The following is a 72,089-nucleotide window of genomic DNA, read 5'->3' on the forward strand; positions in this document are numbered from 1 at the left end:
CAAGTCCAAGGAAACTGTAGATCTCCTTAATTGAAGTGGGTGCTACCCATTCGGTGACTGCTGCGACCTTGGCAGGGTCCACTGCTATTCCTTCTCCTGAAATGACGTGTCCGAGGAATCCGACTTCCTTCAACCAAAATTCACATTTGCTAAACTTCGCATACAGCTGATGCTCTCGAAGTTTCTCCAAAACCAGACGTAAGTGTTCCTTGTGTTCCTCCTCATTCTTGGAGAATATCAGTATGTCATCGATGAACACCACGACAAACTTGTCCAAGTATTCCATAAATACCTTGTTCATCAGATTCATAAAATATGCCGAAGCACTAGTCAGTCCAAATGACATGACCGTGTACTCATACAGACCATACCGGGTGGTGAAGGCTGTCTTGGGTATATCTTGTTCAAGAATTTTCAGTTGATGATACCCGGATCGAAGATCGATCTTGGAGAATACTCAGGCTCCAACTAACTGGTCAAACAGATCGTTGATCATCGGCAAGGGATACTTGTTCTTGATGGTCGCCTCGTTCAATGCACGATAATCGACTACCATTCTCAAGGAGTTATGCTTCTTTTCAACCAAGAGCAGTGGGGCTCCCCAAGGTGAAGAACTTGGGCGATATACCCTTTGTCGAACAACTCCTTAATTTGCTTCTTGATTTCTACTAAATCATTTGCGGGCATCCGATGGGGTCTCTTGTATATCGGGGTTGTTCCGGGAAATAGCTCAATCAGGAACTCAATCTCTCTATCTGGTCGCATGCCCGGCAATTCCTCCGGAAATACATCTGGGTATTCTTGCACAATCGGTACTTCCTCTTGGACTACTCCCGTGAGAGAGTTTACCCGATTACTCCGTGTCGGGTGCTGGGATACGTACTTAATCTGCTTTTGCTCGGGGTGGTGAGCAAAATAGACTTAAGGGCACAATCAATATTCCCTTCGTACTTGGCCAACCAATCCATGCCTAGGATTACATCCAATCCCTAAGACTCTAATACGATGAGGTTGGTGGGAAACTTATGGTTCCCGATGTTGCGACTCAAAGCATGGCATCCTATCCCGGCTGTCATCATGCCTCCTGGGAAACTGACCTTAATAGGCTGGTTGAGGGTTCTAGTTGGCAAACTATACTTTCCACAACTACCCTTGATATGAATGAATGCGTTGCACCAGAATCAAAAAGTACCAATACTGGACGTGAATTTAGCAAAAACTTACCAACCATAGTATCGGGGTGATCATAGACCTCTTCAACATCAATGTGATTCACCTGAGCTCGAGGAAAAGGGTTGGGCTTCTTTGCTGCTGAGTTGTCGTTGTCGTTTCCATTTCCCTGCTTGTTCTGGGGACATTCAGTGGCATAGTGTCCCGTCTTTTGACACTTGAAGCAGGTGATGTGATTCAGATCCTTCTGAGCTGGAGCGGAATGATGCTGAGTGCCGGTACAGCCATTCTTGAAGTTGATGTTGTTGCGGTGGTTCCCATTTCCTCCATGGTTGTGGCCTCCATGGTTGTGCATTGGGTGGTTATGCTGGACGTGTCCTCCAAACTTACCGGATCCAGTACCGGTATTCCCTAAATAGGGGGTGTAGCGAGGCTTCTGCTGAGTGCCGGAGTTGAACTTCCCATTGCCATACTTCCGCTTGTGGTTCTCCATCTGCTGATGTTTCCCCTCCAAGATGAGGGCCTTATCTACCAGCTCCCGGTAGTTGTTGAAGTTGGCTACAGTCAGCTGAATGCTCAGCTCATCATTGAGTACCTCCAAGAACTTTTCCTGCTTGGCCGCATCATCGGCCACATCTCCAGGTGCATAACGGGCGAGCATGCTAAATTCATCAACATACTGAGCCACAGAGCGATTTCCGTGGCGTAAGTTGCGAAACTCACGCTTCTTCAGGCTCATGGCCCCAGCTGAGACATGAGCGGTGCGGAAGGCTTGCTTGAACTGCTCCCAAGTGACTCCAGCAATGGGGTATGTGGTGGTGTAGTTCTCCCACCATGTAGCTGTAGGGCCTTCAAGTTGATGCGCGGCAAAGCGCACCTTCTTAGCTTCAGTACATCCAGCAGTGATTAGTTCCCGCTCCATCTTGCGGAGCCAATCATCTGCCACAATGGGCTCAATGCTGCTGGAGAAAGTCGGAGGGTTCAACCTTAGGAAACGGGTGAGATTGTCGGCCTGGGTGGATGATGGTTGTTGTTATTGTTCTGGTTCTGAATGATCAGCTGCATCAGGGTATTCTGTTGCTGAATCAACTGTGTGAGTTTCGGCAGGAAGTTGGAAGCAGGGTCACGTCTCGGAGGCATCTGGTGTTTGTAGAGGGGTGGGATTAGCATAGAACAATGGTCTAAAGAGTAATTACACTACCCATATGAAATGCAACAAACAAGTATCACACCACACATTTTATTCCATATCATCACAAAAGGTTCACACACGGGGATACAAGTTTCGATAACCTAAACATCGGCCTAAGCGTTTAACGATAAGATAAATTGGTGGACTAGTCTAAGTGTCCTCCTCAGAAAAGCATGGTGGTGGGTCCTTCGGTGGAGCTTGCTTCGTAGTCCTCCTCATTGCTGATCAAGGGGGATACGTCTCCTTCGGGATGAAGGTTCTCGCCCATGTCCAGTTCTTCCTCCAGATATGCGACACGAGCCTTCAGCTTCTCGATCCTCTCCAGGAAGTCCTTCACCTCCAATTCGTGCTCATAGTGGGCTTCCCGGGCTGCTTCTTCGAGTTCGAGTTCGCGGAGCGACAGTTGCTTGATCTTCCTGGCGTCCTTGACTACACGATGCTCCAGAGTCCCGTTGTGCTTCTCCAAGGTCTGGGCATAGGACAGGAGAGCGTCTTTGGTCTTGATTGAGATGATTTCTCCATCTTCTCCTCTCCGGGATACCATGAATAGGTCCGATGAAATAGGGTAGCCTCCGTACACTTCCTTGATACGTCCGAGTGCACAATGGACCGCCATGTCCCTTCCGAGAATCCAGCTGGGTGCGATGAACTTGAAGTCCACGGGCTCAGTGCGCGGCTCGAATGTCCTTCCGGGGATGTGCACCTCAATATTGTAGCGTGAATCCTCTGGGTAAGACGAAGTAGGCTTCCCAGTGATAGTCGGCAGAGAAATCCTTAAGTCCTTGGTGATCTGCATCAGCTCCTTTCCGAAAGGCATAGTGGCGTCGGGCTGGCAAAACTCCATGGACTTAACGGGGATGAAGGTGGCCATCTAAAAATATTGGAAAATCAGAGAGAAGTCGGAAATGAGCAGAAGAGGAAACAGAAGATTTATAGACATAAGAAAAAAAAGTTTTCTTCCCAAGGCTTTTCCATTCCTAGAGGTTACGTCCTACGATCAGCGTGTGCTCTGATACCATATCTGTAGCGACCCGACCTAAAACGGCCAAGTCTCTGGTGTTTCCGTACCAACCCAAGATCATGCTGGTACACACACAGTACACCAATGTATATATCGAGAGTTCAATCACACAGCTTTATTAATCGAAATCTCATATCGAGTACTTTATTACAATAATGAATTACAATAAAGTGGATGAAGGTCATCTCATGAGATAACTAACGAAGACAAGCGGAAGCTTCAAAGGTAGACGAGTCCATCTAACTCTAGGGCATATCACCGAGCGTAGATCGTAGCCTCACTCCTGGTCAGAAAAATACTCTGCAACATGATACGTTGCAGCCGTGTAGGTCAGCATATGGAATATGTCGGCAAGTCATCAAAGAGAGGGGGTGAAATACTAATCATCTATTCTACATGCATATATGGCAGGTGGGGCTATAAGTTTTTAGCGAAAAGCAAGTTTTCTCCTACATCAAGAGAGGGCTAAAAGCAAAATATTACTACATTGTTTTTTATTAACGAGATGGTTCCGCCAACCAATTCTCGTACCCGAGTTGTCGATAATTCCCACATCATTTTTAAAATTGTGTTGAGAGTTCAGGAAAATTTCAATGCCTTCGGCTCAAGTTGTCCATGACCGTGGACACGGCTAACCGATTAGGTTTGGGCACTCTGCATAGTTTTGCACACGTTCCCCACAGGATTTGATCGCCTCCGGGTATGTCCTCGCACTTCAGGGTGTTTGTAGACCGGATGATCAAAACATGGTCTTTCAACGGGTCCCTCTGATCCCGTGTTGGTGCCCATCCAAATCCTACCGTTCTTCTACATCTGCTAGCACCGCCTATCCAGAGTCGCCGCGTTTTCCAACCAAGCCAGATCCCATAATGACTTGTGGCTGTGCAGGTAAGCCTTGGGTCTTGAAGCATCCGTCCATCTCTTCGAGCCTGGGTGAAGCTTTCCGCAAGATGTCATGGCACTTACCCATGCATCCCGGGTCGTCCACTGGTTTCTCCAGGGAGCCCATCTAAACTGTCCTTCACCCAGAGTTGCATTGCATCACGAGGTCTTGAAAAGTCTTGTCTTAACCGGTCTTAGTACTTAAATTATTCTCGCATCACTCGTGATAAACTCTCAACCAGAACCTCGTCTACACAAGCATAACAATATAGAATTTTTCGTCCCGGGCCAAGTAACGGGGTTGTTGGGTGCCTACCACATGATACTACGACAAGTAACCAATATTTCCAAGTACCTACTCAGCATGCAATAGGGTGTTTTAAGGGTAGAACTACAATGCATAAAACATAGGTAATACATGATCAAATGACTTGCCTTGCTGATAGTTGTCGTTATCGAGCGCTTCTAAGTAGCACGCTTCGCACTCCGGGTGATCTATCGATACAAACAAATACACACCATAAGCAATACAATCATTAACAAGTAAAATAACATCACTAGCATAAAACTACTAAAGCATAAAGTGAAGAAAATCACTTAACATAAGCAAGACAGAATCTGTTTTTGATAAAACCCCAACTAAAAATATTTCAAAAAAATGAAACTTAAAACTCTGAAATATATTATCACTAGGAAGAAGTAGCAAAAAGAATCAAATTAAAATCTATTTTGGAACTCCTGGAATAAGCAAAACAAGATTGAAACTAAATCTGATCTAATTCAAATTTTGAAATTTAAACATAGGCAAATAATATGTTTTCGAAAACTACAAGAAAATTGTGATCTCGTGGAAAAAGAATCAACCTCATTGGATCTCTAGATAAAATGTTATAGGGAAAACAAAATTAAAACTCTCTCTGTTTTCTAATCTAAAACAGAAAAAGAAAAAATTGATCTAGCGAACAAGGGGATTAGGTGGCAGCTCCTGATTGGCTCAGGTGGTGTGTGCTGCGGGCTAACTAACAAACGGTCGGTATCTAAACAAAACCTTTCGGCTAACTACTAAGTGGGAAAAAACCTCTTCGGTTTTCGTCTAAAGACCAAAAGGGTATCTGTTTCTAATCTACACCGTTTCTTACAGATCGACGGCTAAGGGAGAGATGGGGTAGCTCACCGTGGCTGCTTCTTCTCCAGCGAGCAGGGAAATGGTGGTCGACGGGGACGGGGCTCCGGCGGGTCTCCGGCGATTCCGATGGCACCAGGGGATGGCGGCGAGGCTCCTCCGTCCGTTTTCTGTGTCGGGGAGGCTTCTCGTGGCCGGGGAAGAGCTCGGGGTGGCTGGGGAGCTTCGGTGGAGCTCGAACTCCGGCGAGCAGTAGCGGCGGGGTGGAGCGGCGAGGGGCTGTCTAAGGGGGAAAATGGAGCGCGGTGGACGAGGGGAGCTCGCTGGTGGTCTCGGTGGTGCGGGGGGCGAGGTGGTGACCGGGGCGGAGCGGGGAAAGTTCCTGTGCGTGCTGCTCCGGCGAGCAACAGAGCAGGGGCGAGGCGGCGAGACGGCGTGGGGACGGGTCGAGGAGAGGATCGGGGATGCGGTTTATATAGGGGAGAGAAGGGGGCACCGAAGGAAGGGGATCGGCGAGCAGCAGGGCAGGGGATCGGTGGCCGGCGAGGTATGGTAGGTGCGGCCTCGGGTAGGAAAGGATTCGGCGGGGAGGGAAGAAGGCGACCGAGGGGGAAGGAGATCGGTCAGTGGGGCCGAGGCGTAGAGAGAGGAGGGGCGAGGTGAGAAAAGATCGGTCACCGATCCGGATGGATTCGGATCTGGACAGAGGATTCGGCCCAGGTGGCCTTATGTGACGCTGATGCGCTTACTAAAAAAACTCCTTTCCTATTTTCTATTTTAATTAAAAACACAAAGCAAAAATACAAAAAAGGAAATAAAATAAAATCTAGATATAGGGGTATTATATACCAAAAATTTCAGAAAACAAATCTCTATCCATTTAACATTTTTCCAAGACAAAAATAAAAACTTTTAAAAAATGTTTTTTTCAGAAAAACCCTAAAAGCTTTGTTTTCTTTTTGCAATTATCTTCTCCATAAAACTTTAGTTTTTCTTGGCTGAGATATTTTCAAAAGTGCCCCTGATTTTGGGAGGGTCATATTCCTCCTCTCTTTCTTGCTTGCAAGAATTATTCCCCGGCATTTCTCGTGTAAAGAAAAATAGAAAAGCAAAAGCAAAAAATTGAAAGAATTCAAATGCAAATTTTTATTGCCATTTAATATGCATAGATGCATAGCTAAAATTGTAAAACATTCCAAATTAGGAAATTTGGGATGTTACAACGAGGAAGCGTCTCTAGATGAGATCTCGCGGAAACGGAAGCTTGCGGCGGCGGAAAAGTATTTTCGTGGATCCCTTGATTTTTTTCTGTATTTTAGGGAATATATAGGCGAAGGAGCTAGGTCAGGGGGCGCCAGGGAGGCCACAAGACTGCTGGTCGCCGCCCCCTGGTGGCGGATAGGGGGCTTGTGGGCCTCGTGTAACCATCCTGGCTTGGCCCTCAAGCCCCCTGCTCTTCTTCTGTTCGGGAAAAATTTATTTCGGGGATTTTATTACGTTTGGACTCCGTTCCAAAATCAGATCTAAAAAGAGCCAAAAACACACAAAAAAACAGGAACTGGAACTTGGCACTGAATTAATAAGTTAGTCCCAAAAAAGATAAAAAAGGTACATAAAACATCCAAAGATGACAAGATAACAGCATGAAACCATCAAAAATTATAGATACGTTTGAGACGTATCACAGAACCAAAACTGTGAGTATGAGTATAGATTTAAATCAATACGGTTGGCTGCAGATTTGAGGATTCAGGCGACTCGCTCATCCTGCCATGATGGAGCACCTATGCCTTGGAAGACGGAGGATCGGACTACTTCAACAACACCACCACCATCACCATCAAAGGAAGACAACTAAGCATTGGTATGGGCAATCCCCTTGGCTTTTGCCAAGCTTGGGGGAGTTGCCCTGGTATCGTATCACCTTTATATATTTTGATTTTACTTTTGTTTTAGTTCTTTCCTTTTCAGTTTTTATTTCTTCTCTTAGTGGAATAAGTCTTTAGTGTTTTAGTTTGAGTCTTTTGCCTTGTCTCTCCCCTGATGTATTGGAGCTTGCGAGCTATATAATAAAGAGTATCTTAGTCAAGGGCTTTGTTTTGTGCCGTGATCAAAAGTATGAAAAGAACGATAGCATGAAAGATCATGAGATGATCTTATGGAAAGTAATAGCTTCACATATAACTAGTATGAGGATTGAAACTTGTTGAGAGTAGACCAACATAGACCTCAGTCATTGTTGCAATTAATAAGAAGTAATAAGGAAAGAGAGGTTCACATATAAATATATCATATTAGACACTTTCTATAATTGTGAGCACTCACCAAACTATTACATGCTTAGAATTAGATGTTGGACAAGGAAGACAACATAATGAATTGTGTTTGCTTGGTTCCAAATAATGTTATATGATTAGAGATCCCTTAGCATGTGACGATTGCTTCCACCTCATATTAGCCAAAACTCCCGCACCAAGTAGAGATACTACTTGTGCATCCATAAACCTTCAACCCAGTTTTGCCATGAGTGTCCACCATACCTACCTATGGATTGAATAAGATCCCTCAAGTAAGTTGTCATCGGTGCAAGCAAAAAAAATTGCTCTCTAATATGTATGATCTATTAGTGTGTCGAAAATAAGCTTTGTAAGAACCTGTGATGAGGAAGACATAAAAGCGACAGACTGCATAATAAAGTTCTTTATCACACGAGGCAATATAAAGTGATGTTCCTCCGCACTAAGAGGTCACGCATCCAAACCTCAAAAGCGCATGACAACCTCTGCTTCCCTCTGCGAAGGGCCTATCTTGTACCTTTACTTTTTTCCCCTTGTAAGAGTCATGGTGATCTTCACCAATTCCTTATTTAGCCTTTTTCTTGGTGAACGTCATATGCTTGGGAAAGATCTATATTCATATATCAACTTGGAGCTGAGTACCTATGCTTTATTATTGTTGACTTTACCCTTGAGGTAAATGGTTGGGAGGCAAAACTATAAGCCCCTATCTTTCTTTGTGTCCAACTGAAACTTTGATACCATGAGTACCTCGTGAGTTGTAACAATTGTGGAAAACAAAAGAGATGATTGAGTATGTGGATTTTCCTTGCAAGCTCTTATTTGACTCTTTCCGATACTATGATAAATTGCAATTGCTTCAATGATTATGGACTGTTGATGGCTACTTATCGGTAAGGTTTTTGTTTCATACTTTGCTTTGTGAAGGAATTGTTACTTTCCCATAAGAATCTCTATGATGTATTGCTGTTCTATGTGTGATCATGATGCCCTCATGTCCATATTTTGTTTTATCGACACCTTCATCCCTAAACATGTGGACATGTTTTGGGTCTTGGTTTTTGCTTGAGGACAAGCAAGGTCTAAGCTTGGGGGAGTTGATACATACATTTTGCATCATGCTTTCATGTTGATATTTATCGCTTTATGGACTGTTATTATACTTTGTGGAACCTTACTTATGCCTTTTCACTCTTATTTTGCAAGGTTTATTTGAAGAGGGAGAATACCGGCAGCTGGAATTCTGGACTAGAAAGGAGCAAGTCTGAGTGCTCTATTCTGCACAACTCCAAATGTCCTGAAAATCAACATGGATTTTTTTTGGATTTTATAAAAAATACTGGGCGAAAGAAGTGTCAGATGGGAGCAACCAGGGCCCCACAAGCCTGGTTGCCACGGCCTACCCCCCTGGCCGCGGCAACAGGGCTTGTGGGCACCCTCGCGGCCCACTGGCCCCCTCTTTTGCTATATGAAGGGTTTTGTTCCAGAAAAAAATATTCGGGAGCTTTTTCATGGTTTCGCCGCCTCCACGAGGCGCAACTTGAGCAGATCCAATCTAGAGCTCCGGTAGGATGATCCTGCCGGGGAAACTTCCCTCCTAGAGGGGGAAATCGTCGCCTTAGTCATCACCAACACTCCTCTCGTCGAAGGGGAGGCATCTTCATCAACATCTTCATCAGCACCATCTCCTCTCCAACCCCTAGTTCATCTCTTGTAACCAATCTCTGTCTCGCGACTCCGATTGGTACTTGTAAGGTTGCTAGTAGTGTTGATTACTATTTGTAGTTGATGCTAGTTGGATTACTTGGTGGAAGAGTTTATGTTCAGATCCTTGTTGCTATTCATTACACCTCTGATCATGATTATGATTATGCTTTGTGAGTAGTCACTTTTGTTCCTGGGAACATGGGATAAGTCATGCTAATAATTGTCATGTGAGTTTGACATTCGGTCGATATTTTGATATGATGTATGTTGTTTTTCCTCTAGTGGTGTTATGTGAACGTCAACTACATAACACTTCACCATATTTGGTCCTAGAGGAAGGCATTGGGGAGTAGTAAGTAGATGATGGGTTGCTGGAGTGACAGAAGCTTAAACCCCAGTCTATGTGTTGCTTCGTAAGGGGCTGATTTGGATCCACTAGTTTAATGCTATGGCTAGACGTTGTCTTAATTCTTCTTTCGTAGTTGCGGATGCTTGCGAGAGGGGTTAATCATAAGTGGGATGCTTGCCCAAGTAAGGGCAGTACTAAAAGTGCAATCATGCCCTTAATCGTGTTTTGGTGTTGCTAACAACACACATATAGATAACTAATCACTAATCCCCTTTAAGTTTTTGTTAATAATCATGTGTTGATAAGGACAAGCTCTTTGCTAACAAGGACAAGATCAAGATAAGCATTCCTGAGTACTACATGGTTGAATCTATTGGATGCACACATGGTGGACAGATGAAGATGAATACACAAGCTAGGCTTTCCACATTGTGTATGGGAGAGCTTCTTGAAGACTTCATCATGTCTTGCTTTCAAACTTGAGTCAAGAAGGAACAACAACACCAAGCTCAACTGAAAGTCTAACTCAAAGGTATCAGTTCCTTTGACGTTAGTGGTGCGGAGTGATGATCAGCGAATAAAAGTATACACGCAAGTATAGATCATCGGTACCCCTTCTTTTTATGATTCTTGAGTCTTTAGGGATCCCGCACTATTAAGAGGGGATCACTGGGTACTGCGATAAATTTGCTCAAACTACATCTCTACTTCTCTGCTCATGCCACATCTCCACTGCTCTACTTTGATCCCAAAACAGAACCAATGCCTCGAACATCCGGCTTCCTCCGGACGTCCGAGGGCCGGACGCCCGACCACTTCGGAAATCCAGAACCTTATACCAGAGTCAAAGTCTCGGACATCCGGCTTCCTCCGGACGTCCAAGGGACGGACGCCCGACCACTTCGGAAAACCGGAACCTTGCACGAGAGTCAAAAACCTTGGACTTCCGGCCTCCCCCTGTCGTCCGAGGGCCGGACGTCCGACCGCGTTCGGAAATCCGGTGCCCTTGAACAGAGCTGAACTCTCGGACATCTGACCTTCTCTTCGGACGTCCGGTCCCTGTTCGACTACACAATGGCCAATTGATATGAACACTCCTTCGGTCGTCCGACGCCTGTCGAACGTCCGGAAACCGTCGGACGTCCGACCACTGTTAGACTTAAGTGACACCAACGGTTATTTTAGTCTCCCCACTATATATACCCCCCCCCACTTCGTGAGAGGGGGTCCAACACAGCCATATCTTCATAAGAACACATTTCTACCTCGCACACATTTGCTCACACCAAATCTTAGATCCCAAGAGCATTTGTGAGCCCCTTTGAGAGTTGTTCCAATCAAAAGACAGATCGTCTCCCTCTCCTCCTCTCAACCCAAGGTATTTGAGATTTGAGCAAGTTTTGAGCATTCCCCGTGATCTTGTTACTCTTGGAGGTTGGAGACTCCTAAGCGTAGGAGATCTTCGGAGAGGAATCAAACCGTGTGATTACCCCCGGAAAAGTTTGTGAGGGTTTGGAAGCCACCTCAAAGGCTTACCACTAGTGGTTGAGAAACGCCTTCGTGGTGTTGTCTCAAAGGGAGAATAGGGTGAGCCTTCGTGGCGTTGGTGTGCCTTCGTGGTAACATCCACCTCTCTAACGGTGACTAGCTTCCCTCCAAGGAAGTGAACATCAGGATACATCTTTGTCTCAGTGACCTTGGTTATCCCTAACCCTAACTCCTTACTTGTGGTTTACTTGTGTTACTTGACCATACATACATTGCATATTGTTTGTGCTCATTATAGTGTGTTGGCTATTTCTTTGCACAAGATTAATCGTTCAAGCATACCCTCTATATCCACACGTTCACATTTGCAGCTTTTGATATATCATGTGCTATAGTGTGATCTAGTATCTTGTGTCGTTCACCTACTCATCGTGTGATATAGCTCAAGTAAGTTTGTGTAACTTACTTGTGCTTGTTAGTAACCGTGTTGTGTTCATCTTGGTAGATCGTGTTGTTGGTGCACGTTGTGGTGCCTATTGCATTTAGGATTTGTGCTTGAAAAGTATCCTCTTAGTTTATTTCCGCATTAGGTTTAAGCCAAATCCGAAGAAGTTCTTAAATAGCCTATTCACCCCCCCTCTAGGCGTCATCGTGGTCCTTTCAATTACCCAAGCGCCGGTCCACCCACATATCAAACTATCAAAGTAACGAACGCGAATCACATGAACATGATGAAACTAGCATGACAGAAATTCCCGTGTGTCCTCGGGAGCGCTTTTCCTCTTATAAGACTTTGTTCAGGCTTGTCCCTTGCTACAAAAGGGATTGGGCCACTTGCTGCACCGTTGCTACTACTTGTTACTTGTTACTTTTCGCTTGCTACGTTTCACCTCACTACACCATCACTTGTTACCGCTACTTTCAGTGCTTGCAGTTATTACCTTGCTGAAAACCTTTTATCAGAGCCTTCTCCTCCTCGTTGGGTTCGACACTCTTACTTATCGAAAGGACTACGATTGATCCCCTATACTTGTGGGTCATCAGTGATGACGATGGCGACGATTTCCCCCTCCGGGAGGGAAGTTTCCCCGGCAGGATCGTCGTGCCGGAGCTCTAGATTGGTTCTGCTCAAGTTATGCCTCGTGGCCGCGGAGAATCCACGAAAAAGCTCCACCCTGATTTTTTTTCTGGACGAAACCCTTCATATAGCAAAAGAGGGGGGCAGTGGGCCGCCAGGGTGCCCACAAGCCGTGTAGCCGCCGCCAGGGGGGTAGGCGGCGGCTACCAGACTTGTGGGCCCCTGGTAGCTCCCTCTGGCACTTCTTTCGCCCAATATTTTTTATATATTCCCAAAAAAATCCACGTTGATTTTCAGGGCATTTGGAGTTGCGCAGAATAGAGGACTCAAACTTGCTCCTTTTCCAGTCCAGAATTCCAGCTGCCGGTATTCTCCCTCCTCAAATAAACCTTGCAAAATAAGAGAGAAAAGGCATAAGTATAGTACCACATAATAATATAACAGCCCAAAAAGCGATAAATATCAACATGAAAGCATGATGCAAAATGGACGTATCAACTCCCCCAAGCTTAGACCTCGCTTGTCCTCAAGCGAAAACCAAGATCCATAAACATGTCCACATGTTTAGGGATGAAGGTGTCGATAAAACATAATACGGACATGAGGGGATAAAACATAATACGGACATGAGGGCATCATGATCACACATAGAACAGCAATACATCATAAAGATTCTTATGGGAAAGTAACAATTCATTCACAAAGCAAAGTATGAAGCAAAACCTTGCCGAGAAGTAGCCAACAACAGTCCATAGTCATTGAAGCAGTTGCAATTTATCATAACATCGGAAAGAGTCAAATAAGAGCTTGTAAAGCAAACCCACATACTCAATCATCTCTTTTGTTTTCCACAATTGTTACGACTCACGTGGTACTCTTGGTATCAAAGTTTCAGCTGGACACATAGAAAGATAGGGGCTTATAGTTTTGCCTCCCAACCATTTACCTCAAGGGTAAAGTCAACAATAATAAAGCATAAGTACTCATCTCCAAGTTGATATATGAATATAGATCTTTCCCTAGCATGTGACGGTAGCCAAGACAAAGGCAAAAGATGGAATTGGTGAAGATCACCACGACTCTTTCAAGGGCAAAAAGTAAAGGTACAAGATGGGCCCTCCGCAGAGGGAAGCAGAGGTTGTCATGCGCTTTTGAGGTTTGGATGCGTGTCCTCTTAGTGTGGAGGAACGTCACTTTATATTGCCCCCTCTGATAAAGAACTTTATTATGCAGTCTGTCGCTTTGATGTCTTCCTCACCACAGGTTCGTATAAAGCTTATTTTCCATACCCTAATAGATCATACATATTAGAGAGCAATTTTTATTGCTTGCACCGATGACAACTTACTTGAGGGATCTTATTCAATCCATAGGTAGGTATGGTGGACTCTCATGGCAAAACTGGGTTGAAGGTTTATGGATGCACAAGTAGTATCTCTACTTGGTGCGGGAGTTTTGGCTAATATGAGGTGGAAGCAATCGTCACATTCTAAGGGATCTCTAGACATATAACATTGTTTGGAACCAAGCAAACACAATTCATTATGTTGTCTTCCTTGTCCAACATCTACTTCTAAGCATGTAATAGTTTGGTGAGTGCTCACAATTATAGAAAGTGTCTAAGATGATATATTTATATGTGAACCTCTCTTTCCTTATTACTTCTTATTAATTGCAACAATGATTGGGGTCTATGTTGGTCTATTCTCAACAAGTTTCAATCATCATACTTGTTGTATGTGAAGCTATCACTTCCATAAGATCATCTCATGATCTTTCATGCTATCGTTTTTTAATACTTTTGATCACGGCACAAAACAAAGCCCTTGACTAAGATACTCTTTATTATATAACTCGCAAGCTCGAATACATCGGGGGAGACACAAAGAAAAAGACTCAAACTAAACACTAAAGACTTATTCCACTAAGAGAAGAAATAAAAACGGAAAAGGAAACAACCAAAACAAAGGTAAAAGCAAAAGATATAAAGGTGATACGATACCAGGGCAACTCTCTCAAGTTTGGCAAAAGCCAAGGGGGTTGCCCATACCAATGCTTAGTTGTCTTCCTTTGGTGGTGATGGTGGTGGAGTTGTTGAAGCGGTCTTGAACTTGACTAATTTCCATTTGAGCATAAAGTTCTGCTCCCTCAGATCGTCATTTTCCTCCTCAAGCTTCAACACTCTATGGCAAAGTTCCTGCTTACACTCCTGCAAGAAATGAGAAGGGAGAAACAAGGTCTTAGGCTTCTTCCTTTGGTCAGGGAGGCTTGACTTCTTGAACTCCACATGAGTGCGTCCAGGTTGAGGTAGAGGAGCCTCCTCTTCGACGGAACTCGTTTGTTCCTTCCCCTTGGGATCATAGTCCTCTTCCTTGTCAATGGTCTGGCCATATGGTTCCAAGTCCCCATAGACCTTGGGGTTATAAATGTAATCATCCACATAGCTCTCCCCCTCAGAATCCTGAGAAGACATCTTGACCTAGATCTGCGGCAGAAACAGGCTCGAAACGAAAACAGAGGAAAACTGCGTGATACGGAGATCAAAACCCTTGGGCGTATATATAATGATTTTTTCTGGACCAGAAGGAGTCCTCCGCAAGAAAACGGAGTTCGGGAGGCACACGAGGTGCCCACAAGCCCTGTAGCCGCCGCCAGGGGGGTAGGTGGCGGCTACCAAGCTTGTGACCGCCTCGTGCGCTCTCCGGACTGCTTTTTATTTTTCTATTTTTCCAAAAAATCCAAAACGGAGAAAATTTCCTATTGGAGAAGTTTTAGAGTCCAATTACTTACCGAAACACATACCTCTTCGTTTTCAGGGTCTGAAACAGGCTGATAACATCCCTTATGTACTCCTCTGGAGTTATAATATTGATGATATTGGTCTCAACATTTATGGGAGTACCAGAGATATAATGCTTGATTCTTTGCCCATTCACCACTCTAGGAAAATTACCTTCCGTGTTATTGATTTTGATGGCACTGGAACAATATACTTCCTCGACAACGTAAGGACCTTCCCATTTAGAGAGAAGCTTGTCTGCGAAGAATCTTAAGCGAGAATTGTATAGCAGGACATCATCGCCTACATTGAACTCTCGTTTTTGTATTCTTTTATCGTGCCATCTCTTAACCTTTTCCTTCAACATCTTGGCATTCTCATATGTGTGGGCCCTCCATTCATCTAATGAGCTGATATCAAACAACCGCTTCTCACCGGCAAGTTTGAAATCGAAGTTGAGCTCTTTGATTGCCCAATAAGCTTCGTCTTCCAGCTCAGGAGGTAAATGACAGGCCTTACCGTAAACCATTTTATACGGCGACAAGCCCATGGGATTCTTATAAGTGGTCCTATAAGCCAATAGTGCATCGTCAAGTTTGCTAGACCAATTCTTTCGAGATATATTGACAGTCTTTTGTAAGATCAATTTGATCTCCCTATTACTCAACTCCACTTGACCACTAGACTGAGGATGATAAGGAGATGCAACTCTATGGTTGACATCATACTTAGCAAGCATCTTGCGGAAAACACCATGAATGATGTGTGAACCGCCATCAGTCATCAAATATCTAGGGACTCCAAATCTTGGGAAAATGACTTATTTAAGCATCTTAATAGAGGTGTGATGATCAGCATTTCTAGTGGGGATAGCTTCTACCCACTTAGTGACATAATCAACAGTGACTAAGATGTGAGTATACCCATTGGAACTCGGGAAGGGTCCCATATAATCAAAGCCCCAGACATCAAACGGTTCAATGACAAGTGAATAGTTCATAGGCATTTCCTGACGTTTACTGATGTTCCCTATTCTTTGGCATTCGTCACAAGACAAGACAAACTTACGGCATCCTTGAAGAGAGTGGGCCAATAAAACCTGATTGCAATACCTTATGAGCAGTTCTATCTCCAGCATGGTGTCCTCCGTAGGCTTCGGAATGACACTTCTGCAAGATATGTCCCTGTTCATGTTCAGGCACACAACGTCTAATGACACCATCTACTCCTTCCTTATAAAGGTGAGGATCATCCCAAAAGTAGTGTCTCAAATCAAAGAAGAATTTCTTCTTTTGTTGTTAGGTGAAACTGGGTGGTATGTATTTGGCTACGATATAGTTTGTGTAATTAGCATACCACGGTGCACTATGTGAAGTGCGGATGACATTTAATTGCTCATCAGGAAAGCTATCATCAATAGGTCGTGGGTCATCAAGGACATTCTCTAGCCTGGACAAGTTATCTGCTACAGGGTTATCAGCACCCTTTCGGTCAACAACGTGCAAATCAAATTCCTGTAGCAGGAGAACCCATCTGATTAGCCTAGGCTTAGCGTCCTTCTTCTCCATAAGGTACTTAATAGCAGCATGATCAGAGTGAATAGTGACTTTGGAGTCAACTATATAAGATCTGAACTTTTCACATGCAAACACGACTGCTAAAAACTCCTTTTTCGTAGTGGCATAGTTTATTTGGGCACTGTCTAGAGTTTTACTAGCGTAGTGAATAACATTCAACTTCTTGTCAACTCTTTGTCCTAGAATTGCACCAACAGCATAATCACTAGCATCGCACATGATTTCAAACGGCAAGTTCCAATCAGGTGGTTGAACAATAGGTGCGGTTATCAAGGCCTTCTTAAGTATTTCGAAAGCTTCCTCACAATCCTCATCAAAAACAAAAGGAACATCCTTTTGCAAGAGGTTGGTAAGAGGCCTAGAAATCTTAGAGAAGTCTTTAATGAACCTTCTATAGAAACTAGCATGACCTAGGAAACTTCGTATGCCTCTCTTATCTGTGGGGAAAGGCATTTTCTCAATTGCATCAGCCTTAGCCTTATCAACTTCAATGCCTTTCTCAGAGATTTTGTGTCCTAAGATGATGCCTTCATTAACCATGAAGTGGCACTTCTCCCAGTTCAAGACGAGGTTGGTATCTTTGCATCTCCATAAGACTCGATCAAGGTTGCTGAGGCAATCGTCAAAGGAAGAACCGTAAACGGAGAAATCGTCCATGAAAACCTCAACAATCTTTTCACAAAAGCCAGAGAATATTGCCATCATACATCTTTGAAAGGTGGCAGGTGCATTGCACAAGCCAAAAGGCATACGTCTATAAGCAAAGGTACCGAAGGGGCGGGTGAAAGTGGTTTTCTCCTGATCAGATTGTGCAACAGGTATTTGCGAGAAACCTGAATAGCCGTCTAGAAAGCAGAAGTGTGTGTGTTTAGATAGCCTTTCTAGCATTTGGTCGATAAACGGCAAAGGATAATGCTCTTTCCTGGTTGCCTTGTTCAGTTTCCGGAAGTCTATCACCATCCTATAGCCAGTAATAATCCTCTGTGGGATTAGTTCATTCTTATCATTAGGAACGACGGTGATACCTCCCTTCTTAGGTACGCAATGTACTGGACTTATCCAATCACTATGAGCAATAGGATAAATGATTCCTGCTTCCAGAAGCTTTAATATTTCTTTTCTCACGACCTCTTTCATCTTAGGATTTAATCTCCTTGGATGATCAGCAACTGGTTTAGAATCAGGATCAGTTTTAATCTTGTGCTGACAGAGAGTGGGACTAATACCCTTAAGATCATCAAGAGTATATCCAATAGTCGCACGGTGCTTCCTCAAAGTTTTTAATAAATTCTTCTCTTCGTGATTCGAGAGGTGAGCACTAATAATAACAGGATATATCTCCTTCTCATCAAGGTAGGCATACTTAAGAGTATCTGGTAACTGTTTTAGCTCGAACACAGGATCACCCTTTGGTGGGGGAGGATCCCCAAACATTTCAACAGGCAGATTATTCTTGAGAATAGGATATTGTTCTAAAACAATTTTATCTATCTCATCTCTTTCATCCATATGCATATCATTTTTGTGCTCAAGCAGATATTGCTCTAAAGGATCCGTAGGGGGTACGGCAATAGAGGCAAGAGCAATGATTTCATCCCTACCAGATGACTCTTTTTCATGGGGTTGTCTTCCAAACTTGGAGAAGTTAAATTCATGAGACACACCCTCGAAACTAACAGTGACAGTCTGTTTAATGCAATCAATATGAGCATTGACAGTGTTGAGAAAGGGTCTACCAAATATGATGGGACAAAAGCTATCTTGTGCAGTAGCAAGGACGAGGAAATCAGTAGGGTACTTCGTCTTACCACACAAGACTTCTACATCTCGCACAATTCCCACACGGCAGATAGTGTCTCTATTAGCTAGCGTAATACTGACATCAATGGGTTCTAACTCAGCAGGTGCAATCTCATCTTTGATTTCATCGTATAGGGACCGGGGTATTGCACTAACACTAGCACCCATATCACATAGACCATGATAACAGTGATCTCCTATCTTGACAGAAACAACGGGCAGGCCAACTACAGGTCCGAATTTGTCTTTCGCGTGAGGTTCAGCAATTCTAGCGGAGTCCTCACAGAATTTGATAAATGCCCGTCTATGTCTTCGGCTAAGAGATCTTTGATAATAGCAACACTAGGTTCAACTCTAATTTCCTCAGGGGGTGCAAGTGGTCTAATGTAACCCCTACGTATCACAGTTGGACCTTTAGAATAATCCTTTTTCCTAGCAGGGTAAGGTGGTTTCTCAGCGTAGGCACGAGGAACAATAGGATCACTAAAGGCAATGACTTTCTCTTCAACTAGATTGGGTTTAACTATGTTGACTTCTACAGGAGGATGATACTTAAACCACTTCTCTTTGGGAAGATCAACATGAGCAGCAAAAGATTCACATAGAGAAGCTACTATCTCAGTGTCAAGTCCATACTTAGCGCTAAAATCTCTAGAAGTGTTTGTTTCAACAAAAGATTTAACGCAATCAAACTGGAAATTCATACCTGACTCATTACCTTCTTCAAGCTCCCAATCTTCAGATTTACATTTGATTCTTTCCAATAAATTCCACTTGTGTTCAATATCCTTCTTCATAAAAGAACCGGTACAAGAAGTGTCAAGCATGGTACGATCATCTTGAGAAAGCCGAGCATCAAATTTTGAGTGATAATTTCTCTCGAAAGCTCATGATTGGGGCATGAATATAGCATTAATTTAAGCCTCCCCCAAGCTTGAGCTATGATTTCCCTGTCACGAGGCCAAAAGTTATAAATATAATTCCGATCACGATGTACTAAATGCATAGGATAGAACTTTTGATGATATTCCAATTTCAACCGATTGTAGTCCCATGATCCAGTATCATCACATAGCCTATACCATGTCAATGCCTTATCCTTCAAAGATAAGGGAAAAGACTTTCTTCTTTACCTCATCCTCGGGCAAACCCGCAAGCTTAAATAAACCACAAACTTCATCTACATAGATTAGATGCAAGTCTGGATGTGATGATCCATCTCCTGTAAAAGGATTAGCTAGCAGTTTCTCAAGCATACCCGAAGGAATTTCATAAAAGATACTTTCAGTAGGTACCTCGGGTTGAGGAGAAACTCCTCGTGCTTCCATTCGTGGTGAAGATACCCCGAACAAACTCCTCAAAGGAACAGTTTCCATAGTGATAAGTGACAATAAATTTCAGCACAATATATAAATGCTTCCTTACCAAATTCCACTTACCAAAGGCGCTTCACTCCCTGGCAACGGCGCCAGAAAAGAGTCTTGATGACCCACAAGTATAGAGGATCAATCGTAGTCCTTTCAATAAGTAAGAGTGTCGAACCCAACGAGGAGCAGAAGGCTCTGATAAACAGTTTTCAGAAAGGTAATAACTGCAAGCACTGAAAGTAGCGGTAACAAGTGATGGTGTAGTGAGGTGAAACGTAGCAAGTGAAAAGTAACAAGTAGTAGCAACGGTGAAGCAAAGTGGCTCAATCCCTTTTGTAGCAAGGGATAAGCCTGAACAAAGTCTTATAGGAGGAAAAACGCTCCCGAGGACACACGGGAATTTCTGTCATGCTAGTTTCATCATGTTCATGTGGTTCGCGTTGTTACTTTGATAGTTTGATATGTGGGTGGATCGGCGCTTGGGTACTGACCTTACTTGGACAAGCATCCCACTTATGATTAGCCCCTCTCGCAAGCATCCGCAACTACGAAAGAAGAATTAAGACAACTTCTAACCATAGCATTAAACTAGTGGATCCAAATCAGCCCCTTACAAAGCAACGCATAGACTGTGGTTTAAGCTTCTGTCACTCTAGCAACCCATCATCTACTTACTACTCCCCAATGCCTTCTTCTAGGCCCAAATATGGTGAAGTGTTATGTAGTCGACATTCACATAACACCACTAGAGGAAAAGACAACATACAGCATATCAAAATACCGAACGAATACAAAATTCACATGACTATTATCAGCATGACTTATCCCATGTCCTCAGGAACAAAAGTAACTACTCACAAAGCATAATCATAATCATGATCATAGGTGTAATGAGTAGCATCAAGGATCTTAACATAAACTCTTCCACCAAGTAATCCAACTAGCATCAACTACAAAGAGTAATCAACACTACTAGCAACCTTACAAGTACCAATCGGAGTCGCGAGACGGAGATTGGTTACAAGAGATGAACTAGGGTTTGTAGAGGAGATGGTTCTGATGAAGATGTTGATGGAGATGACTCCCCTCTGACGAGAGGAGTGTTGGTGATGACGATGGCGACGGTTTCCCCCTCCGGGAGGGAAGTTTCCCCGGCAGGATCGTCCTGTTAGAGCTCTAGATTGGTTCTGCTCAAGTGCCACCTCGTGGCGGCGGAGAATCCACGAAAAAGCTCCACCCTTATTTTTTCTCGACGAAACCCTTCATATAGCAAAAGAGGGGGGCTAGTGGGCCGCCAGGGTGCCCACAAGCCCTGTAGCCGCCGCTAGGGGGGTAGGTGGCGGCTACCAGGCTTGTGGGCCCCTGGTAGCTCCCCTCTGGCACTTCTTTCGCCCAATATTTTTTATATATTCCCAAAAAAATCCATGTTGATTTTCAGGGCATTTGGAGTTGCGCAGAATAGAGGACTCAGACTTGCTCCTTTTCCAGTCCAAAATTCCAGCTGCCGGTATTCTCCCTCTTCAAATAAACCTTGCAAAATAAAAGAGAAAAGGCATAAGTATAGTACCACAAAGTAATATAACAGCCCAAAAAGCGATAAATATCAACATGAAAGCATGATGCAAAATGGACGTATCAGACGGTAATGTCACCATCTATAAAGATCGACTTGTGGAAAAGGTTTTTTGACAAGTTCAAGGAATTGACTACGATGAGACTTTCTCACCTGTAGCGATGCTTAAGCCCGTCAGAATCATGTTAGCAATAGCTGCATTTTTTGATTATGAAATTTGGCAGACGGATGTCAAAACAGAGTTGCTTAACGGTTTTCTTAAGGAAGAGTTCTATATGATGCAACCGCAAGGTTTTGTCGATCCAAAGAATGGTAACAAATTATGCAAACTCTGCCGATCCATTTATGGACTGGTGCAAGCATCTCGGAGTTGGAATTAGCGTTTTGATGAGGTGATCAAGGCGTTCGGGTTTATACAAGTCTATGGAGAAGCTTGTATTTACAAGGAAATGAGTGGGAGATCTATAGGGTTTCTAATATTATATGTGGATGAGATATTGCTGATTGGAAATAGTACAGATCTTTTGGGAAGCGTAAAGGATTATTTGAATAAAAGATTTTCACTGAAGGGCCGAGGAGAAGCTGCTTACATGTTAGGCATCAAGATCTATAGAAATAGATGAAGACGCTTAATAGGACTTTCACAGAGCACATACCTTGACAAGGTTTTGAAGAAGTTCAAAATGGAACAGTCCAAGAAAGGGTTCTTGCCTGTGCTACAAGGTGCAAAGTTGAGTAAGAATCAATGCCCAGAAACTATAGAAGATAGAGAAAAGATGAGTGTCATCCCCTATGCTTCAGCCATAGGCTCTATCTTGTATGCAATGATGTGCACTAGACCACATGTCAGCCTTGCCATAAGTATGGCGGGAAGGTTTCAAAGTAATCCAGGAATGGAGCACTGGACAACAGTCAAGAATATTCGGAAGTACGTGAAAAGGACTAAGGAAATGTTTCTCGTTTATGGAGGTGACAAAGAGCTCGCCGTAAAGGGTTACATTGATGCAAGCTATGACACTGATCCGGATGACTCTAAGTCACAAACCGGATACATATTTATTCTTAATGGGGGTGCGGTATGTTTGTGCAGTTCCAAGCAAAGCGTGGTAGCTAATTCTACATGCGAAGTGGAGTAGATAGCTACTTTAGAGGCGGCTAAAGAAGATGTCTAGATGAAGCAGTTCATGACAGATCTTGGAGTTGTGCCCAGTGCAGTGGATCCAGTGACTCTGTTCTATGACAACACTCGTGTCATTGCTCTAACCAAGGAACCAAGGTTTCACAAGAGGACTAGACACATAAAGCGGCGCTTCAATTCCATCCGCGATTACGTCAAGGAGGAGGACATAAATATTTGCAAAGTGCACACAAATCTCAATGTTGCAAACCCGCTGACTAAGCCTCTTCCACGAGCAAAACATGATCAACACCAGAACTGTATGGGTGTTAGATTCGTTACATTGTAAATCACATAGTGATCTGAACTAGATTATTGACTCTAGTGCAAGTGGGAGACTGTTGGAAATATGCCCTAGAGGCAATAATAAAATAGTTATTATTATATTTCCTTGTTGAAGATAATCCTTTATTATCCATGCTAGAATTGTATTGAATGGAAACTCAGATACATGTGTGGATACATAGACAACACACTGCCCCTAGTAAGCCTCTAGTAGACTAGCTCGTTGATCAAAGATGGTCAAGGTTTCCTATCCATAGACAAGTGTTGTCACTTGATAATGGTATCACATCATTAGGAGAATGATGTGATGGACAAGACCCAAACTACGAACGTAGCATGTGATCGTGTCATTTTATTGCTATTGTTTTTCTACATGTCAAGTATATGTTCCTATGACCATGAGATCATGTAACTCACTAATACGTCCATTTTGCATCATGTTTTCATGTTGATATTTATCGCTTCTTGGGCTGTTATTTCACTTCACGGTACAATTCTTATGCCTTTTCTCTCTTATTTTGCAAGGTTTACATGAAGAGGGAGAATGTCGGCAACTGGAATTCTGACCTGAAAGCGGAGCAAAGTTGAGATACCTGTTGTGCGCAACTCCAAACGTCGTAATAATCAACGAGGATTTTTTTCCAGATTTATAAAAAAAATTGGGCCGAAGAAGCGCCAAAGGGGCGCCAGGGGTTGGCCACAAGCCTGCACGGCGCGGCCACCACCCCTCCCCCCAGGCCGCGCCATGAGAGCTTGTGGGCAACCTGCTGGCCCACTTGCCCCCAGCTTCTGCTATATGAAGGGTTTCGTCTGGAAAAAAAATCAAGGAGGATCTTTTTCGTGGATTCGCCGCCGCCATGAGGCGGAACTTGAGCAGAACCAATCTAGAGCTCCAGTAGGACGATCCTGCCGGGGAAACTTCCCTCCCGGAGGGGGAAATCGTCGCCATCGTCATCACCAACACTCCTCTCATCGGAGGGGACTCGTCACCATCAACATCTTCATCAGCACCATCTCATCTCCAAACCCTAGTTCATCACTTGTAACCAATCTCCGTCTCGCGACTCCGATTGGTACTTGTAAGGTTGCTAGTAGTGTTGATTACTCTTTGTAGTTGATGCTAGTTGGATTGTTTGGTGGAAGAGTTTATGTTCAGATCCTTCATGCTACTCATTACCTCTATGGTCATGAATAATATTATGCTTTGTGAGTAGTTACTTTTGTTCATGAGGACATGGGATAAGTCATGCTAATAGTAATCATGTGAATTTGGTATTCGTTCGGTAATTTGATATGTTGTATGTTGTTTTTCCTCTAGTGGTGTTATGTGAACATCGACTACATAACACTTCACCATTATTTGGTCCTAGAGGAAGGCATTGGGAAGTAGTAAGTAGATGATGGGTTGCTAGAGTGACAGAAGCTTAAACCCTAGTTTATGTGTTGCTTCGTAAGGGGTTGATTTGGATGCACTAGTTTAATGCTATGGTTAGACTTTGTCTTAATTCTTCTTTCGTAGTTGCGGATGCTTGCGAGAGGGGTTAATCATAAGTGGGATGCTTGTCCAAGTAAGGGCAGTACCCAAGCGCCGGCCACCCACATATCAAACTATCAAAGTAACGAACGCGAATCATATGAACATGATGAAAACTAGCATGACAGAAATTCCCGTGTGTCCTCGGGAGCATTTTTCCTCCTATAAGACTTTGTCCAGGCTTGTCCCTTGCTACAATAGGGATTGGGCCACTTTGCTGCACCGTTGCTACTTTTGTTACTTGTTGCTTGCTACGAATCATCTCACCACACAATCACTTGTTACCGACAATTTCAGTGCCTGCAGATTTTACCTTGCTGAAAACCACTTGTCAGATCCTTCTGCTCCTCATTGGGTTCAACACTCTTACTTATCGAAAGGACTAGGGTTGATCCTTTATACTTGTGGGTCATCAAGACTCTTTTCTGGCGCCGTTGCCGGGGAGTGAAGCGCCTTTGGTAAGTGGAACTTGGTAAGGAAGCATTCATATAGTGTGCTGAAATTTGTTGTCACTTGTCACTATGGATACTAATCCTTTGAGGGGCTTGTTCAGGGTATCTTCACCTTGAACGGAAGCACGAAGAGTTGCTCCTCAACCTGGTGCACCTACTGAAAATATTTGCTTTCAATTTCCTCCGGGTATGCTTGAGAAACTGTTGGCTAATCCTTTTACAGGAGATGGAACATCACATCCAGACTTGCATCTGATCTATGTAGATGAAGTTTGTGGTTTATTTAAGCTTGCAGGTTTGCCCGAGGATGAGGTCAATAAAAAGGTCTTTCCTTTATCTTTGAAGGATAAGGCGTTGACATGGTATAGGCTATGTGATGATACTGGATCATGGGACTACAATCGGTTGAAATTGGAATTTCATCAAATGTTTTATCCTATGCATTTAGTACATCGTGATCGGAATTATATTTATAATTTTTGGCCTCGTGACAGAGAAAGCATCGCTCAAGCTTGGGGAGGCTTAAATCAATGTTGTATTAATGCCCCAATCATGAGCTCTCGAGAGAAATTATCATTCAGAACTTCTATTCTCGGCTTTCTCATGATGATCGCACCATGCTTGACACTTCTTGTACCGGTTGTTTTATGAAGAGAGATATTGACTTCAGATGGAATTTATTGGAGAGAATTAAACGCAACTCTAAAGATTGGGAGCTTGAAGAAGGTAAGGAGTCAGGTATGAATTTCACGTTTGATTGTGTTAAATCCTTTGTTGAGACAAATACTTTTTGTGACTTTAGTGCTAAGTATGGACTTGACTCTGAGATAGTAGCTTCACTGTGTGAATCCTTTGCTGCTCATATTGATCTCCCCAAAGAGAAGTGGTTTAAATATCATCCTCCTTTAGAAGTCAATGTAGTTAAACCCACTCCAGTTGAAGAGAAAGTCATTGCCTATAATGATCCTGTGGTTCCCAGTGCTTACATTGAGAAACCACCTTTCCCTGTTAGGATAAAGGACCATTCTAAAGCTTCAAGTGTGATACGTAAAGGCTATATTAGAACACCTACACCCCCTGAGAAAATTAGAGTTGAACCTAGCATTGCTATTATCAAAGATCTTCTGTCCAACGATGTTGAGGGACATAATATTCACTCCTCTGAAGATGCTGCTAGAATTGCTAAACCTCACGTTAGAGACAAACATAGTCCTGTTGTTAGCATGCATGTGGTTTCTGTTAAGATAGGAGATCATTGTTATCATGGTTTATATGACGTGGGTGCTAGTGTTAGTGCAATACCTCAATCCTTATACGATGAAATCAAAGATGAGATTGCACCTGTTGAGATAGAGCCTATTGATGTCACTATTTAGCTTGCCAATAGAGATACTATCTGCCCTGTGGGAATTGTTAGGGATGTTGAAGTCTTGTGTGGTAAAAGGAAGTATCCTGCTGATTTCCTCGTTCTTGCTACCGCTCAAGATAGCTTTTGTCCCATCATATTTGGCAGACCCTTCTTCAATACCGTCAATGCTCATATTGACTGTGAGAAGCAAACTGTCACTGTTGGCTTTGAAGGTGTGTCACATGAGTTCAATTTCTCCAAGTTTTGTAGACAACCTCATGAAAAAGAGTTGCCCAGTAAGGATGAAACTATTGCCCTAGCTTCTATTGCCGTGCCTCCTACCGATCCCTTAGAGAAATACTTGCTTGAGCATGAAAATGATATGCATATGGATGAAAGGGATGAAATAGATAGAGTTGTTTTAGAACAATATCCCATCCTTAAGAATAATATGCCTGTTGAACTGCTTGGGGATCCACCCCCACCAAAGGGTGATCCTGTGTTCAAGCTTAAACAGTTGCCTGATACTCTTAAGTATGCCTATCTGGATGAAAAGGAGATATATCCTGTCATTATTAGTGCTAGCCTCTGAGAGCATGAAGAAAAGAAGTTACTAAAAACTCTAAGGAAGCACCGTGCTGCAATTGGATATACTATTGATGATCTTAAGGGCATTAGTCCCACTCTATGCCAGCACAAGATTAAAACTGATCCTGATTTCAAACCAGCTGCTGATCATCAAAGGAGATTGACTCCTAAGATGAAAGAAGTAGTAAGAAAAGAAATACTAAAGCTCCTGGAAGCGGGTATTATCTATCATGTTGCTCATAGCGATTGGGTGAGTCCGGTGCATTGCGTCCCTAAGAAGGGAGGCATTACCGTTGTCCCTAATGATAAGGATGAATTGATCCCTTAGAGGATTATTACTGGCTATAGGATGGTGATCGATTTTAGGAAATTGAATAAAGCCACTAGGAAAGATCATTACCCTTTGCCTTTTATCGACCAAATGCTAGAAAGGTTGTCCAAACACACACACTTCTGCTTTCTAGAAGGTTATTCTAGTTTCTCCCAAATACCAGTTGCACAATCTGATCAGGAGAAAACCACTTTCACCTGTCCTTTCGGTACCTTTGCTTATAGACGCATGCCTTTTGGCTTATGAAATACACCTACCACCTTTCAAAGATGTATGATGGCTATATTCTCTGACTTTTGTGAAAAGATTGTTGAGGTTTTCATGGATGACTTCTCCGTTTACGCGTCTTCTTTTGATGATTGCCTCAGCAACCTTGATCGAGTCTTACAGAGATGTAAAGACACCAATCTTGTCTTGAATTGGGAGAAGTGCCACTTTATGGTTAATGAAGGCACCATCTTAGGACATAAAATTTCTGAAAGAGGTATTGAAGTCAATAAGGCTAAGGTTGATGCAATCAAGAAAATGCCATACCCCACAGATATCAAAGGTATACGAAGTTTCCTTGGTCATGCTAGTTTCTATAGAAGGTTCATTAAAGACTTCTCTAAGATTTCTAGGCCTCTTACCAATCTCTTGCAAAAGGATATTCCTTTTGTTTTTGATGATGATTGTGAGGAAGCCTTCGAAATACTTAAGAGGGCTTTGATAACCGCACCTATTGTTCAACCACCTGATTGGAACCTACCTTTTGAGATCATGTGTGATGCTAGCGATTATGTTGTTGGTGCTGTTCTAGGGCAAAGAGTTGACAAGAAGTTGAATGTTATTCACTACGCTAGTAAAACTCTAGACAGTGCCCAGAGAAACTATGCTACTACGGAGAAGGAATTTTTAGCAGTTGTGTTTGCATGTGAAAAGTTCAGGTCTTACATAGTTGATTCCAAAGTCACTATTCACACTGATCACGCGGCTATTAAGTACCTCATGGAGAAGAAGGACGCTAAACCTAGACTTATCAGATGGGTTCTCTTGCAACAAGAATTTGATTTGCACGTTGTTGACAGAAAGGGTGCTGATAACCTAGTAGCAGATAACTTGTCTAGGTTGGAGAACGTTCTTGATGACCCACAACCTATTGATGATAGCTTTCCCGGTGAGCAATTGAATGTCATCAATGCTTCACATAGTGCCCTGTGGTATGCTAATTATGCAAACTATATCGTTGCCAAATACATACCACCTAGTTTCACGTACCATCAAAAGAAAAAATTCTTCTTTGACTTGAGACACTACTTTTGGGATGATCCTCACCTTTATAAGGAAGGAGTAGATGGTGTTATTAGACGTTGTGTACCTGAACATGAACAGGGACAGATCCTACAGAAGTGTCACTTCGAGGCCTACGGAGGACACCATGCGGGCGATAGAACTGCACACAAGGTATTGCAATCAGGTTTCTATTTGCCCACTCTCTTCAAGGATGCCCGTAAGTTTGTCTTGTCTTGTGACGAATGTCAAAGAATAGGTAATATTAGCAAACGTCAGGAAATGCCTATGAACTATTCACTTGTCATTGAACCATTTGATGTTTGGGGCTTTGATTATATGGGACCTTTTCCCAAATCCAATGGGTATACTCATATCCTAGTTGCTGTTGATTACGTCACTAAGTGGGTAGAAGCTATCCCCACTAGTAGTATTGATCACAACACTTCTATCGGGATGCTTAAGGAAGTTATTTTCCCTAGATTTCGAGTCCCTAGATATCTAATGACCGACGATGGTTCACATTTCATTCATGGTGCTTTCCGTAAAACGCTTGCTAAGTACAATGTCAACCATAGAATTGCGTCTCCCTATCACCCTCAGTCCAGTGGTCAAGTAGAGCTAAGCAATAGAGAGATTAAACTAATTCTGCAAAAGACTGTCAACAGGTCTAGAAAGAATTGGTCTAAGAAGCTCGATGATGCACTGTGGGCTTATAGAACTGCCTATAAGAATCCCATGGGCATGTCTACGTACAAAATGGTGTACGGTAAAGCATGTCATTTACCTCTTGAGCAAGAGCATAAAGCTTATTAGGCAATCAAAGAGCTCAACTTTGATTTCAAACTTGCCGGTGAGAAGAGGTTATTTGACATTAGATCGCTTGATGAATGGAGAACTCAGGCATATGAGAATGCCAATTTGTTCAAAGAGAAGGTTAAGAGGTGGCATGATAAGAGGATACAAAAGCGTGAGTTCAATGTAGGTGATTATGTCTTGCTATATAACTCTCGTTTAAAATTCTTTGCAGGCAAGCTTCTCTCTAAATGGGAAGGTCCCTATGTTGTTGAGGAAGTATATCGTTCCGGTGCTATCAAGATCAACAACACGGAAGGTAATTGTCCGAGAGTTGTAAATGGGCAGAGAATCAAGCATTATATCTCAAGTACTCCCATAAATGATGAAAGCAATATCATCAATACCATAACTCCGGAAGAATACCTAAGGGACATTTATCAGCCTGTTTCAGACTCCGAAAATGAAGAGGTATGTGATTCGGTAAGAAAACAGAGTCCAAAACTTTTCCAGTAGGAAATTTTCTCCGTTTTGGAATATTTGAAAAAACACAAAAAATGGAAGTAGTCCGGAAAGTGCGCAAGGAGGCGACAAGCCTGCACGGCGCGGGCCCACCCCCTGGCCGCGCCGTGAGGGCTTGTGGCCACCTCGTGTGCCTCCCGGACTCCGTTTTCATGCAGGGTACTCCTTATGGTCTGGAAAAAATCATTATATATACTCCTGTTTGGTCTGACCCCTGCATCATGGAGATTTCTTCTGTTTTTCATTTTGAGCCTGATTTCTGCCGCAGATTTAGGTCAAGATGTCTTCTCAGGATTCAGAGGGGGAGAGCTATGTGGTTGATTACCTTGCTAACCCCAAGGTCTATGGGGACTTTGATCCTTATGGCTGGACCTCTGATGAGGAAGAAGATTATGATCTCAAGGGGAAGGAACAAACGAGTTCCGATGAAGAGGAGGCTCCTCTACCTCAACCTGGACGCATGCATGTGGAGTTCAAGAAGTCGAGCCTCCCTGACTCAAGGAAGAAGCCTAAGACCTTGTTTATCCCTTCTCGTTTCTTGCAGGAGAGTAAGCAGGAATTATGCCAAAGGGTGTTGAAGCTTGAAGAGGAAAATGATGATCTGAGGGAGCAAAATTTTATGCTCAAGTGGAAATTAAACAAGCTCAAGACCTCTTCAACAACTCCTCCACCACCTCCAAAGGAAGACAACTAAATATGGGTATGGCAAATCCCCTTGGCTTGTGCCAAGCTTGGGGGAGTTGCCCCGGTATCGTATCACCGTCACATCTTTTGCCTTTACCTTTGTTTTAGTTTTCCTTTTCAGTTTTGTCTTTCTATAGTAGATTTAAAAGTCTTAGTGTTTTAGTCTTGAGTTTTGCTTTGTGTCATCCCCGATGTATTCGAGCTCATGAGCCATATAATGAAGAGTGTCTTAGTTGAAGGGCTTTGCCTCTTGCCATGATCAAAATAGTGAGAATAGAACAAAAGCATGAAACACCATGTAATGATCTTATGGGAAGTGATGGCTTCACATATAAAAAGAATGAGGATTGAAACTTGTTGAGGGTAGGCAAACGTAGACCTTGGTCATGGTTGCAATTAATAGGAAGTGATAAAGAAGGAGAGGTTCACATATAAATATATCATCTCTGACACCTTCTATGATTGTGAACACTCACTAAACTATTGCATGCCTAGAAGTAGATGTTGGATAAGGAAGACAGCATAATGAATTGTGTTTGCTTGGCTCCGAACAATGTTATATGATTAGAGATCCCTTAGCATGTGACGATTGCTTCCACCTCACATTAGCCAAACCTCCCACACTAAGTAGAGATACTACTTGTGCATCCATAAACCATAAACCCAGTTTTTCCATGTGAGTCCACCATACCTACCTATGGATTGAATAAGATCCCTCAAGTAAGTTGTCATCAGTGCAAGCAATAAAAATTGCTCTCTAATATGTATGATCTATTAGTGTGTGGAAAAATAAGCTTTATACGAACCTGTGATGAGGAAGACATAAAAGAGACAGACTACATAATAAAGTTCTTTATCACAGGAGGCAATAAAAGTGACGTTCCTCCGCACTAAGAGGACACACATCCAAACCTCAAAAGCGCATGACAACCTCTACTTCCCTCTGCGAAGGGCCTATCTTGTACCTTTACTTTTTTCCCTTGAAAGTGCCATGGTGATCTTCACCAATTCCTTATCTCGCCTTTATCTTGGCTAACGTCATATGCTTGGGAAAGATCTATATTCATATGTCAACTTGGAGATAAGTATTCATGAATTATTATTGTTGACATTACCCTTGAGGTAAGCAGTTGGGAGGCAAACTATAAGCCCCTATCTTTCTTTGTGTCCAGCTGAAACTTTGATCTCATGAGTACCACATGAGTTGTAGCAATTGTAGAGAACGAAAGAATGATTGAGTATGTGGATTTGCTTTACAAGCACTTATTTGACTCTTTGTGATGTTGTGATATATTGCAATTGCTTCAATGACTAAAGGTTATCAGTTGTTACTTCTTGGTAAGGTTCTTGATCCATGCTTTACTTTGTGAAGGAATTATCACTTTAGCATGAGAGATTATATGTTGGTATTGCTATTCTGATCATGATCATGATGCATGCATGTTTGTATCTTGTTTTGTCGACAACTGGAATTCTGGCTTGAACATGTGGACATATTTATTGAGCTAGGCTTTCGCTTGAGGACAAGCGAGGTCTAAGCTTGGGGGAGTTGATACGTCCATTTTGCATCATGTTTTCACGTTGATATTTATCGCTTCTTGGGCTGTTATTTCACTTCAAGGTACAATTCTTATGCATTTTCTCTCTTATTTTGCAAGGTTTACATGAAGAGGGAGAATGCCGGCAACTGGAGTTCTAGCCTGAAAGTGGAGCAAAGTTGAGATACGTATTCTGCGCAACTCCAAACGCCATAAAAATCAACGAGGATTTTTTTCCGGATTTCTAAAAAATATTGGGCCAAAGAAGCGCCAGAGGGGCGCCAGGGGTTGGCCACAAGCCTGCACGGTGCGGCCACCCCCCCAGGCCGCGCCATGAGGGCTTGTGGGCAACCTGCTGGCCCACTTGCCCCCCTCTTCTGCTATATGAAGGGTTTCGTCTAGAAAAAAAATCAAGGAGGAGCTTTTTCGTGGATTCATCGCTGCCACGAGGCGAAACTTGAGCAGAACCAATCTAGAGCTCTGGCAGGACGATCCTACCGGGGAAATTTCCCTCCCGGAGGGGGAAATCGTCGCCATCGTCATCACCAACACTCCTCTCATCGGAGGGTACTTTTCACCATCAACATCTTCATCAGCACCATCTCATCTCCAAACCCTAGTTCATCACTTGTAACCAATCTCCCTCTCGCGACTCCGATTGGTACTTGTAAGGTTGCTAGTAGTGTTGATTACTCTTTGTAGTTGATGCTAGTTGGATTGTTTGGTGGAAGAGTTTATGTTCAGATCCTTGATGCTACTCATTACCTCTCTGGTCATGAATATGATTATTCTTTGTGAGTAGTTACTTTTGTTCCTGGGGACATGGGATAAGTCATGCTAATAGTAGTCATGTGAATTTGGTATTCGTTCGGTAATTTGATATGTTGTATGTTGTTTTTCCTCTAGTGGTGTTATGTGAACGTCGACTACATAACACTTCACAATTATTTGGGCCTAGAGGAAGGCATTGGGAAGTAGTAAGTAGATGATGGGTTGCTAGAGTGACAGAAGCTTAAACCCTAGTTTATGTGTTGCTTCGTAAGGGGCTGATTTGGATCCACTAGTTTAATGCTATGGTTAGACTTTGTCTTAATTCTTCTTTCGTAGTTGCGGATGCTTGCGAGACGGGTTAATCATAAGTGGGATGCTTGTCCAAGTAAGGGCAGTACCCAAGCGCCGGTCCACCCACATATCAAACTATCAAAGTAACGAATGCGAATCATATGAACATGATGAAAACTAGCATGACAGAAATTCCCGTGTGTCCTCGGGAGCGTTTTTCCTCCTATAAGACTTTGTCCAGGCTTGTCCCTTGCTACAATAGGGATTGGGCCACTTTTCTGCACCGTTGCTACTTTTGTTACTTGTTGCTTGCTACGAATCATCTCACCACACAATCACTTGTTACCAACAATTTCAGTGCGTGCAGATTTTACCTTGTCGAAAACCACTTGTCAGATCCTTCTGCTCCTCGTTGGGTTCTACACTCTTACTTATCGAAAGGACTACGATTGATCCCCTATACTTGTGGGTCATCACTCACTGACACCGGAAGAATACCTTGTGTGTGAAATGTTGCAACGTAACTGGCTGACTATAAATGTGCTCTACAGGTATCTCCGAAGGTGTCCATTGAGTTAGCATGGATCAAAACTGGGATTTGTCACTCCGTATGACGGAGAGGTATCTCGGGGCCCACTCGGTAATACAACATCACAACAAGTCTTGCAAGTAATGTGACTAAAGAGTTAGCCACAAGATTTTGTATTACGGAAAGAGTAAAGAGACTTGTCGGTAATGAGATTGAACTAGGTATAGAGATACCTACGATCGAATCTCGGCCAAGTAACATACCGAAGGACAAAGGGAATGCTATACGGGATTAACTGAATCCTTGACATGGAGGTTCAACCGATTAAGATCTTCGTATAATGTATGGGATCTAATATGGACATCAAGGTCACACTATTGGATATTGACTGGAGAGTGTCTCGGTCATGTCTACATAGTTCTCGAACCCGCAGGGTGTGCACACTTAAGGTTCGGTGACGTTTCGGTATAGTTGGATTATGGATGTTGGTAACTAAATGTTGTTCGGAATCCCGGAAGAGATCTTGGACGTCACGAGGAGTTCCATAATGTCTGGAGACGAGGATTGATATATAGGAAGTATCCATTTGGCTTCCGGAAGGATTTCGGGCATTACCGGTAAAGTACCGGGAGTGATGAATCGGTTCCAGGGTTCCACCGGGAGGGGCCACTTACCCGGAGGGGGACCAAATAGGCCCAAGGGTGGCACACCATCCCCTGGTGGGCTGGGTGGCCAGCCCAAGTGGGCCTATTCGGTTGAAGTGGAGAAAGAGAGAGAGGGGTGGGCCAAACCAACTAGGGAGAGGAGTCCTCCTCCTCCAAACCGAATTGGAGGAGGACTCCTCCCTCCTCCTTGCACCGGCCGAACCCTAGGGCAAGTCCTTAGGACGCCACCCCTCCCTCCCCTCCTATATATAGTGGAGGGTAGAGATATTTTTTGCACTACAAGCCACGGCGCAGCCCTATCTCCCTCCACTACTTCGTGACACCCCGTAGTTATTTCGGTACGGCCCGGCGAAGCCCTGCCGGAGTAGCTCCACCGCTATCACCGTCACACTGTCGTGCTGCCGGAGAATTCAGCTACCTCTTCGCCCCTCTTGCTGGAACAAGAAGGCAGAGATCGTCATCGAGCTGTATGTGTGCTGAACACGGAGGTGGCGTCCGTTCGGTGCTAGATCGGGATGGAGTTCGTGGGACGGGTCGTGAATGGATCGCGAAGACGTTCGACTATATCAACCATGTTTCTTAACGCTTCTCGCTTAGCGATCTACAAGGGTATGTGGATCCGATGTCTCCTCTCGTAGATGGTCATCACCATGGATAGATCTTATGTGTGCGTAGGAAATTTTTTGTTTCTCGTGCAACGTTCCCTAACACTCAATACACTATATGCATGCTCGATAGCGGTCGATGTGTGGAGTAATAGAAGTAGATGTAGGCAGAAGTCGGTCTAATTATTTTGGACGTAATGCCTATATACATGATTATTGTCATGAATATCATCATAATTATTTGCTTTTCTATCAATTTACCAACAGTATTTTGTCTGCCCACGGCTTGCTATTTTCTTGAGAGAAGCCACTAGTGAAACCTAGGGCCCTCGGGTCTACTTGACATAATCTATTTGCAATCTCTACTTTGCTATTTGCTTTTCTACTTTATTTGTGCTTTTGTTTTCAAATCAATACTATCAGAAAACCCAAAAATAACTTGTCGCGTTCTATTTGCTATCACTATTATTTGCATCTATCAATCTGTCCTTACTTTACCCACAAGGGATTGACAACCCCTCTACGCGTTGGGCTGCGAGGATTTCTATTTGTGTGCAGGTGCTGCTTACATAGTCTTGTGGATCTTCCTACTATCTTAATACCTTGGTTTCTTAACTAAGGGACATAGTTGTCATCCTTGTGCTACATCGCCATAGTTGTCATCCTTCAGACACAAGGGGTTACTCGACTAGTAGGAAGTGTCCCACACCCATTCTTCTTATGGCTTGGGGAGGAATTTCCTCACCTACACCACAAATACCACTTTGCTCCACTTGGGACCCATTATTTTCATCAAACTCCATGTTACACATCTCCCCAATGGGTCCATTGGACTTATTAAGGACACGATAAGCATGATAGTTTGTAGCATAACCAACAAATATGTACTCTTGAGATCTAGGTTCAAATTTAGACAAACGAGCACCTTTCTTGAGACTGAAACACTTACAACCAAACACCCAGAAGTACTTGAGGTTGGGCTTGTTGCGGTAAAAATTTCATAAGGAGTCTTGTTCAAGACTTTGCAGGGGTAGAGCTGATTAGATGCATGACATGCGGTGTTGATTGCTTCATCCCAAAAGTTGTACGAATATTTTAATTCCGCCATCATGGTCCTTGCCGCATCCATCAATGTCCGATTCTTCCTTTCTGCAACACCATTTTGTTCAGGGGTATAAGGTGTGAAGTGTTGATGCTTGATCCCCTCATCACTAAGAAACTCATCCAAGGTGTAGTTCTTGAAATCGGTGCCATTGTCACTTCTAATCATCAATATCTTTGCCTCATGTTGTTGTTGAGCTTCATTGGCAAAGTCGATGACGATTTATTGGGTCTCACGCTTCCTCTTGAAAAGTATACCCAAGTATATCATGAGTAATCATACATAATCAACAAGAAATACTTTCTTACCCCAAGACTATTGAAAGATGGAGGACCAAAGAGATCCATGTGAAGGAGCTCCAAGGGCCTCTTCGAGTAGATGGTAGTCGTGGGTCTGTGAGTCGTCTCATGTAGATTTCCTTTGATACAAGCACTGCAAGCACGATCTTTGGCAAAACTCACATTTGTTAGTCCACGAACATGATCCCCTTTGAGGAGACTTTGCAAAGATCTCATATTGACATGGGATAGTCAGCGATGCCTAAGCCATCCCACATCAACTTTAGCCATCAGGCAAGTCACGGTCTTAGTGGGTCGCTCCAAAAATTTAACCACATAGAGACCGTTTTCGACATTCCCAACAAAGGTTACTTTAAGAGTCTTGCTCCACAAAAGGGCCACATAGTCAACACCAAAGAAGGTAAAAAAATCCATGAGTGCAAGTTGATGAACGAAAAGTAAATTGTATGCGAGTGTCTCAACAAGCATGACTTTCTCAATGGTTAATTCCGGAGATATTACCACCTTGCCAAGACCCAATACCTTTCAACTTGTACCATCACCAAAGGAGACTTGAGTGGCCAAGGATGAATTAGAATGAATGTCCACCATCAAGTCCTTGTTTCCGGTCATATGATTTGTTGCTCCACTATCAAGCAACCATGACACTCCTCCGGAAGAAAACTCCTATAAGAGATCAATGCTTGGATTTAGGTACCCATTATTTAATGGGTCCTTTCATGTTAGTGACAAGGGTCTTACGAACCCAAATAGACCATTCAATGTACTCATAAGAAGAACAATTATTTTGGCATAAACATGTCCATCACTAGCGCGACATAAAACATAATAGGGGTTAAAGTCACCTGCTTTGTTGGTGGGGTGATTTTGCCCTTCTTGGCATTACCACCCACAATATTGTCCTTCTTCTTGTTATTTTGGCATAAACATGTCCATCACTAGCGCGACATAAAACATAATAGGGGTTAAAGTCACCTGCTTTGTTGGTGGGGTGATTTTGCCCTTCTTGGCATTACCACCCACAATATTGTCCTTCTTCTTGTCACGAGTGCCTCCCTGGCTTTGACAAAGGTTTTCTTGAGCGGGGGAAGTTGCTTGGTCTTGACCTTCTTGTTCTTCTTAGACTTGGATGCAAACCCAATTCCTTCATTTGCAACTACTTCCTTTTGATTGCTCAAAAGGTCATTGAGATTCTTCTCACCTTGGATGCAAGTCACAAGGCCTTTCTCAAGTTGCTTTTTCAACTTGGCATTATCCTCCACAAGATGCACATGCTCACAACAAGGTTTAGTAGCATTGGCATTATCAATTAACATGAAAGGAGGATACGTGGCTATTTCCTTAGTAAGTTTTACTTGGAGTTCATCATGAAACTCTTTTAGAGAAGCATGAGCACTCCCCAAATCCTTATGAGCCTTGTCAAGTGTGACAAACTCTTCATTGAGTCTATCATGGTTAACCCTAAGTGCAACCTTTTCGGATTGGAGCACACGAGTAAAAAACAAGAGCTTGATTGTGATCTTTTCGTAATTTATCAAGGTCATCGTTGTGTGACTCCTCAAGAGTCGAACGAAGATCTCGCTATTCCTCAAGAGCAATGGAAAGATCCTCTATCTCATCGGCATAGACTCAATGAGATCACTAACCTCATCTACTTGTTCCAAGAGAGCAGAAAAATGCTTCTTGGTCTCACCCTTGATTTTTTCCACGAATTTATCAAATGAATTTTCCTCAACTTTTACCTCTGCCTTTTCATATCCACTATCTATATAAGAAGGGGTAGTGGAAATTGTAGTTTTGATGTTGTAGGTTACCTTGTTGGATGCCTTGGCCATAAGGCACTTGGCAATGCGGTTCTCGTTGGTGGAGTCGAAGAGAAAGACCTTAGTTGGAGAGGATGTTGCAATGGCCACCGTGGACATCACCATTACTTCACCACTTGCATCTTCATCATCATCATCATCATCAGAGAAGTACTCTTCTTGACACACCAACACCTTTTTAGGCACCTTCTTGGGGAATTTGTTCTTGTTGGGGAAGGACTTGGCTTTGTCTTTGCGAATGAGCTTGCCACCATTGTCTTTACTCTTCTCATACGGACAATCCACCACAAAGTGACTCACATTGCCACAATTATAGCAAGTCCTCACACTTTGGTTGCCCTTTGACCAACATGAATTGTTATTGGAGAAGTTGGGCCTTAAGTTTCTCTTGTTCCCTCAAAATTGCCTTGATGCAAGATCCATGTGCTTGTGGTAAGCATATTTGGTGTCTTTGGGAGAACACTCCTCCTCTTCTTCTTCATCTTCTTTCGGAATAGCCTTGGCCTTCAAAGCAAGGTTGGGTGTGGACTTCTTTGATTGTTGGACATGAGATAGAGTATTGTCGATGGTCTTGTTCAAGATGTTCATGGGAATAAACTCATCCAGGACCTCGCTTGAGGACAAAGAGTGAAAGTCCGGCCTTTGACGGATAACAGATGACATGGCCTTGTTGAATGGCATGATGACCTTGAGAAACTTACGCTTAATCCAATTGCCATCTGTAACCATACTCCCATGATCTGGAAGAGCGGCTGCGAGAGTTGTTACTCTCTCGTAAAGCTCACAAGGGTCCTCATCATCAACCATCACAAACTTATCGGCCTCATTAAGAACCACCTCAAAGTTTGACCGTTGAATACTCGAGCTTCCCTTATACATGGAGATAATGTGTTCCCAACAATCCTTTGCACGAGTGAAGGGATGCAAGTGAGCAAGATCTTCAAAAGGGACTGTGAAAGCACATATGCCCCCTTGGTGGTTTTGGTAATTCATGACAACATACATTGTCTCTTGGACTAATACTTTTACCTAGTATATTTTAGATAAAGTCCACAAAAGATGATTGGCTAAGGATTTTGAGGATAAGCCCCAAGGAAGGAAAGGAATAGGATCGGCCAAGCTTCAAGTATCAAGACTCTACATTTTATATTTTGTGAGAAATCACACTTGAGTCCATATGAAGGCCAATACTATTAAAAGGGGATCAGGTGACTATGATGATCTAGTTGCTCAAGTGCTTAGAGTTAGCCACCAAAAATACTCATGAATTCTCCCACAAATATTCTGTCCAAAATCCGAAATATCCAAAATTCGGTGCCACCAACCTTTTCCAGTCGGCACTACCGAGTTTGACCTCACACAGATCCCGTGCCAAACCCTAGGTTCTCGGTGACACCAAGTCTTGTTTCGGTCTGACCGAGAATCAGTGACCAACTCTCTGTCTACCTATTTCAAAGAATTGGAATTTCTGATTTTTAGGAACCGGTGCCACCGAGTGTGGTAACTGTCGTGGCCAGCCAAAATCGAACCCACCGAGATTCATATAGCGGTCTCACAGAAACACCATAAATTGCCACATTTTGCACTAGTCGGTGCAACCGAGCTTTTACTTCAGTTTCACTGAGTTGGGCAATAATGTAGTAACAGTTGGATTTTTTGATATGCATATATATACACCTCCACCACCTCTCATTCTTAGAGTAAGCATTTAGAACATACAAACACTTGCCCCATCAATTTTTCTGAGAGAGAGCCACCTACTCATGTGTTGAGATCAAGATATTCTGTTCCTACCATATGAATCTTGATTTCTCACCTCCCCGAGTTGCTTTCCACCCAATCAATCTCTTCCACCCAAGCCAAATATGTGAGAGAGTGATTAAGTGTTGAGGAGACTATCTTTTGAAGCACAAGAGCAAGGAGTTCATCATAGTACCACATATATTACCTTTTGGAGACTAGAGTCTCCTAGATTGTTTAGGTGTCGCTTAGGAGCCTCCTACCTCGTGTTGTGGAGTTGACCCAATAAGTTTGTTGAAGCAAGGAGATCGCTTACTTCGTGAAGATCTATCCGAGTCAGGCTAGTCCTTCGCGGACGTAAGCCATGGTGGAATAGACAAGGTTGCTTATTCATGGACCCTTCGTGGGTGGAGCCCTTCATGGACTTGCGCAACCGTTACCCTCCGTGGGTTGAAATCTCCATCAACATGGGCGTACGATAGCACCACCTATCAGAACCATGCCAAAAATCCCCGTATCAATCTTTGCGTTTGATCTTCCTAAACTACACTCCTTACTTTGCATGTGCATGTCTTTACTTTTCGTTGCTATTCTCATAGACTTGCATGTGTAGGGTGTGTTTGACTTGCTATAAAATGCTAAAATCTGCCAGACATTAAAATTGAAAAAAAATGCTTGGTTTTAATTTTTCAAGTAGTCTATTCACCCCCCTACAGACATCCCTTTTAGTCATCCCACAATTGGTATACGAGCTTTGGTCTCCATAGCCTTGGTTTAATCACCATTGGAGGAAGATGGGTATGTCTATTTTTGGGAAATCTTAGTTGTAGAGTGCCTATTCTCAATGGGGAGTACTATAGTTAATGGAAAGGTGAAATGCTTGATATATTTGCTGCATTCCATTTGAGAAAGTATGTTGAAAACCCCTATGTGCCTCCCATTGATCCCTTACATTGTTTGTCTGCCCGAATTTGTGTTTGCGTCGGTCGGGCGCCCAATGCACGGTCGCATCTCGTCCGCATAGTTTTTTTCATCATTTATTATTATTTTCATCAATGATTTTTGTGATACATTGAAATATATTCACCAAATCTTAGCTAGAATAACAAGATCAAAGAAAATAAGAACCACAAGAAGACATTTTAAATATATCCAACTTCCATAACTGCTCTCGTAAGTTGGATCAGTGCCTTCTTGATGCAATCATTGTTGATCTGCGGAGTCTTGATCTTGAATGCTTCTTTATTCTTCGAGTCTAAAGAAGTAGACTTTGCTTCCTCACATCTAGTCTCATCTCTAGCCTCTACTCTAGCAAGAAGTGCACGAACATCTATGGAATTGCGTCCTATCAGTACATCGATGCATTCTTCTTCTCAAAAACAAAAGTTGCATCCATCCTACACAATAAATATTTGAGTGTAAGCAAAACAAGCCGAATCCGAAATCACAACCGAAGCTAAACTAGCACATATCCCATCAATTTTGCACTTGACAAACACCCGTCCGGGGTGTTCTGACATTGTAGACACGCGACACACGACCTTCAGTGGACAATCATCGCACTTTATGAACGACATCGGTGCACCGACGAGCATTTGGGCCACCACCGAGCTCGGACGACGCCCGTTGGTGTATTTGTTGGCGAACCGGAGACGAGATAGATCCGAGTGGCTAGAGGCGGTGTGAGTACCTACATGCGGCCTGGGGTGTTGCCGGGGCTGTGCGAATCGGTACCCGGTCAGTCCATGGCATGATGCGACCTCTAGTGGCCTGCCTTGCTCAAATCCGACGAGATCCGCTCCAAATCCGGCCATCGGTTGCGTTGAGGCGGACAGGAGGGGGGAGGTTGGACAACTCGTGGTGGGGAGGAAATGTGGTTGACACGCGATCGTGCTTGACAGCTACATGACCGAGATAAATGACGGCTGATGCAAGGAGGGACGAGAGGGGAGTGGGCGGGGTGTGTGACCGGAGTTTGGGGGGGGGAATAAAAAAAGGGACGAGTGTGTCCTCGACGGACGGGCCACGAGAGGATAAGGGCACGCGTCGCGCCCGCCCGCGCATGTCCGCTTGACCGCAAAACCAGCCCAAAATTAAGGCGGGAATGGGTCGAAAGCGGATCGAAAACGGACATTCATCTACCCACCTGGTCAATTGGCCTCGACAAATTGGGTCGGGTTAGCGACCCAGCGGGCCGACCCGGCCCATTCCCATCTTGACCGACGGGGGGATAGAGGAGGACAAGGGCACGAGTCGCGCCCGTCCGTGCATGCCCGCGTGGCCGCAAAAGCGATCCAAAATTGGACCAGAAATGGGTCGAAAGCGGACCGAAAACGGATATTCATCCGTTTGCTTTCGTGCATTGGGCTGTGGTTTGTGTCTGTTTACCCTAAACGGACGCGAGCGGACCATGTGGGTCGTGGGTTAGAGTTGCCTAGAGCACTTGAGTTTATAGTGGCAAAACCGAGGAAACTTGGAAACTAGGGGCTCAAACGTAAATATCCTCTTACTAATGTACTGGGCATCACACCAACTCACCAAATGCCATCCTGTCCGTTGTTTTCCATCCTGCGGCTGTATCTTCTCCGCTGCAGCAGGAGTAGTACAGTACTCTCTCTGACCCGGAGCACCAGAAGGCACGTCACCTAGGCGGCTCTAATAAAGTGTCTCAGTGCCCTAGAGGTGCCGCCGTGCCGTAGCGTCGCCGCCGACGCCTGCCCCCCGCCGCCATTGCCGTTCCCGTTCCACCTCATCTCGCCCCTGCCGTGCCGACCCCGTCCTCAATCTCCGTCGTTGTTCGCCGAGGTAGGAGCATTTTGCCATCTGGTGAATAGTTAAACCCCACTGACCTCCAGAATTTCTGGGTGTGTCGGTGCGGTGCACACCATCTAGATCCGCCCCCGAAAGACCCATATCCCCTTTCCCGTCATAGATGCTCCAGTCGCGGCTGCCGGTTTGATTCGATTGGTCTGATATCAGCTTCTTTTCCCCCAAATTAAGCAGGAATGCCGCAAAGGATTTGCCGTGGAATCTATGTCTGAAGGGCAGGAATGCCGTAAGGATCCACTGAGGATTGGTTCACCGCTATGGAGAATGATCATGGAGATGGGGATGATCTGGGATCAGGGTGGTTTGAAGTGAAAAAGGTAAGTGGTTCCTGTACTTGACCAGCTCTGCTCGGGTTTAATTCCATAAAATGATTGAAATTGTACACCATATCTTCTAAATATCACCATATTGATTAAGGCCTGAGTGGGCTATGTGGCAAGTTTGATTCATCTAAGATGCTTCAAGGCTGTCAAGATGGCACCACAATAGATTTTTGTTGTGTGTGTGTGTTTATCTCCTATTATGTTTTCACTCTTAGTGCTGGTGCTGTGATGCTGTTAACTCGCTATAATTTCTTTTAACAGAAACATCGATCCAGCTCGAAATTCACATTGCAGAGGTCTCCAGGAGGTTCCATCAATAAAACTCCAAACTCTTCATCACGGTCTCAGGCCAACTACAGTAGTGGCAGTTCAAGGTGGTATGGCAAGCTACAGCACCCACATCAAAGCACAAATGATAATCTTGCCGTTGATGAACTGAATAGTACAGAAACAACTAAAGTTCATCATGAGGAATGTGTTGATGTAGGCGCTTGTAACCTGAAGAATGGATTCAGTGTTTCAGCTTTAGAGCATGTAGTGCAAAAATGTGAAGAGCTGCAGTTGGCTGAAGATACAAATGATACTCCGAAAACTGGCATGGTTGATCTCACAGATCATTCGGTGCCTCATGAATCCCCCAACTGTTCAAGTGATCTTGCAAAACCTGTAGAACATATTGATTATGTCAAAGGTTCTCCAAAGACAGAGCTCGTAGGCGTTTTGCCCAACTCTTCTGTCAAGTTTGGAAATTTTGATGAAGTCCCAGGTCTAGCATTACCCTCAGATGCCTTCAGAGATAATAACTCTTCTACAAAGTACATGGATGATGAAGATGCTACACAGTTCAGAAATGAATTAAAAGATGAAACTAAACTTGAAGATGAGATGAATTCTATAAGAAATTCTGATACATCTCTGATTCATGCAGTGGAGGCACCCACTGAATGTAAAAGAAATCCATTGGATATATGTGAAATACAAGATAGTCTTGTAGTTGTTAGTGGTTCAACTACCTTAGCTGACTCTGTCTCCCTGTCCTCAAATAATGATCTTGAACTTCCAGTTACATCTTCCTCGGTTGCATCCATAGAAAGCCAATCATTACTTTGTAACCACACAACGGTTTCTGTAGATCTTGGTGGTGAAACTGCTGAGAGCAAAGAAAGATTCAGGCAGAGGCTTTGGTGTTTTCTTTTTGAGAATCTGAATAGAGCTGTGGATGAACTGTACCTCCTCTGTGAATTAGAATGTGACATGGAGCAAATTAATGAATCCATACTTGTTCTTGACGAAGCTATATCTGATTTTCAAGAACTAAAGTCCAGGGCAGAACATTTTGATAACACGAAGAAGTCTCCTAGCTTACCAAAGGAAGGGATGCCAATGGCTGTGAAAGCCGATCATCGAAGACCTCATGCATTGTCTTGGGAGGTCTGTGTTCTCACCATTCCACAAAGATTACCTTCATGTGGTTCATTTTCATATTACACCTGTTCATTTTGTCTGCGGAACTTAGAAATATGCGTATATGGTTGTTTCTTACCATTCTTATCTCTTTATGATAGTTTTTTAGCACTCTGATGAATTGGGTACTTCTCCTAGAACGCAGGTCTACTATGTTGAATGCTAAAAGTTCTTGTTGGTCATGTTAAGCGTGGTATATGTTTATCCTTAAAAAATGTGGTATATGATGTCTTGGTGAATGTGGACCGTGTGTTCTGTAGATTTCTTGTATATATTTTGCTGTTGGAATAATATGAACAGTTGTGAAGGCTGAAGAGGCTGAAGAGACATTTTCTGAAATATCATGTATGCAGGTCAGACGGATGACAAGTTCACCACACAGGCAAGAGATATTGTCTTCATCTCTAGAGGCCTTCCAGAGGATTCAGTTCGAACTGGCACGCAAGCAGGCTGGTATAACTGGAGAGAGCTTTGCATCTAGCTCTTCTGGGGAAGTTTCAGGTATTTCAGCAAAGCTGACTACAGCATCAGCAACAGTTGGGAATATCAGTTTGAAAGTGGAGAGTCAGGTGAAACTTTCTGATGATAATGAGAAAGAAGTTACTGAAGAGAGACAAAGTAAGGAGGCATTTAAGTCAGGTAGATCATTCCCACAAAGGAGTAGAAGAGGGGCACTAGAACCAATATCTGAGATAGCTAAACACACTTCTAAGGATAGGGTAATGACAGAGAACAAAAAGTCAACAGATATTGTGAAAAGGAGCACGACCCATCTTGAAAAGGAGAAGCAAAATACAGCACAGTGGAAATCAATGGATGCCTGGAAGGAAAAAAGAAACTGGGAAGATATACTAAAATCTCCTGTTCGGAGTTCCCGTGCCTCTCATTCTCCTGGTGTTGGCAGAAAAGTAACAGAACGTGGACGTGTTCTACATGACAAGTTAATGTCTCCCGAAAAGAAGAAAAGAAGTGCTTTCGATACGAAAAGAGAAGCAGAAGAAAAGCATGCACGAGCTTTGCGGATCAGGAGTCAACTAGAAAGTGAGAGAGTTCAGAGATTACAACGTACCACTGAAAAGTTAAGTCGTGTAAATGAATTGCAGGCTGTGCGCAGCTCAAAACTGCGAGAAGTAATGAATGCACGCCATCAACGTGGTGAATCTCGTCATGAAGCGTATTTAGCCCAGGTTGCGAAAAGAGCTGGTGATGAGAGCACTAAGGTCAGTGAGGTTCGCTTTATTACATCACTGAATGATGAAACTAAGAAATTCTTGCTGAGGCAGAAACTTCATGATTCTGAGATGCGGAGAGCTGAAAAGCTACAGGTGATCAAAACAAAGCAGAAGGAGGACACTGCAAGGGAAGAGGCTGTGTTGGAACGAAGAAAGTTCCTTGAAGCTGAGAAAATGCAGCGCCTTGCTGAAATACAGCGTAAGAAAGAAGAAGCTATAGTCAGAAGAGAAGAAGAGCGCAAAGCATCTAGTGCTGCACGAGAAGCGAAGAGCGCAGAGCAACAACGAAGAAAAGAGATAAGAGCTAAAGTGCAACAAGAGGAAGCTGAACTTTTAGCACAAAAACTAGCTGAAAAGCTCCGTGAAAGTGAGCAGCGCCGGAAGTTTTACCTTGAACAAATACGTGAGAGAGCTTCAATGGATTTTAGGGATCAGTCTTCACCTTTTCAGCGCCGCTTCCCAAGTAAAGATAGCCTAAACCGTTCTACGTCAGCTAATAGTGGCGAAGATTCACAGATAGTAGGCAATGCCAGCACTGCAGAGTCTATGGTTAAAACATCCAATGCCACACAGATGAAACGAAAGATTAAGAAGATTCGTCAGAGATTAATGGCTCTCAAGCATGAATTTGTTGAACCAACCATAGGTGAAAACACAGGAATTGCACATAGGGCTGCTCTAGGAGCTGCCAAAGGTAAGTTAAGTAGATGGCTTCAGGACCTGCAAAGACATCGTCAAGCTAGAAAAGAAGGTGCAGCGAGTATTGGTTTGATTGTTGGAGACATGACGAAGGTACTTCTTATTGATTACATTACATATTGTGCCATACTATGATAGCAACGATGGTTACTGATAGCCCTTTCTGTTTATTTTTTAACAGTTCTTAGAAGGAAAGGATCTCGAGCTGCATGCTACTAGACAAGTTGGTTTGCTTGATTTCATTGCGTCTGCTTTACTGGCCTCACACACTTCAAGACCAGTAGCTTGTGAAGTCACTGTTTACCTTTTGCGCCTGCTTAGAGTGTTACTCTCACTCCCAGCTAATCGAACTTATTTTCTAGTACAAAATCTTTTACCTCCGATTATTCCCATGCTATCTGCATCACTAGAGAATTACATTAAGGTGGCAGCATCAAACTCTGGAAGTTTGAATCTTCCGTTAAGTAAAACTACAGAGAACATGGAGACAGTTGGTGAAGTTTTAGATGGTTTTTTATGGACTGTAACCGTCATTGTTGGTCACTTATATGTTGACGACGAACAACTCAAAATGCAGGAGGGTCTGATAGAACTGATTGTAGCTTATCAAACAATTCACCGTCTGCGAGATCTTTTTGCCCTTTATGATAGGCCCCAGGTGGAAGGGTCCCCACTCCCATCATCCATACTATTTGGTCTCAACCTTCTGACTGTCTTAACATCCAAACCAGGGAACTTTTCTGCCATTGATTGGGAGTCCTGCAAATGCAGAACTCTAGCTGGTAACCTAGCTCATGAATGTGAGTATCTTAATTCACTAGACATACGAGTTGGCAACCAACTGATGGCACCGGATGAGTCTGGAGATGCCAAATTACCATCTAACACTTGTGATATTTCGAAATGTGGTGACTGTGGGTTTAGTGAAGTGGTTGAAGAAAACAAGCCCGCCAAACAACACGAAGGTTCTGCTCTAGGAGATATAAGATCATTGGATGAAACTAGAAAAGGCCTGTTAGACCTCTCTGCTGTCCAGAATAACTCAGGGTCTGTGTCAGAAATACAATCGTCAAATTTGGGAGATACAATAGATCAACATTTCGAAGTTTCCACTCAGAGAAATGAAAATAGTACCGTGGATGGTCACCTTGAAGGAAGAAAGATGAATAATATATGTACAGAAATAAATGGTAGTCCTGGAAAAGGCAATGAAATAAACTTAAAACAACCTGCAGTGCTTGTACTTTCTGCCATGGCCGAGACAGGCCTGGTTAGTCTGCCTTCACTGTTGACAGCTGTGTTGCTGCAGGCAAACAACAGATCGTCATCTGACCAGGTTTGTGTTTCTGCTTGTTTTAAGGTGCAATGCTTTACTGAGAAAAGTTATTTTATCTTCAAACTCAATTGTGGTGTAGGCCTTAAGAGTCGCTTTACAAGATTGCACTGGGATGTTTGTAGAACTCATGCATTTTGATATATAGCACTAAATTTCTCAGCTTCAAAGTAGTGCCCATTTTTGTTTCATGAACAAAAAGGGCATTGCCCATACATTTTTTTCACGGGCATACTATTGTTCTTAAAGAGTTTAGTAACATGTAAGGAGAAAAAAATGACCTTCTGACATCATATAGATATAATTTTGTTGGTCATTTATTTATTGTAGCTTTCTTCTTGCTAGAAAATGATAGCTAAATTTTTCAGGCTTCAGCAATTCTTCCATCAAATTTTGAAGAAGTAGCCACTGGTGTATTGAAAGTTTTGAACAATGTGGCATGCTTGGATATCACTCTTCTGCAGTGTATGCTGGTAAGCAGTTGTATCCAAGGCTGGGCATTATTGGTATTGGCTTCTTGTTTTTTGGTTTTCATGCATCGTTTGACGCTGAATAGATGAATTTCTGAACTGTCTAGGAAGACACACAACAAAGAATCTTAAACTATTTAGAGTGCCAGCAGACAACTAGTCATTCTTAAAGATCTCATGCAAAATTTGCTGTTGGCAAACTGTCAACATTTTAATATGGGAGTCCTGAAGATTTTAATAATCTGTTTTTCCACCTATGGTAGTTTGTATGCTTACTGGTTATGAACTTTTTCAGGCTAGATCAGATCTGAAGATGGAATTCTTTCATTTGATCAGTTTTCTTCTGAACCATTGCATGAATAAATGGGGAGTACCAAATGATCAGGTAATTTGTAGGCTATTGCATTTACACGCAAATTTTCTATGTATTCTCAGCAGTTTGCGTGATATATTTATGGTTCTTTTTCTCGGATGTCCGTCCCTAGAGGGCCATATCTATGGTGCTTTTGAAGTAGCGCTTTGTGTTGAAGTAGATTGTTTCACTCATTGTAGTACTTGCTTTCAGGTTTCATGTTTTTTCAATTTGTAGATCATTTCTAATTTCTTCATTGGGCGATGGTAGCAAGTAATGCATCTGGAGTTCATTATTACTTATCTTGTACTGATTAGGCTGTGATCGGCTGATTGCTTTGGCACTTGAATAATAAAGTTGAGACCGCTATTCCTAATGGGTAGAAAAATAAAGTAGATTCTATATTTGTGCACTCTTTTTATTTCTAACAACAAAGCCTTCAATCCCAAACAAGCTGGGGTAGGCTAGAGCTGAAACCCATAAGATCTCGAAACCAACTGATGGTTCTGGCACATGGATAGTTACCTTCCACACACCCCGTCTATGGATAGTTCTTTGGTGATATGCCAGTCCTTCAGATCTCTTTTAACGGACTCCTCCCGTGCCAAGTTTGGTCTACCCAGATCCCTCTTGACATTTTTAGCACGCTTTAACCGTCCGCTATGTACTGGAGCTTCTGGAGGCCTGTGTTGTATATGCCCAAACCATCTCAGATGATGTTGGACAAGTTTCTCTTGAGTCGGTGCTACATCAACTCTATCACGTGTACTATCATTTCGGACCTGATCCTTTCTTGTGTGGCCACACATCCATCTCAACATGTGCATCTCCACCACACACAACTGGTGAACATGTCACCTTTTAGTCGGTTAACACTCAACGCCATACAACATTGCGGGTCGGATCGCCATCCTATAGAACCCGCCTTTTAGCTTTTATTTTAGCTTTTATGGCATTCTCTTGTCACATAGAACGTCAGAAGCTTGGCGCCACTTCATCAATCCGACTTTGATTCGATGGCTCATATCTTCATTGATATCACCATCCTTCTGCAACATTGACCCCAAATATCGAAAAGTGTCCTTCTGAGGTACCACATGTCCATGAAGGCTAACCTCTTGGTGCTTAGTAGTATTGAAACCGCACCTCATGTACTCAGTTTTAGTTCTACTAAGCCTAAAACCTTTCGATTCCAGAGTTTGTCTCCATAGCTCTAACTTTCTATTAGCCCTCGTCCGACTATCATCAACTAGCGCCACACCATCCGCAAAGAGTATAAATTATGTGATATCTCATATCTCCTTGTACTTGCCCACTTCACACCACACTTGGGTTCCGATATGGCGCGTCGCTAAGGGCCAGTTCTTTTCATAGCTTCTAGAATAAGCTGAAATAAGCTGCCCCGTACCCAGCTTATTCTAGAAGCCCAATCAAATATATTCTTTTAGAAGCCTACTAAGTAAGTCTTGATTGCTAGGCTTCTAGAAAAATATTTTTAGTTGGGCTTCTAGAATAAGCTGGGTAGGGGGCAGCTTATTCTAGAAGCCCAAAAAAGCTACCAAAAGAACTGGCCCTAAGAGGGTTACGCCCCAATGATGTTCTTCTGACTTCTGAGTTTCATCTGAGTTTTGACATTGGCTCGCCAAGCCTATCACAACCCTCCTTTACCCGGAGTTTCATCTGAGTTTTGACATTGCTTCGGGTTTGGGGGCTTGACTGGCTATGTTGAGACCACATAGCTGGAGTTGATGCTGTCATTTCTAACCATTCTACAAAAACCGATATGGGCATGAAGCGAATTTCTGGCACTGACAGTGATAGTTCTATTCGATGGTCAGCCATGATAATTTATAATTATTATTTTGAAAGGAACATTCACGTGTTACAATCGCTCCTTTTCCCCTCTCTTTTGGTTACCTGGTGCAAGGGTCCAGTACTAAAGTTATACCACAGTGCAAAGAGAAAATTCTTAGGCAACCATTTTTGGATAATAAGTGTGCTCCTTTTTTCAGGTTGGTTTACTGCTTCTAGAATCGATACTGCTTCTCGGCTACTTCTCTTTGTTCCATCCCGGGAATCAAGCAGTTCTTCGATGGGGTAAGAGCCCCACAATACTTCATAAGGTAAACAGTTATTTTATGTAGCTATGTTTTTCTTAATTTCTGGAGATTGTTGGCAGTTTCTGACTGAGTTGAGAAACAGGTGTGCGACCTGCCTTTTGTTTTCTTCAGCGACCCAGAGTTGATGCCCATCTTAACTACTGCCCTCATTGCCGTCTGCTACGGCTGTGATCAGAATAGAAGTGTGGTACTTCAAGAAATAAGCTCAGATATGATCGTTACTTTGCTTAGGTCCTGCAGAGCGTCATTACTGGCCACTTTAGATTCCGTCGCTGTGGATGGTTCTGGAGCCAATAATTCCGGTGACAGCAGTCATATCTCGCCGGACATCAGAAACTCACTGTCTGACATGTCGATACGGTCAAGCCGCAAAGGCGTGCGGCCAGTGTTAGGAAAAGGCGTTTCAGGGGCCATCAGGTTAAATAGAAACAAGAATCAAAAGGATGGCAGAGGAGTACGAGCTGGTGATGATGGGGGGCCCATCAAGCAAAGGGCCGGGGAAGCTTCATCTGCTTTTATGTTGCATAGGAAAATCCCGGCTTTCTTCTTTGAGAAAGCAGAGGAGTTCTTCTGCAGCGGTGCATAGTGAAAACGCTGAATAGCACAAGCTGACAAGACCTTTACCAGAGGCTACAGAATCCGGGTTTTTGCACAAGCTGACCAGACCTTTTGAAGAAGCTACCGAATTCGGGCTTTTTTGCACAAGCTGACTGGACCTTCACAAGAAGCTGCCTGCCGAGTTCGGGTTTTTGAGGTGATGGTGCGGCTGACTAGTGTACCATGAGGGAGGCAGTGACATGTCGGCATGCTGGTTCCAGGTTACCCTGCCTGTTATTTTTTGACTGAATCCCAGGGGTTAAAGATGTCATTGTAGAGAATAAGTTTGCGATGCGGCGTTATTCATGCCTCAAATTAGCCAGTTCCTTGTCCAAAAGAACTGTATAGAAACAAGCTGTGAATTGTAATGTCAAACTCTGGCACCAACACATGCACACAGGGAAGAAATACATCATATATACTATTTTGGGTGAGCTTCAGTTCAAAGTATGGTACAAATCAGACAAAGCTGTTATCCTTTTTTGAACATTATTTAGGGATGCGTATGTTGATAATCAATAAGTTTCTACTCCCTCCGTTTCTAAATATAAGATCTTTTAGAGATTTCACTATGGACTACATATGGAGCAAAATGAATGAATCTACACTCTAAGGTGTATGTAGTTTATAATAAAATCTTAATGAATGAATCTACACTCTAAGGTGTATGTAGTTTATAATAAAATCTTTCAAAACGGAGGGAGTATTACAAAACAACCAAGGTTCTGTCTTAGGAGGAACTACAACAAAATGTATTGATTTCATGCGATGTACTACTAGCCATCAAGCCTTGGTGTTACCTTATGGCCTTTCCTAAGGTGCTACCTCATCATTCTCAGGTGCCTCCTTTTTTGCTCCTTTTCATTTTGTGACGGCTATTTGTGTGATCTTACAATGAGACCTGTGCAATTTTTTTTTCCTTTCTTACATGTTATTATACTTGACTAAGACTGGTTAAGTTCCATAAGTTTCTATTACAAAACAAGCCAGACTCTTATCTTAGGAGGAACTACAACAAAATGCATCGATTTCCATGTCACTACCCATCAAGGCTTGTGGTCGCCTTAATCTTATGTACACTAGCCATCACTAATCTTATTCATGAACTTGAAAACTTTTTCAAAGAAATGCAATAAAATAAAATAAAATAAATCCTGCGCTCAGCATGTACAGCGGGCTGCTCCGGCGTCCGCGCGCGCGCTCAGGCTACGGCAGCCGTCCCCACTCATCTCCTCTGCTTCATACCCCCCACGGCAAGTGCCGCCCGGCGACCGGCGGCGGGGCACCTATGGCGACAATATATTACGACAGCTCCCCCATCCCACAAGGCGTGTAGGGAAAAGATGCATTTACACCTGCAGCATGGCCAGCAATATCACCGTAGTGCCTCGACTGCTTCAAATCATTCTTCTTCGTCGTCGTCTGAGGCGCCGCCGTTGTTAACATCATCCAGGACCCAACGCTCACCAGTTTCCTCTCGACGATACATCATCTTACGCGCCAGCGCTTGCCCGAGGTCGACGCGATGCTTGAGCACCCACTCGCATCGCCCGCACGACTCGTCAAGCCCCCAAACCCGAAGCAACCTGAATGCGTCGTCCTGTACCAGCGCGCAACGGACCTCGTTCGCCGACTTGCCCAGGTAAAGCGCCGGATACTCGGACGCCTCCATGGCCATGCCCGGCGGAGGGCGGATCACCCGGTATTTATGGCCCGCCATCGATATCCTGCAGCAGAAATCGTTTTGGATGTGCACGTACGTACAGCGCCCCGCGCAGGTAGACGCCGTAGCGCTTCAGGCCTAGCCTGTCCTCCTCCAGGAGGTCGGCGATGGTTCCCGCGGCGTTTCCTTGCCGGACGAACGACCTCTCCTCCCACCGTTTCGTCTCCGACGAGTAGACGGGCAGGACGAACGGCGACGGTGGCCACTCCGATTCCCTGGACATGCGGCCCAGCCTGTCCTCCCATGGGACGAGAGGGATCGAGACCACCTCGTAGTGAGGAGAGACGCTGGGATCAAACACCAGAAACTCTCCTCCCAATCATTAGAAATCCTCCATCCCGACGCGCGAGGGCCGCGGCGGCAGCCGCACGCACCGCCGCGTCGCGAGGTTGACCACCATTTTCGGAGAGTAGGACGAGGCCGTTGCAGTGCTCGCTGACGGTGGTGTTGGCGAGTAGGCACTAGTAAAAAACAAAAACAGGACTTTGGTCCGGCCGACAAAAGACCTTTAGTCCCGGTTCTATTACTAACGGGGACCAATCTGTACTTTAGTTTCGGTTCATGAGGTCAGGACACCGGTCGGGCCAGGGTCTCGGTTTGTCTGACACCTTTGGTCCCGGTTTCAGACACGAACCGGAACCAATGGTCCTCGCTGCTGGCGCAACACCTTTAGTCCTGGTCGGTGGCTGGAACCGGGATTAAAGGTTAGTCTTCTGTCTCGGTTCTGGCCACCAACCGGGACCAAAAAGATGCTTATATATACCCTCGCCTCGCCCACCCTCTCCTGTGTGTTTTGAGTGAGGTGTGTATGCCATGCTCTTGTTGCCACCCTTCTATGCATGCACATGAGGTGTTCGATGAAATGCCCGAGCCACACTTAAGCTTTCTCCTCTCCAAGCTCGACCTCTAAGCTTTATTTTTCTCAAGATTTGTCTAGGTTTGGCGATGCACCAACTAATTGTTCTAAAAGGTTAGCTACTTCATCCTTTCATCTCCCACTGCTAGTTTAGCTCATTTCAAATGCTCTAGAAGTCGAGTGGTTTGTGAGTTTTAGTGTAGGAGTGTATGTGCGAGTTCTTTTGATTTAGATGCAAAATTTGAGTTCAAATTAACTTCTTAGAGTCTGGACATGTGTAGGGTGCCGTCCCGTGCCCGTCCTCACCGTCGTCGATCGCCCGCAATCATAGCATCTGGCCCGTGACTCTATGTATCTATAATCTTCCTCCTTGGTTGTGCATGAAACGGAAGTTCATTATGATGCCAGTGCTCATCCAAGGCCCTAAGCAACCCGACAAGGACATTGATGTTTAACTAAGTCCATTAATTGAAGAACTTTTACAGCCGTGGAATGGAAAATGTGTATGTGTGTGGGATGACAAACAACAACAATTTGACCTACATGCGTTGCTGTTTGTAACCATCAACGATTGGCCTGCTCCGAGTAACCTTCCAGGACAGACAAACAAGGGACACCACACATGCACGTACTGTTTAGATGACACCGAAAGTATATATTTGAACAAATGCAGGAAGAATGTGTACCTGGGACATCGTTGATTTCTTCTGACCAACCATCAATGTCGAAAGAAAGGCAAGCATTTCAAAGGTGAGGCAGATCACCGGAAGAAGCCCGCCCTCCGTACTGGTGATCACATACTTGGTATGGTCAATGATTTACAAGTAATCTTTGGAAAGGGTCTCAGAGGACAATCTGTTCCGAATGACGCTGATAGACATGCACCCATGTGGAAGAAGAAATCTATATTTTGGACCTACCATATTGGAAAGACCTAGAGGTACGCTTTGCAATCGACATGATGCACGCGGCGAAGAATGTTTGTGTGAACCTGCTAGGCTTCTTGGGCGTGTATGGGAAGACAAAAGATACACCGGAGACACGGGAGGACCAACAACGTGTGCACGAAGAAGACGGCATGCATTCAAAGCAGTATGAAGGTTCTGCGAGCTACGCTCTTACCAAAGAAGAGAAGGAAATCTTCTTTGAATGCCTGCTCAGTATGAAGGTCTCGTCTGGCTTCTAATCCAATATAAAGGGGATAATAAATATGGCAGAGAAAAAGTTCCAGAACCTAAAGTCTCATGACTGCCACGTGATTATGAGCAACTGCTTCTGGTTGCATTGAGGGGGCTTCTATCGAAAAATGTTCGATTAGCCATTGTGAAGCTATGATTCCTCAATGCAATCTCTCATAAGGTAATCAATCCAGAAATCATACCAAGGTTAAAGAGTGATTTGGTGCAATGTCTTGTCAGTTTCGAGCTGGTGTTCCCACCATCCTTCTTCAATATCATGATGCACGTCCTAGTTCATATAGTAGACGAGATTGGCATTGTGGGCTCTGTATTTCTACACAATATGTTTCCCTTTGAGAGCTTCAGAGTTTTAAGGAAATATGTTCATAACCGTGTTAGGCTAGAAGGAAGCATCTCCAGAGGCCATCAAACAGAGGAGGTCATTGGGTTTTGTGTTGACTTCATTCCTGACCTTAAGAAGATTGGTCTACCTCAATCGCGGTATGAGGGGAGACTGACTGGAAAAGGCACGCTAGGAGCGGACTCAATAATATATATGGACGGGCATTCCTGGGCTGAAGCACACTACACAGTTCTACAGAATTCTACCTTGGTGACCCCGTATGCCGATAAACACAAGAATATTCTGCACTCCAAACACCCGAAGCAGTGTGACGACTGGATTACATGTGAACACATCAGAACTTTCGACAGTTGGTTGCAAACACATCTCATGGGTGACAATACTGTTGAAGATGAGCTGTACTCGTTGGCCAAGGGACCATCCCTGATTGTATTGACTTACAAAGGGTACGAGATAGATGGAAATACATTTTACACGATCGCCCAAGATCAAAAGAGCACCAACCAAAACAGTGGTGCCGCATTGATGCAACAAACACCAATATGGGAAAGGAAACATATTATGGTTAATGGACATATGGGAACTTGATTATGGACATGATTTTAAGGTCCCTTTGTTTTGGTGTAAATGGGTCAATCTGCCAGGAGGCAGGGTACAGGTAGACCCAGAGTACGGAATGACAGCAGTGGATCTGAACAATCTTGGGTACGCAGACGAATCATTTGTCCTAGCCAATGATGTGGCACAAGTTTTCTATGTGAAGGACATGTCTACGAAGCCGAGAAAAAAAGATAAGGAAGCAAATATATCATACGATGAGCCAAAGCGCCACATAGTTCTTTCAGGGTAAAGAGACATCGTGGGAGTGGAGGGCAAGACAGACAAGTCTGAAAATTATGAAAAGTTTCATGATATTCCTCCCTTCAAAGTGAAGGCTGACACAAGCACCCTGTTAAGCTATGAAGATTATGCATGGTTATGACGCAATAAGAAGGGACACACGTGAAGAAAAAGTGAAGACTTTCTCTCCACAACTATTCTGATGATGGCTCTGATGTGGATTTGATTAAGAGAAGAAATGAAATACCAAATTAAATGAAGTCTGGAGTCGACATTGAGTATGCAACAAAAGATGGGTACGTTTCATACGAGTTGTACCGCAATATTAGAATCTTCAATTATGGACAACGTCACCTTGTACCGCTAGTATCTACTGCTTGGGGGTATTCTGACCCGGATGACGAGTATTGTGATCCGGACGACGAGTAGTGTTTGGGGGTCTCTTCATGTTATGCAGTACTTTTTGTAATGGATATCTGAACTATTATTTTTATTATGTTCCTGTTTAAGTATGATTTGTGTGTAAGAATATTTAATATGATGTGAGCAAGCTTTCTGAAGCATTGTGATGTATGTGACGAAGATTGTCCATGGTTACGGTGCAATATATAAGCAAGGGACACACGCGAAGAAAAAGTGAAGATTTTCTCTCCACAACTAAAATATTAACTAAAAAGAATGAACTAAAAATTATAAACTTTGAATGGTGCATGTTGAAAGAAATGAAATACCTTTGTAACAGATGAGTTTTCGTCCGAAACCCTGATACTTCGAAAGAGATTGTCCATTTTGTACACAAAGTGCATCACGTTTTTGCCATAACCCTTTTAACTTTCTAACACATGCTATGTGGGTGAAATGATGAAACCATGTCAACTTTCAACCTTTTCAGAGTTCATTTATAGTGCTTTTCAATATCAGGGTCATTTAGCTCAAAAAAATGAGTAAATACACGAAAAATACCAAATGAAGTCAAAAGCGTTGAAAATTGATGATGGGGCTTTGAATTGTGCATGTTGAACGCACAAAAATTATGGAGTTGAAATTAGTTAAATATTAACTAAAAAGAATTTAAAAAATATTAACTAAAATTACCAAAGAATAAACTAATATAAAAAAGAATGAACTAAGAAGAAGCAAAAAAATATTAACTAAAATTATCAAAGTATTGATTTATTAAAAAGAATGAACTAAAAAAATCAAAAAAATGTTAACTAAAATTATCAAAGTATTTAGTTGTTAAAAAGAATGAACCAAAAAGAATTAATGTAAAAAAATGCCGCCTACTGGGCCACCACAGCGTGCATACGATTAGAAACCCTTATTGGGCCAGGATGCAGGCCCGCAGTAGGCTAGTAGACCCACATGCACAGAGAGTAGGTTAGGCCCGTATGCGTGCATATGATAGGAGCACGACAGGGTATGTGCAACCGCGCTTATAAACCACTACGGATGCCTCTCCGCTAGTGAGGTGGGACTAAACATCCACCCGCCTGACGCCGTGCTAGGAACAACCCTTTAGTCCCGGTTGGTGGCTTCAACCGGGACTAAAGGTCCCTCTATAGTCCCGGTTGAGGCCAACAACTGGGACTAAAGGCCTGCGGTTCCCGCCCTTTCGCCTGCTGAAATTGGCCTTTAGTCCCGGTTTGTGGCCTCAACCGGGACTAAAGGGGGGCCTTTAGTCCCGGTTGGAGACACCAACCGAGACTAAAGGGTGTCCTATATAAGCGGCACTTGCAGTTCTCCCCCGATTCTGTTTCTTCTCCTCTCCCTCTCCCATGATGGCGCCGACGAGCACATCGACGCCGCCAGACCGCACCGTCGCCCCTCGCTGACGCCCTCACCGACGCCCTGCCGTCCCAAGCCCGCTGAATGTCACCGACGCCCTGCCGTTTCCGAGCCCGCTGAACGTCGCCAGCGCCGAACCTCCTCGCGTGCCCTCCTCCCCATCGTCGCATGTCCTCGAGTCGGCTCCTCGTCATCGCTGGCGGCGTCCACAGCTCCATCCCCGTGCCCCGAGTGAGCTCCCCCCTTTCCCAAGCCCCCCCGCCACCATTCCCCTCCTCCTCCTCCCCCCTCTGCGGCCACCGACACCGACGCCGCCCCACGATCATGATTTCTATGCTTTCTATGCTTTCTTGTGGAGTCCCAAGGGCAAAGCTAATTTAAAAATCATTTACAACTCATTTAGCACCTGGGCTTTCATTTCATTTGGTGGAAACGAAATGAAAACACATTCGGCAAAGAATTCATTTGATGGGATTTGGTTTCCAAATCCCATTTTCTTGTTTGGCTGCCATATGGATTTCTGAAATGAAACGAATGCCATATGGGTTCTGCTGTCAGTTTAAATTATAAATAATCAACATGCACATATGAGTTTGTACATTCAACACATTTACATTGTGCATTTTTTAGAAGATCAAGATCAAAAGGATCTGAACAACATTTGTTTCGCGCATTCAAATATCTCAAATATATTCATCTCAAGTGCAGGCAAGAATTGTGGCAAGATCTTCAAATGACCATTAGAACCAAGATCTTTACAGTTTCAAAGCTTGTGTTAAGAAGGAACACAAAAGACTAGTGCCATCACAAATGCATTACGGCCATAAAAAATAAATCTTTACATCCGAGTGGCTTGAGCTTGCATTGGGACCACTCTAGCAAGTCTTAAAGAGGCTTGAACTTGTATCAGGACCACTCTAGTAAGGCTTGAAGAGTGAACATGTGACTTTTTTGTTGTCCTGCAAATATGATGAGAAACAAAGATACTGAAGTATTTAGAAAATGTGAAGCTTTTAAAAATCCATCTTAATTTATTTACTGGGAGCATTGAAAGTCATCACATTTTAGAAAGCTATGTATTTTCTTTTGGATTGTAAGTTATAATCCACCTAGATCAACAAAACTACTTTCAAGTAGTGCATACACATTCTAAAAAAAGTGCTCTGGAAGATCAATCTATTCCTAAACTTATAGAGCTAGCAACAGATCTGAATAATGAATGCAAAATATGTTGAATCTCACTTTTCTAAGAACTGATAACACAAGGTCTCCGGAGCCCTTGCCCACTTATTTAGAGTCTAAAATGAAAAACAAACCAGACTTTATAAGTAAAGTTCCATCAAAGATCCATCTTTTAAAGTTCCATCAAAGATCCAATTTCTGCAAAACCATCTTTATAAGTAAAGTTCTTGGCCATCCAATATGCTTAGTCCCATCCATAGAATTTTTGGAGGATTGGATTCTTCAAAATTCTTTAATAAGGGATTTATCATAATTGTAGAAACCATGGACAGAGACTTGGAACAAGAAGATTTATTGGGAGATATAATCCGCGACTGACGTGATCCCTTGTCGTACCTCAACGACACCGATGGTCAAGAAGGAGAGGATGTCGGCTCCGGTGATCCAACAATGGAGGAGGAAGGAGGTCATGACGGCTCCGGTTACCGAATGGCGGAGGAATGAGATCATGATGACGGCTCTGGTCACCGAACGGAGGAGGGATCCTTAACTGTTGCAACATCCTAGGAGGTATATATATATATATTAATTAATCTATGCTGACTCGATGCATTATATGTTTTGGTAATGCTTCTTTCTTCTTTTAGCCCTGCGAATTGACCCAAACTTCCATAAGGAGACGAGGCCCAGAGAAAAGGTTGCACCAGGATTAAAGGATCACGATCATAGAAGTCGCGTAAAATGGCCAACCTATTGCTCCCACCCGGGCCAAGAACGCATTTGTGTTGGAAATATGCCCTAGAGGCAATAATAAATTAGTTATTATTATATTTCTTAGTTCATGATAATCGTTTATTATCCATGCTATAATTGTATTGATTGGAAACACAATACTTGTGTGGATACATAGACAAAACACTGTCCCTAGTAAGCCTCTAGTTGACTAGCTCGTTGATCAAAGATGGTCAAGGTTTCCTGGCCATAGGCAAGTGTTGTCACTTGATAACGGGATCACATCATTAGGAGAATCATGTGATGGACTAGACCCAAACTAATAGACGTAGCATGTTGATCGTGTCATTTTGTTGCTACTGTTTTCTGCGTGTCAAGTATTTGTTCCTATGACCATGAGATCATATAACTCACGGACACCGGAGGAATGCTTTGTGTGTATCAAACGTCGCAACGTAACTGGGTGACTATAAAGATGTTCTACAGGTATCTCCGAAGGTGTTCGTTGAGTTAGTATGGATCGAGACTGGGATTTGTCACTCCGTGTGATGGAGAGGTATCTCGGGGCCCACTCGGTAATACAACATCTCACACAAGCCTTGCAAGCAATGTGACTTAGTGTAAGTTGCGGGATCTTGTATTACGGAACGAGTAAAGAGACTTGCCGGTAAACGAGATTGAAATAGGTATGTGGATACTGACGATCAAATCTCGGGCAAGTAACATACCGAAGGACAAAGGGAATGACATACGGGATTATATGAATCCTTGGCACTGAGGTTCAAACAATAAGATCTTCGTAGAATATGTAGGATCCAATATGGGCATCCAAGTCCCGCTATTGGATATTGACCGAGGAGTCTCTCGGGTCATGTCTACATAGTTCTCGAACCCGCAGGGTCTGCACACTTAAGATTCGACGTTGTTTTATGCGTATTTGAGTTATATGGTTGGTTACCGAATGTTGTTTGGAGTCGGATGAGATCACGAACGTCACGAGGGTTTCCGGAATGGTCCGGAAACGAAGATTGATATATAGGATGACCTCATTTGATTACCGGAAGGTTTTCGGAGTTACCGGGAATGTACCGGGAATGACGAATGGGTTCCGGGAGTTCACCGGGGGGGGCACCTGTGACGCCCTCGACTTAATCGTACGCTAATCATACACGCAAATGCGTACGATCAAACCCAAGGACTCACGGGGAGATATCACAACACAACTCTAGACACAAATAAAATAACATCAGCTTCATATTACAAGCTAGGGGCCTCGAGGGATAGAATACGAAAGCTCGATAAACACACGAGTCAGCGGAAGCAACAAATATCTGAGTACAGACATAAAACATGGGGTGCCTTAGAGAAGGCTAGCACAAAAGATACAACGATCGAACGAGGCGAGGCCTCCTGCCTGGGAACCTCCTAACTACTCCTGATCATCAGCGGCCTCCACGTAGTAGTAGGCACCGTCGGGGTAGCAGTCGTCGGTGGCGGGGACCTCCATCTCCTGGGCTCCATCATCTGGTCGCAGCAAACGGATCAAGAGGACAAGGGGGGAGCAAAGTAGCGGTGAGTACTCATCCAAAGTACTCGCAAGTCTTACATCAGAACTATTCTAAATATGCATCAGTATCAAAGAAGGGGGGGTGTATATGTGGACTGACTGCAGCAATGCGAGAATAGAGAGAGAAAGCCTAGTCCTATCGAAGACTAGCATCTTCAGGGTCTTGCAGCAATAGACGAGAGTAGAACAGGGGTAAAACATAATAGTCATATTGTTGCAGCAATATTAAAGTGAGGTCACGCCTAAAGATCCTCCCTCGACTCCCTGCGAGGAAGCAATCCCGAGGCAAACTAATTCCAGTTAAGTAACAATTGTAGTTGTAAAAGGTCGGGGCACAACTCCAAGTCGTCCTGTAACCGTGGACACGGCTATCCGAATAGTTAATTTTCATCCCTGTAGGGGTGCACCACATGTCCCGTCACGCTCGATAACACTCTGGCCGGACATACTTTTCTGGGTCCTGCCCGGCCTCGGAATATCGACACGTCGCAGCCCCACCTAAGACTAATCAGAGAGGCCAGCCCGCCGGTCTAAATCCTAAGCACAAAGGGTTCGTGGGCCCAGTTCCCCTTCACGCTCCTGCACGTGGCGTGGGCGGACGACGTCAGTCCTAGCATCCCTTAATCACAAGCGCGATGCATCTCGGGACCACTCGGGCGCGCGCCGCTACATTGCTGGCATCTGAAAAGCTTCGGCTGATACCGCGACGCCGAGTACCCATAATTCTTCCCGCGTAGCCGGTTAGTGCGAAAAGGTCTCCGACCAACCCAGATCAAATACCCAAATCCATTAGCATTTTAATTAGGCCAACAACACAGTCTCACGGGAATCCACCCGTCTTACAACTAATCACCAATGATCCCAGTAACATGGTCGAGTAACTGTGTGGTTGTAACATCGGGGGGAATCCGAGGTATCACCCTCGTTGGATTCCGAACGATGTACCCGTCAAGGTGGGCTTAGAGGAATCACCCTCGGGGGTCCCACACTTGAGGGGTGGCACGACAGAGGCGTCATCGGGAATGGTGAAAGAGGAATCACCCTCGATAACCACGACCGACTAGCTATACTACAGAGATATCATCAGGAGTACTTAGCGAGGTGTCACCCTCGGTACCCGATAGTATCCCTATAGCGTCGTACAACGAAGGGGGGTGAATGTGCTGTGTCGGGTCTGGCTCGTCGATCAGAGATCGAGATTTGAAAACAAGCGGGGCAACTGATCTACGGGGTCAGAGGGGATGATTGCTCCACCTATACTAAGCATATTTAAAGTACAGGACTGAAAGTAGGAGTTCATCAAAAACAGGCTATGCATCAGATATAGGAGCTAACTACAACAGTAGCAAAATACTAATGCAAGCAGTAGGAAGAAAGACATAGGCGATATAGGAATGATCAAGGGGAGTTTGCTTGCCTTGCTGCTCTGCGGCAAAGGACTGATCGGCAGGGTCGTAGATGTACCCGGCAGCAGCGTCAGTCTCGGGGTCTACCGGTAAGAAGAGGGGGAAGAAACAATAAATAATAGCACCGATGCAACACAAAGCATGACATGGCAAGATGCAGGCTAGACATGAGCTAACGCAGCAACATCCGTCATAGACGGGTCGGAAGAATATCTGACGATATTTTCCGGGTCTCGGGCTACTACCGGTTATACTGGAAATGATGGAAAAGTTCCATGTTTGCTATGCTAGGGACGCGTGACAAACGAATGGACCGTGTATCCGGGTTCGTCTTTGTTTTGGTGATCAACTTTCATGTTGAAAATATTTTGATCTGACTTACGGATTATTTAATATTAATTTTTAAAGTTTTATTAATTATTTAGGAATTAAAAACAGATTTAAAAGATTTAATAAAATCCTATTATGACATCATCGCGATGTCATGCTGACATCAACATTTGACCGGTCAACTGACCAGCGGGTCCCGAACGTCATAGACACAAGTTTTTATTAAGATTAATTATTAATTAAACAGATTAATTTAATGAGGGACCCACGTGTCATACTCTAATTATTCTAATTAATTAACTTAACTAATATATCTATTTATTTATTTATTAAAAACATTATTTTTAATTATCGCGTGGGGCCTCCCTGTCATAGACAACGGGTGCGTTGGCCCCACCGGTAAGTGGCCTAAGGCCATTTACTCATTTTATTAATCACAAATACATAACCATTCAAATGTCATATTCCTCTAAATATCCATATACGCAAGTACATACATCGCATCTCATACATACATACATACATACGCGTCTAATACATCATTTATTTTTATTCATTTTCTCTCAAAACTCTCATCTCCCTCTCTGCTAACAGAGAGACAGAGAACTCTCTCCTAACTAACATAGAAGAACCTAAACTTCAATCCCTCCTACCGGAGTCTACCGTCGACGGATCGAGGTCCCGTTTGCCGGAACGGAACTGGGACGGTGAGGAGATCGACATGGTGGGAGGAGCCCGAGGAGGGGCTCACCGACGGTGACGAGACGGCCCGATGAAGCCGGAGTTCGCACGAAGGTGAAGGTGACGACGGTGACGCGGTTCCGGTGAAGACGGGCGTGCCGACGAGGAGGAGCCGGCCGGAGGTTCGCCGAGAGGGGCCCCGGTGAGGAGGGCCCCCCGGAGATGGAGCCGGCCGGAGTGGGTGAGGCCGGCAAGAGGGACCTCGAGGAGGCCGGGGCCCCTGCCGGCGGGGTGGAGGCCGAGGGGGGGGGGGGGCGGCTCGCCGGCGGGAAGGAGGGCCGAGGGGGGGCCGGGGCTCGCCGCGGGAAGGAGGACCGAGGGGGCCGGGGCTCGCCGCGGGAAGGAGGACCGAGGGGGGGCCGGGGCTCGCCGCGGGAAGGAGGAGGCCGTGGGGGCTCGCCGGCGGGAGGAGGAGGAGGGATCTGGGGCGACGGGAGAGGAGGGATCGTGGGGAGGGAGAGATGTGTCGGTGGGGTGGGGGAGAGGACCGAGAGAGGGGGCTCTCGTGGGGGAGGGTTACGGGAGAGAGAGAGAGAGCGTGGGTGGGTGGGGCCCCCCACGAGGGGGAGGTTGGCGGCGCCCAGGGGGGGGGAGGGAGTAGCGAGGGGGGAGGGAGAGGTGGCGGCTCCCTCGCCAGGGGGGGTGGCTAGGGTTTGCGGGATGGGGGGTGGCCGGCTGGGCCTTTTGGCCGAGTTGGGCCGGTTGGTTTTTTTTCTATCTTTTATTATTTAATATACTATTTAACTTTCTTTTTAAATACTTTTCTTATACTTTCTTTTACAATTTATTATACATACCTCTAATTCTCTCTTTCACATACATATTCTTTTAATATTTAACATGAATTTATAAAATACCTTTTCTTTTGTTTTCAAATTTTTGGATCCGAACAGACTCGAATCAACGCGGGTCTGAGATGGGAATTCGATGACGTGGCATCATTAGCGATTGATCACTGTAGCTTAATTACAATAATTACTGTAGCAAAAGTCGGGGATGTCACAGCACCCACCCCGAGGAAGCCCATGGGTGTTTGGGGTGCCTCACGAGCCCTTAGTGGGCTGGTGAGACAGCCAAAGAGAGGCCTATGCGTATAGGAAAGAAAATCAAAGAGGAAAGGAAAAAAAACAGAAGGAGGTGGGAAAGGGAAGAAGGACTCCACCTTCCAAACCAAGTGGATTTCGGTTTGGGAGGGGGAGACCTTCCCCCTTGGCTCGGCCGACTCCCTTGGGAGTCCTTGGACCCCAAGGCAAGTCTCCCCCCTCCTCCTCCTATATATAGTGGGGTTTTAGGGCTGATTTGAGACAACTTTGTCACGGCAGCTCGACCACATATCTCCACGGTTTCACCTCTAGATCGCGTTTCTGCGGAGCTCGGGCGGAGCCCTGCTGAGACATGGTCATCACCAACCTCCGGAGCGCCGTCACGCTGCCGGAGAACTCTTCTACCTCTCCGTCTCTCTTGCTGGATCAAGAAGGCCGAGATCATCGTCGAGCTGTACGTGTGCTGAACGCGGAGGTGCCGTCCGTTCGGCACTAGATCGTGGGACTGTTCGCGGGATAGTTCGCGGGGCGGATCGAGGGACGTGAAGACGTTCCACTACATCAACCGCGTTCACTAAAGCTTCTGCTGTACGGTCTACAAGGGTACGTAGATCACACATCCCCTCTCGTAGATGGACATCACCATGATAGGTCTTCGTGCGCGTAGGAAATTTTTTGTTTCCCATGCGACGTTCCCCAACAGTGGCATCATGAGCTAGGTTCATGCATAGATGTCTTCTCGATTAGAACACAAAAGTTTTTGTGGGCGGTGATGTGCGTTTTGCTGCCCTCCTTAGTCTTTTTCTTGATTCCGCGGTATTGTTGGATCGAAGCGGCTCGGACCGACATTACTCGTACGCTTACGAGAGACTGGTTTCATCGCTACGAGTAACTCCGTTGCTCAAAGATGACCGGCAAGTGTCGGTTTCTCCAACTTTAGTTGAATCGGATTTGACCGAGGAGGTCCTTGGATGAGGTTAAATAGCAATTCATATATCTCCGTTGTGGTGTTTGCGTAAGTAAGATGCGATCCTACTAGATACCCATGGTCACCACGTAAAACATGCAACAACAATTAGAGGACGTCTAACTTGTTTTTGCAGGGTATGCTTGTGATGTGATATGGCCAACGATGTGATGTGATATATTGGATGTATGAGATGATCATGTTGTAATACTTAATATCGACTTGCACCTCGATGGTACGGCAACCGGCAGGAGCCATAGGGTTGTCTTTAAACTAACGTTTGTGCTTGCAGATGCGTTTACTATATTGCTAGGACGTAGCTTTAGTAGTTATAGCATGAGTAGCACGACAACCCCGATGGCGACACGTTGATGGAGATCATGGTGTGACGCCGGTGACAAGAAGATCGTGTCGGTGCTTTGATGATGGAGATCAAGAAGCACATGAAGATGGTCATATCATGTCACTTATGAATTGCATGTGATGTTAATCCTTTATGCACCTTATCTTGCTTAGAACGACGGTAGCATTATGAGGTGATCTCTCACTAAAATTTCAAGACGAAATTGTGTTCTCCCTGACTGTGCACCGTTGCGACAGTTCTTCGTTTCGAGACACCACGTGATGATCGGGTGTGATAGACTCAACGTTCACATACAACGGGTGCAAAACAGTTGCACACGCGGAACACTCGGGTTAAGCTTGACGAGCCTAGCATGTGCAGACATGGCCTCGGAACACATGAGACCGAAAGGTTGAGCATGAATCGTATAGTTGATATGATTAGCATAGAGATGCTTACCACTGAAACTATTCTCGACTCACGTGATGATCGGACTTGAGATAGTGGATTTGGATCATGTACCACTCAAATGACTAGAGAGATGTACTTTTTGAGTGGGAGTTCTTAAGTAATATGATTAATTGAACTAATTGTCATGAACATAGTCTAATGGTCTTTGCGAATTACGATGTAGCTTGCGCTATAGCTCTACTGTTTTTATATGCTCCTAGAGAAAATTTAGTTGAAAATTGATAGTAGCAAACTTTGCAGACTGAGTGTGTAAAACCGAGGATTGTCCTCGTTGCTACGCAGAAGGCTTATGTCCTTAATGCACCACTCGGTGTGCTGCACCTCGAGCGTCGTCTGTGGATGCTATGAACATCCGACATACACGTTTCTGATGACTACACGATAGTTCAGTGCAAAATACTTAATGGCTTAGAAGCAAGGCGCCGAAAACGTTGTAAAACGTCACGGAACATAAGTGATGTTCTAAAGAGATGAAATTGTGATTTCATGCTTGTGCCCTTGTTAAGAGGTACGAGACCTCCAACAAGATTCTTTGTCCACAAAGTAAAGGAGAAAAGCTCAATCGTTGAGCGTGTGCTCAGATTGTCTGAGTACGACAATCACTTGAATCAAGTAGGAGTTAATCTTCCAGATGAGATAGTGATGGTTCTCCAAAGTCACTGCCACCAAGCTTTGAGAGCTTCGTGATGAACTATAACATATCAAGGATAGATACAATGATCCTTGAGCGACTCGCGATGTTTGACACTGCGAAAGTAGAAATCAAGAAGGAGCATCAATAGTTGATGGTTTGTAAAACCACTAAGTTTCAAGAAAGGCAAGGGCTAGAAGGGATACTTCGTGAAACGGCAAAACAGTTGCTGCACTAATGAAGAGACCCAAGATTAAACCCAAACCCGAGACTAAGTGCTTCTGTAATGAGGGGAACAGTCACTGAGGCGGAGCAACTCTAGATACTTGGTAGATAAGAAGGCTGGCAAAAGTCGAAAGAAGTGTATTTGATATACATGATGTTGATGTGTACTTTACTAGTACTCCTAGTAGCATGAGGGTATTGGATACCGGTTCGGTTGCTAAGTGATTAGTAACACGAAATGAAAGCTACGGCATAAACGAAGACTAGCTAAAGGCGAGGTGACGATACGTGTTGGAAGTGTTTCCAAGGTTGATATGATCAAACGCCGCACGCTCCCTCTACCATCGGGATTGGTGTTAAACCTAAATAATTGTTATTTGGTGCTTGCGTTAAGCATGAACACGATTGGATCGTGTTTATTGCAATACGATTGTTCATTTAAAGAGAATAATGGTTACTCTATTTTCTTGAATATTCACCTTCAATGGTTTATTGAATCTCGATCGTAGTGTTACACATGTTCATGATATTGCTGCCAAAAGATACGAGTTAATGATGATAGTCCCACTTACTTGTGGCACTGCCGCTTGAGTCATGTTAGTATAAATTGCATGAAGAGGCTCCATGCTCATGGATCTTTGTACTCACCTGATTTCGAATCACTAGTGACATGCAAATCATACCACATGAGCAAGGCCTTGTTTTCATTGAGATGAAATAAGATAGTAACTTGTTGGAAGTGATACATTTTGATCTATGCAGTCCAATGGGTGCTGAGGCACGCAGTGGATATCATTATGTTTTTACTTCACTGACGATTTGAGTAGATACAGGAGTATTTACTTAATGAATCACAAGTCTGAAATGTTGAAAAGTTCAATTCCGTTTCAGAGTGAAGTTCGTCGTAACAAGAGGATAAACTGTCTACGATATGATCATGGAAATGAATATCTGAGTTACGAGTTTTGGTACGCAGTTAAGACAATGTGGAAATTGTTTTGCAGTTCATGCCATCTGGAACATCATAGTGTGATGATGTGTCTGAACGTCATAGCCACGCACTATTTGGTATGGTGCATACTGTGATGTCTCTTATCGAATTACCACTATCGTTTATGGGTTATGCATTAGAGACAAACCACACTCACTTTAAATAGGGCACCGCGTATTTCTGTTGAGATGACACAGTATAGACTAAGGTTTAGAGAAATCTAAACTGTCATTTCTTGAAAGTTTGGGGCTTTGACACTTATGTGAAAAAGTTTTAGTCTGATAAGCTCGAACCCAAAGCGGATAAATGCATCTTCATAGGATATCCAAAACAGTTGGGTACATCTCCTATCTCAGATCCGAAAGCAAAGTGTTTGTTTCTAGAAACAGATCCTTTCTCGAGGAAAGGTTTCTCTCGAAAGAATTGAGTGGGAGAGTGGTAGAACTTGATGAGGTTACTGAACCATCACTTCAATTGGTGTGTAGCAGGGCGGAGGAAGTTGTTCCTGTGGCGCCTACACCAATCGAAGTGGAAGCTGATGATGGTGATCATCGAGCATCAGATCAAGTTACTACAAGCCTCGTAGGTTGACAAGGTCGCGTACTACTACAGAGTGGTACGGTAACCCTGTCTTGGAGGTCATGTTGTTGAGCAACAGTGAACCTACGAGTTATGGAGAAAGCGATGGTGGGCCCAGATTCCGACAAATGGCTGGAAGCCATGAAATCCGAGAGAGGATCCATGTATGAAAACAAAGTGTAGACTTTGGAAGAACTACTTGATGGTCAGAGGACTATTGAGTAAATATGGGTCTTTAAAAGAAAGACAAACGATGATGGTGATAAGTCACTATTAAGAAAAGCTCGACTTGTCGCAAAGATGTTTCCGACAAGATCAAACTGTTGACTATGATGAGTCTTTCTCACTCGTAGCGATGCTAAAGGTCTGTTAGAATTATGTTAGTTGTTGATGCATTATTTATGAAATATTGCACATAGGATGTCAAAACATTGTTTTCTCAACGGTTTCTTTGAGCAAACATTGTATGTGATACAACCAGAAGGTTTTGTTGATCCTAAAGATACTAGCAAGTATGCAAGCTCCAGTGATCCTTCAATGGACTGGTGCAAGCATCTCGGAGTTGGAATATACACTTTGATGAGATGATCAAAGATTTTGGGTTTGTACAAGGTTTATGAGAAACTTGTATTTCCAAAGAAGTGAGTGGGAGCACTATAGAATTTCTGATAGGTATATGTGGTTGACATATTGTGGATCAGAAGTAATGTAGAATTTCTGTAAAGCATACAAGGTTGTTTGAAAGAAGTTTTCAAAGGAGTACCTGGATTACGCTACTTGAACGTTGAGCATCAAAGATCTATGGAGATAGATCAAAAGCGCTTAATAGAAGTTTCAACAAGATGCATGCCTTGACAAGTTTTTGAAAGAGTTCAAAGTAGATCAGCAAAGGAGTTCTTGGTCGCGTTGTGAGGTGTGAATTTGAGTAAGACTCAAAACCCGACCACGGCAGAATAAAGAGAATAGACGAAGGTCGTCTTCTATGCCTTAGCCGTAGAATCTAAAGTATGCCATGCTGTGTACCGCACCTGATGTGTGCCTTGACTCAAAATCTGTTGAGAGGTACAGAGAGTGATCCATGATTGAATCACTAGCAGCGGTCAAAATTTATCCTTAGTAACTAATGGACTAAGGAATTTTTCTCGATTATGGAGGTGGTTAAAGAGTTCGTCGTAAAGGGTTACGTCGATGCAAGCTTTGACACTAATCCGAATAACTATGAGTAGTGAAACGGATTCGTATAGTAGAGTATATATATTTGGAGCATTTCCGAATAACACGTAGTGGCAACATCTATAAGATGACATAAAGATTTGTAAAGAACGCACGGATCTGAAAGTTTCAGAACCGTTGATTAAAACCTCTCTCACGAGCAAGACGTGACCAGACCCCATAACTATATGGGTGTTGGATTCGTTGGAATCACATGGTGATGTGAACTAGATTGTTGACTCTAGTGCAAGTGGGAGACTGTTGGAAATATGCCCTAGAGGCAATAATAAATTAGTTATTATTATATTTCTTAGTTCATGATAATCGTTTATTATCCATGCTATAATTGTATTGATTTGAAACACAATACTTGTGTGGATACATAGACAAAACACTGTCCCTAGTAAGCCTCTAGTTGACTAGCTCGTTGATCAAAGATGGTCAAGGTTTCCTGGCCATAGGCAAGTGTTGTCACTTGATAACGGGATCACATCATTAGGAGAATCATGTGATGGACTAGACCCAAACTAATAGACGTAGCATGTTGATCGTGTCATTTTGTTGCTACTGTTTTCTGCGTGTCAAGTATTTGTTCCTATGACCATGAGATCATATAACTCATGGACACCGAAGGAATGCTTTGTGTGTATCAAACGTCGCAACGTAACTGGGTGACTATAAAGATGCTCTACAGGTATCTCCGAAGGTGTTCGTTGAGTTAGTATGGATCGAGACTGGGATTTGTCACTCCGTGTGACGGAGAGGTATCTCGGGGCCCACTCGGTAATACAACATCACACACAAGCCTTGCAAGCAATGTGACTTAGTGTAAGTTGCGGGATCTTGTATTACGGAACGAGTAAAGAGACTTGCCGGTAAACGAGATTGAAATAGGTATGTGGATACTAACGATCAAATCTCGGGCAAGTAACATACCGAAGGACAAAGGGAATGACATACGGGATTATATGAATCCTTGGCACTGAGGTTCAAACAATAAGATCTTCGTAGAATATGTAGGATCCAATATGGGCATCCAGGTCCCGCTATTGGATATTGACCGAGGAGTCTCTCGGGTCATGTCTACATAGTTCTCGAACCCGCAGGGTCTGCACACTTAAGGTTCGACGTTGTTTTATGCGTATTTGAGTTATATGGTTGGTTACCGAATGTTGTTCGGAGTCCCAGATGAGATCACGAACGTCACGAGGGTTTCCGAAATGGTCCGGAAACGAAGATTGATATATAGGATGACCTCATTTGATTACCGGAAGGTTTTCGGAGTTACCGGGAATGTACCGGGAATGACGAATGGGTTCCGGGAGTTCACCGGGGGGGGGGGGGGGGCACCCACCCCGGGGAAGCCCATGGGTGTTTGGGGTGCCGCACCAGCCCTTAGTGGGCTGGTGAGACAGCCCAAGAGAGGCCTATGCGCATAAGAAAGAAAATCAAAGAGGAAAGGAAAAAAAGAGAAGGAGGTGGGAAAGGGAAGAAGGACTCCACCTTCCAAACCAAGTGGATTTCAGTTTGGGAGGGGGAGACCTTCCCCCTTGGCTCGGCCGACTCCCTTGGGAGTCCTTGGACCCCAAGGCAAGTCTCCCCCCTCCTCCTCCTATATATAGTGGGGTTTTAGGGCTGATTTGAGACAACTTTGTCACGGCAGCCCGACCACATATCTCCACGGTTTCACCTCTAGATCGCGTTTCTGCGGAGCTCGGGCGGAGCCCTGCTGAGACAAGATCATCACCAA

At 43.9% G+C, this 72,089-nt stretch overlaps 1 protein-coding gene across 3 annotated transcripts; it reads left to right on the forward strand.

The window, feature by feature from the left end:
* Positions 1–42,363: 42,363 nt before the first annotated feature.
* Positions 42,364–51,617, forward strand: LOC123425437 (S phase cyclin A-associated protein in the endoplasmic reticulum-like). 3 transcript variants are annotated; one of them, XM_045109140.1, is made up of 9 exons: positions 42,377–42,556; positions 42,752–42,897; positions 43,165–44,334; positions 44,721–46,391; positions 46,480–47,634; positions 48,000–48,104; positions 48,397–48,486; positions 50,466–50,576; positions 50,656–51,617. In XM_045109140.1, the coding sequence occupies exons 2-9, from the start codon at positions 42,838–42,840 to the stop codon at positions 51,157–51,159; spliced, it is 4,866 nt and encodes a 1,621-aa protein (XP_044965075.1). In that variant the 5' UTR covers positions 42,377–42,556; positions 42,752–42,837; the 3' UTR covers positions 51,160–51,617. The 3 variants fall into 3 exon arrangements, 2 of the variants coding, with proteins under 2 accessions (XP_044965075.1, XP_044965074.1); XM_045109139.1 differs by having other exon boundaries at positions 42,755–42,897; XR_006621828.1 differs by lacking the exons at positions 50,466–50,576; positions 50,656–51,617 and having other exon boundaries at positions 42,364–42,556; positions 42,755–42,897; positions 48,007–48,104.
* Positions 51,618–72,089: the final 20,472 nt, after the last annotated feature.

This window comes from Hordeum vulgare, chromosome 2H (assembly GCF_904849725.1).
Source record: "Hordeum vulgare subsp. vulgare chromosome 2H, MorexV3_pseudomolecules_assembly, whole genome shotgun sequence".
Lineage (NCBI taxonomy): Eukaryota > Viridiplantae > Streptophyta > Magnoliopsida > Poales > Poaceae > Hordeum > Hordeum vulgare.

Coding starts and splice junctions, on each gene's coding strand:
- LOC123425437 (XM_045109140.1), top strand. CDS start 42,838: ATGGAGAATGATCATGGAGATGGGGATGATCTGGGATCAGGGTGGTTT. Junction 47,635..47,999: donor ACAGATCGTCATCTGACCAG/GTTTGTGTTTCT, acceptor TAAATTTTTCAG/GCTTCAGCAATTCTTCCATC. Junction 50,577..50,655: donor GCCCCACAATACTTCATAAG/GTAAACAGTTAT, acceptor GTTGAGAAACAG/GTGTGCGACCTGCCTTTTGT.